This window comes from Argiope bruennichi, chromosome 11, assembly GCF_947563725.1.
Source record: "Argiope bruennichi chromosome 11, qqArgBrue1.1, whole genome shotgun sequence".
NCBI lineage: Eukaryota > Metazoa > Arthropoda > Arachnida > Araneae > Araneidae > Argiope > Argiope bruennichi.
This window is the reverse complement of record NC_079161.1, coordinates 90,506,297-90,578,385: the sequence shown is the minus strand read 5'-3', so window position 1 is coordinate 90,578,385 and position 72,089 is coordinate 90,506,297. Positions and strand designations below refer to the sequence as shown.

The following is a 72,089-nucleotide window of genomic DNA, read 5'->3' as shown; positions in this document are numbered from 1 at the left end:
GATAATCTGTCATGTGAATAATAAAAGTGGAAACCCACAAATAGAAGAGGTAGTTAAATCGAGTGAAGAAGTAGCAGTCCTTTTTTTCTTTTCGATTATAGTCCCCAGCGAATTCTTTTCTAACTCTTCGTGTTGTTGCGATTGTTTAATAGCGAGTTGCTACTTGTGTGCTGTTCACTGCAAGTGCTGTTTTTGTGCATGATTCGGCTACGTTTGCTATTGTATATTCAAGTAGATTAAAGTATCTTTATTCCTTCTTCAAATGTTGGATGTTTTCGCTTGCAAACACCGGACGGATATTTAAATCATAACATTCAAAGGATATATATTACACATCGTAATACACTGTATAATATCCACCTTTGGCGAGCATCTGGTTCACCAAAAATATTGGCTATTTTTAATTTCCATTATATCTCTTATGAATAATTTTATTCGTCATGATTACATTAAGAAAAGGATTTTTAAACAGCAAAATGTGATATTCGTTCGAATCGTGTTATTTTAATAGATTTGCACTTTCTCTGTTCATTCCATAAACGAACATTTCTATAGAAATCAAGTTTCGTGAAATCATAGTGGTATTAAAAATGTAAAAACATTGTAAATTCATATTTTGTATCTTAATTATTCAAATATTATTATTATTATTATTTTGCTTTAAACAAAAGAGAAAAATAGACTATTGAATATCTTAAGGAACAATCAAAACAGTTTGAGTTTTATTGCAAAGGAATATATTGGTGGAAGATTACACACACACAAAAAAAAGATTAACAAATTATCAAAATTCAAGAAAAAATAGTGTGCAGTTAAATTGTAATCATTAAACAGATATACTTTAAAATTTTAAAATAGTGTAAAAGTTATTTTCTGTCTGATAAAACTTTTAAAGTTATCTTTGAAAAACACCAAAATCTCGCTTACACTTTAATGAATAATAATTCTTGTTAAAATTTCAAATTAATTGCTCAGAGGTCGTCCTTCAAAATATATTTGAACCAAATTTAGTAGCTCTATGGAACGATCAACAATGTAGAACGCGATAGCACAGACAAATTTAAACATTATTCTTTCTTATTAGTTGAAATTGGACAAGTATAAATAAATAAAAATAATACAAAGAATAAAGAGAAGTTGGGGAAACAAAGCTGCTCTTTGCAAATTAAATTATTTTTTCGCCATCTGGTGGGCAGAAAGAAAAAAAATTGAAAAGAGATTCCAATCTCTGGTTCGTGACACCACTGTTAAATATCACACATCTAACAATAAACGAAGTTTATTATTGAAATACGCTTTGTTTATATCAAAACGTCCTCAGTTCTAAAGTGGTAATGGAATAAAATTAATTAATTACTTTAAAATCAATATAGAATATTTCGTTCTAGCTGTGAAAAATTTGGAAAACACTTTTTAAGACTTACATTTCTAATTAAATTCAAGACGATTCAATTAGCTTGCGAATATTTTTTTAGATTCATCTATCTTTATTTTATTTTTTAAAATTATTCTTTCTTAAAAAGCAGAGATAGCATATACACAAAAAAAATGCATTTAATATTATATTAACGCTTATGAGAGTAAAAGCAATAACTGAATCAATGAAAAGTATAATTATGGAATATTTAAAATTTATAGAATAAAAAACAATAAATTACTAATAAAAAAAATTGATGAAATCTATAAAATTGATTTAATTTATCGATTTAAAAATAAACTAAATCAATGAAAACTATAAAATTAATGTTAATTTATCGATTTAAAAATGTATGTTAAAGTTAAATAAATTTAGGAAAATAACTGCTCAAAAATAAATTTATTACAGTAAAAAATCCATTATAAAATGATCAAAAGATTTATTTGAACATAATAATGAAATCAAGATCATGATAATATAATGTTACGAAAATTAAGTTTAAAAGGTATTAATTTTTCAAGAAGGGATTGACCGTAATATCACCTGGTGAGCTACAGATGATAAAAATCGAAACAAATAATTGAAAGTCAAGACGAACTTTTAAAAAAGTGAGATAAAAAGAGACAAAGAAGCCTGAAAGATATCTGCTAACGATGTTATTAAAATTCAAATCATTTTTTCACATTTTTTGAGATAAAGCTTTCCCACGCTGATCATCAAAGAAAATCTTGATTGTTTTCATAAACTTGTCACAAAAAAAATCAATTAAAATTCAATAAAAAATTATAATTCTTTTTTAAAATAAAGAGAAATATTCGGATAATAATTTTTTAAAAAAAATTGTAAAGATGATGAAATTAGAATGTTAGATATAGGAATTCTAGATTTAATTCTTAATACCTATTTTGGGGGAAAAATGATTATTTTTTAAAAATTTCTTTAAAAAATCAATAAATTAATTACCTCTGACATACAAAACAAATTTCTTGAGAACTGAGGGGTTTTTCCTCTTCGATTGTACAAATATTTTGATCATAGATCTTTGACTTCTGCAATGATTAGAAACGATACTGTCGCAAATACGTGCGAAAAATCATCTTAATCCTTTGACCTACGAATTTACTTAACTTCTAATTAGAATATACATCCTATTTGGAACATTTATTATTATTGCAATTGTTATAATAATATAAAAACTTTTGAGGTACTGAAGTATTTTTAAATAATTTTTTTGCATTTTGCATCACTTAATATTTTTCTTATTTGCAGATATAAAATTGAAATTTCAATAATCTGATGCGCAAGTCAGTCTCTTCACTGTACGCGAAGGGGTTAAACAACAAAGCAATAATAATAATAATAATAATTTTAAAAAATTCTGTTTATGAAATCTTAAAATATGGGCTTCGAGGTGCATAGAGTCATCATTATGATTATTTGTGTACTAAATTTCATGGTTATAAGTGTAGATTTTCTTATGCACTCCAGATATACACATGCATTTGCATATCCGCAAAGACTTCCTTTTATATAGTATTAAAAACTATAAGGAAAAAAATTGTATCTTATAAAATGATTTTGTGAAAAATTTCCTGTTAATATAAAATTGCTAATGCACACCTAAGTTTAAATTATAGGTTGTATTTGGTGTCCTAATTATATGTTAGCTCTCCTTTTCGAAATATGAAATAATGAATTCTAACATTTAGCGTTGTTAAATATCATTTTGAAGTACATCGTTAAAAAAACATTTAGAAACAGGAGACTGTTATTAAATCTCCTTTAACTAGATACAGGTTGGAGAAAAGCAGGTTCTTTCATTTATTTTCTCAAGAACCATTAGCTTACAAAATGGAGAGTTTTTACGATTTTTTTTTTTTCCTCACACAATTCTGAAACTCTTCAAAGCAAGAAATACATTGTTTTAAATATTGTTGAAATGTGTAATTTTAACTATTTTTGGGAATGTAATGTGCTTAGGATAAAAAATCATACAAGAAATTTATTTTTTCCTACAAAATGATTTTTTGTTTGCATTCTTTTTCGTCATTTATTCGTAAAAATAGATTTAAAAAACATAATTTATAATATTTTAAGCAAATTTTTATCTTTTATATCATTTTTAAAATTTATTTAATATCGTTTGCTTCATGGAAATATAATTCATATCTCTTCAAACGAAAAATAATGTTATTTAACAAATAATAAATAAAATATTCTTTTTATTTTTGATATTAATTACAATTAAGGTGTAATTTTTTGCATTTTATTTATCATTGTTGTGGATACCACAAATAAAAGAATAAAACAATTGCGAACATGAGAAAATTACTATCTGTAAAACCTTAAAACATTTCTAGCAAATATTTTATTTTCCATTTTATATTTTTTATTATTGTTTGTTCAAAAGCAATAAATAATTTGCTTTCTTGTAATGGCATTAAAAGCTAATAAATAAAAGATTTCATTTTATGGTTCTTTGTGCATATTTAATTGAATCTCACTGCCACAGAACTTCTACTCAGATTCAGAGTAATAAAACCGTCAAGGACAAGAAAATTTTGTACCAGCGTTGTAACAGTGATAAAGAAAAAAAAACTTACGTAGGTAGTCGTGAAGATGGTTTAAGTAACGCCGGTAAAACAACTGAGCAAAAAAATTTTAAGTAGTTTAAGTGAAAGGCTTTATTTAGAATTAGTTTGTGGATAAAAATATTTTTAATTTCTCATATACGTATTATTTTCTCTATATAGTCATCGTCAAAAAATTCGAACTCGAGATTTTGACGAAATCTCCGCATTTCAGACTTCCTTGAGTTTGAAAAACACATTTTTAGAAAATGTCCATCTGTCTGTGACAAAGATAGCACAAAAACGCTTTGAGCAAGATGGTTGAAATTTGGTATACAGTCTTTACATCAAATTTGAAGATTTCTATCAAACTTTGAGTAAAATATATTCAGAAGAAGTCCGTCTGTACGGCTGTTCGAATAGAAGTTAACACAATAACTACTGAACTTAGACAGCTAGATGGATATTCAGAAAAATAATATCTATATTCTAGACACTTGTCAAATTTCGAGCCAAATTTAATGAGGAGCTGTCTGTCTGACAGTCTGTACTTTCAGGAACATGTGAACATGATAAATAAAAAACGCAATCACTTAAACATATTAAATTTGGCATGGGATTTTATGACTGCAAGTGTAGTTTTGTACCTAATTTTTGTTTCTATCGGATGAGAAAAACCTGTTTGAAGTATAAATATGATTTCCGAATGTTATTAACCGCATGCCAAATATTTTGCCAAGGATGAGCTGATAGATTCATTAAAAATGCTAAATTCGTGTCAACAATTAATATTTCATAACTATAGTATGCTAATACAATGTAAGACGTTCTCTGGTATGACAAGTTTATTAGAGAGTACGTGAGAACGTTTTGAGGAGACCATTCCTGCTAGTTTTGAGTTGTGAATAAATTGGATTGATCATTAATCGTAGAGATTTTATTGCTGCTTGGTCGGCAGAAAAATTTCTTGCAAAATTCTTGTGTGATGTACGATCTTCGATTTTTGATACTTTTAAAACCCCATGAAAAGCATCGTCTGTCATGAATCATCATGCATTTACGAGGATTCTGGGTAATTTGTTTTATATAATTTGGATTTGAGTTTTAGTAGCATGGCTTTAGATAATAGGTGAAAATGAGACAAAAGAACTGTGTAAAGAGAAATTTTCTTTTGTTTAGTGAAAATGCTGGATTTCATCCTATTAATGGAATTATTTATTGGTGTTGTGCATGAAGTAATTTTTGAAAATACACTTGTTACTGAGAATCAAGCCAAAATATTTAACTTCTTCATCCCAGCAAAGGTTGTCTTCAATGCAAATAAATGTTCGTAATTCTTTTCTAAAATGTCCTTTGCGAAACATAACTGCATGGATTTTGACAATACTAATGGCGAAATACCAAAGAATGCACCATTTTCCCAATTTCTGTAAATCCACGTTGGAACGTTCTTTGACGTATTTTACCGCACTACCTGGAACTAGGATGGCTTGTCATCACCAAAGAAGCAGCTGACGATATTATTTCTTTTAGATCAATTAGCAATGTACAGAATATAGAGTAATAGGCTAAGTATACTTCTTTGAGGCGATTCATGAGATCAGCTTCAGAGAGAATTTGGCACGGTAAATTATTGTAAATAAGATTGTAGATCAAACCATTATGCCACATGCGATCAAAGGCTTTGCAAACATCAAGAAAAACACCGCCTGTGTAGGACTTGTTATTAAAACTGAATAATGCAGTCAGTATCTTGGAGGAACTGATGAATGCAGTAATGACCTGATCTAACCCGTATTGTTCATCTGGCATTATTTGTTGTTTCTTGCAATGATCCTTTAATCAATTGAGGATAACTTTTTCATAAATTTTTCCAAAACTGATGGGAGTGGTAATTGCCTGGAAGTTTAGAGTTTTGTCCAGGTTCTGGAAACATGAAAACACGTGTTATTTTCCAAGAACAGTGGAAGTAATACTGAATATTTTGAATATTCGTTTTTGGGGTTGCAATGAAATAGGTGAGAGCATAATTTATTTTTGAAATATGATTGATATCGTAAAGTTGGTCTGGATATAATTATTTGGTCCGGAGATTAGGTTGAAAATACTTGTGAAGAGAAAATTTGAAAGCGTTAACTTTGCTTGGAGGAATATATTTTAAAGTGCCTTTTTCCCTGAAAGGATTAGATTAAACTTTTTCGGAAATTTACTAGTAGCATCATAAATGGATATTTTCTTGGTTTGGAGAACTGAAGAGCCCATTTTTTCACGAATTTTTATCGAATTACATGACTTTTCTTTTGATTTCATTTGGATCTCTTTTCTTTCACAAGTAATTTGTAAGAGATTTTTTTTTTTTTTTGTAAAGAATTTGAAAGAGTTAGCTTTGCCTAGAACTTTATATTTGAAGTCATCCGTATCAAGAAATCGAGGGATTAGATGAAATTTCTTCAAATATTTTCTGGTTGAATCATAGATAGATAAGTCTTCTTGATTGTGACTGCCACGCCAATCTTTTCGAATAACATGTTAAACTAAGTGCATTCATGATTTTTTTATATTTAAATAATCAGTTCATATGTAGATAAGATTGAAAAATATTCATATACAAACATCATGTGATTCGTATCTAAATATTTTCTCCGCAAAAAAAATAAGATTTTAAAAGAAAAAAAAAACTGCCTAGCGAAGCGTGGTCAGGTCTTCCGGATATTTTGATATTATGAGTGACACAGAAAGTTTCCTATACGGAACGTTGGCAAGTTGAAATTTTGACAATGAATTTGTTGCCAAGAGAAAGGCACTAGTAATCATTTTATAAGTGGCATTAATTTCAAAATGAGTGGCATTTTCAGTCTAACAGAAAAAAAAGCTATTACGTAGATTACTTTTTTCTGATATTATTATTTTTATCTGCTTGAATAGTATCAATAAAATAAGAGATCATACCGAATGCTCAACAGGACAGACTAACGGATCTAGATTTGCCAAATGTAGTTTTTTTTAAATAATAGGTACGTGCTAAGAAATAAATTTATAAATTTTTATTTAATTTTTTAATAAAAATTTAGCGAAATGTTAACGTTTTTCTTCAACAACTTTGTAACTTATTATTTAAAAAAAAAGTGAATAAAACATTTTTTCGCTACATTGAAATTCAGAAAATCAACTTTCTGGGATGTTAATTTAATCAAAATTATATTTTCCACATTCAATTTATTTAAATATAAGTTTTACTTACTTTAATACTTTTTGTTTTTCATATAGAAAATATAGAAAAGTATTGTAATCTTTAAAAAAAAATTTGAATTCGGTATTCCATTGAATCTCCACATTTTAGACCTCACAGAGTTCGGAAAACACATTTTTGGGTATTATGTCTGTTTGTAACAAAGATGACTCAAAAATACACTCAGCTACCTAGATGAAATTTGGCATATGGTTTTAACATCAAGTTTGAAGATTTTTATCAACTTCCTGGCAAATTATCTAGCAACTTATCAAAACTGGCAACTTATCGAAATCCATTCAAAGGAAGTCTATCTATATTGCTATTCGAATATTAGATCTCACGATAATTGTAATATGAATAAAGCTAGATGGATAAAATTTGATACACAGAATTTACATCTAAAATGTGGTTACTTATCAAATTTGGAAACGAAGCCATCAAAGGGTTGATTTTCTGTCGGTCTATTCTTTCAAATTCGTGTAGACACATAAGTCAAAAATGCAATGACTTACATGAAACTTGGTATGTGATTTAGTGACTACAATTGTAATTCTGTATGGAATGTTGGTTTCAGTCGGTTGCAAAAAAAAAACGTTTCTAAAACATAAATTCGGTTTTCGGGTACTATTTACCGCATGTCAGCGATTAATCGCCAAGATTCAAACTATACATTTAGTAAAAATGCAAAAATCACCTCACATATCAATATTTCATAACCCAATGCTATGCAAGGTATTCGTGGCTTTATGGAAGGTCAATAAATTTACGGGGTAGGAGAGGGCTAGCAATTTTATCAGAGGGTATGCAATACAATTCTGAGTGGACCGTTCCTTCTAGCCTCAAAATGTTTTACTGTCATTTTACAACAGCATTTCTTATTGTTCGCACACTCGCGTAGTAACTATATCATATAGAATATTTCATAAATAAGAGTTAATTAAGAATAATATAAATAGTACTAATCACGCTTTAAATAATATCATACCATGATGTTTCTGATTAAAGATTCGAATATTTTTTAAGTTTTTTTCATCTCATAAATAAAAATTATATATTATTTATTAAAATTATTCGATTATCTGAACAGTATATAAATTTTTAAGTAATAGTGTTTATAGGCAGGCATGGTATTCGTAAATTGCACGATGCAATATGTAATGCAAAATATCGTACAAAGGGCTTTACAAGGTGGAGCTTATTGAGAAAAAATTACCAAATTTGGCTTTCAGTTTCTTCTAGTGTATTAAGTACTCATAAATAAAAGAGTTTCAAAATTTTAAACAGATTTTTAACTGAAAAATAATTAAAAATTTTAGCTTTTTTTTCTAGTTAATTTTGAAGTGTATGATAACCCCCCCCCCCTCAAAAAAAAACATTTTTACATTACTTTAAGATTTAAATATAATCTTTTAAGTGCTACAACTAAGAATTGCGAAATTTGGCTTGCAGCTACTTCTAGAGGATTAAGTACTCACAAAGAAAAGAGTTTCAAAATTCTAAGCAGATTTTAATGAAATAATGTCAAAATTTAGGCTTCTTTTCGATAACTCTAAAGTACATAATAGCAAAAAAAAAAAAAAAAAATACACCACTTTAAAATTTAATCATCACCTTTTAAGTGCTACTAATCAGAATTATCAAATTTGGTTGCAGCGACTTCTAGAGTATTAAGAAAGGCGTTTCAATATTATAAATAGATTTTTAATTAGAAAATAATCAAAATCTTAGTTTTTTTCATTAACTTTGAAGCACAATAGCCCTCCCCCCCCTTAAAAAAAAGAAACATTTTTAAGTTATTTTAAAATACAATCATAAGCTTTCAAGTGCTACAAGCCAGAATGGCGAAGTGCAATTCATTGCAAGAGATGACCATCCTTTAAATGTCTATTTTGTCAATCTCAGAAACAATCAGAAAAACTATCCATTACTCAAAAGGCATGTAATAAAATTTATGACAGACGCAATTAATTCTTGAATTGTATTCGAATGGATTCAGTTTCTAGAAATGAACCAGAAATTATCGACAGTAAATTTTGTTGACAATACTATTTTTCTCTTAGGATGCAAATTGATTCAGAACTTTTCTGTATGAATGAAACCATATTATCTAATTCACACTGTTTTTTCCCGTTCAATCTATAAAGAGTGTACTTGTCATTACATTTTTTACAGCTAAATAGTAAAGTTCTTTTTAATTAACTAGGGGCATTTTCCCCCTGCTCGCTTTCCCTGGCCAACCCCGATGTTGTCCGATATGTTCACGAGTTCCTTTTATCAAGCTTTTATACTCCACTGGCCATTCATCCAATGCCAGAAGCTTATTCTTTCCATGATAACATGCATTTTCCGATCGGTCTACTTCCGATTCAAAACTCAAGGCCCCATAATGAGAACAATCTATGCTTTTATCTCCAAAATCTAAATATTGAATCAATTTTTCACATTTTGCCGTCAACTTGGCAGCTTCACGATCAGCTTTTCTTTCCAAATTGCCAGATCCCCGCCAAATCTCTCTTCGCACATTTCTTTACCTGATATCGCTGGGTCTGGACGCGCATTACTATTTTAAAAAAGCAATGCAGGGTTCAGACGATTGCAAGCAGAGGAGAAGAAAAATTTCCGTTATTGGGAAAATGTAAGCAAACCGGAAAGTTATTCATCAGCGTTATCACAAACGGTGGGCCTAAAAGTAGAATTAGCAAATAAAGTTGTTTTAAACTTATTTGAGATTAATTAGTTTTCCTTTTTTTACTTTACCTTTTTCCCCCCATTTCTCTGTCAAGTGTAATATAAATACTTGCTATGACATAATAATAATTCTCATTAAATATTTCAAACAATACTGGTAAATTATTCCACAAATGTCGCGGGTCAGGTGACTCGGCATCTACCAATCACAAAGCGAATGAAACGCCATGTTTACATAAAATTTATATTATATATACAGATATTTAATGGTATATCTTTATCTAGTTTAAATCGTTATTAATTTCCAAATTTTTATCTTAATTTAGCCTGCATTAACTACATTCTAAAGTGTTCTAATCCAATTCCCACTTTTTTAAATTAATTAATTCTACACGCGCTCTATAAAACGACCGATCTCATCATTTTCTCACGCTCCGAGTGAAGGGATAAAAATTCTTTATACTTAACACATTCTTTCAAAGATATTTCAAATTGATATATATATATATATATATATATATATATATATATATATATATATATATATATATATATATATATATATATATATATATATATATATATATATATATATATCAATTTGAAACACCAACTTTGCCATGCTTTTTGCTAATACGGTTTTGGAAAAAAAAAACTATTTAAATTCCACTTTTCTTTGTGAGATTCGAAATAATACATATTTTTCAGTTACTTGTTATAGCAATTTCATGATAACGGTTTTCTGTACATAGATTTTCAAAATTTTTACACCTTCTTATAATTGGTTCAGTTGCAATAAAAATTAGAATACTCAGTTTTGAAATCCTTTTATAAATCGAGAATGAATATATATATATATATATATATATATATATATATATATATATATATATATATATATGTAAAATGAGTTTTTTGAGAAAAGGTGCGAGATGAAATACAAAAATGAGGACACATTTACTAAATATGATTTAATATTTTTCATTTCAATTACTTTGATACACTTTCATCTAATTTGACTTATTTCATATTTGTAAAATATGGGATTTTATGATGCATTTTTTTCTTTCATCGCCGGATCTGCTAAAATTATTAAGAATTTTTTTCCTTCTGATCTCTTAAATATTATATATGATTTTAACATCAATTTATCGATTACCCGGCTAATTCAATTAATATTCATATGTGTGACGCCATTTGATAATGAAGTTGGAAAATAAAAAGAATTTGTTATATGGTACCATAATATGGATAATAATATTCAATCATGAAGCTAAAGATGGGGGAAAAATTCAAATGAAAAATAGAATCTGAGTTATTGCTATTGTTTTCTATAAAAGCATCATTTAAAAAAAATTGTATTATATTAATTATCCAAAATTCGATTATTAAAATAAGCTATCATTTATTGTTTCTTTAAAAATTGGGCAATAAATTGAGAAAAATTGATAAGAAATGAATTAAATGAATATCGTCTGAAATATTTATTAATTAATGGCAAGCATAAAACATTGAACCAAACGATTTTAAAACCTAATGCATTCTTTCAATAAAAGTTTAAAATAAAATTATTTAAATATAATAGATTTTTTTTTTATTCAGCTACAGAGAGCAAATAAATTGATCTAAATGTTTTTCCTTATTACAGCAAACTATAAATTAAATTCCAAATTTTCTGAATTTTTATTTGTAGACTGAACTTTATTTCTGAAGAGGCTTCTTTTTAATTCAAATCTCACTGTTGTACATTTCAATGACTAATAATCCTTGAAAAGCGAGAAGTGAATTAAAAAAAGTTGGTCTAAAATATAATTTAAATGAAACACAAGCGAAATATTATGTAATCGCTATAATCGTTCTTTTTTTTTTATTTTTTCCTATCATGCTTCTGTTAAAAACCATTTGTAAATAGCATGAGAAAATAAAAAATAAATAGAAAAAAACATCCCCATTTGAAGAAAAAAAAATTCCCTTTTTTTTCTCCCCCCCCCCTTTTTTTTTATTTTGGCTTTCGAAGAAACTCCACCACAATGCGCGATAACGTGCCAAATATGGCTCAGCTGGGGGCAACGGTCGGTCGCCAAGATCTTGAGTTGAGGATGCTGTAATGATCGATGTCGAAATGCCAGTGCCTTCCGTTTGTTTTTAGCAACCGATTCGGACGATCGGTGTTCTATTAACTGCGGACTCTTCCTTCTCTTCTCCCCCCCCCTCCTGCATGTGAAGAGAGAGGGTTAAAAATAAATGTTTGGATTATCGGAGATGAATTAACTGTAACTGTGTCGTTGTGGAAGAAAGAGGAAGAGAAAATTTCAGCTGCGGGTATATTAGGAATTGAAGAAGGCATAAGAAATAGAAGAGAAAAAATTTAACAGTACTAAGAATAAACAGGTTTGCGATTTAAAATTTATAGAAAGATTTTTTTTTTCTTCTTCTTTTTCACTTTTTGCTTCAGTAAAAAAGGAGAGAAAATATACGCCGATATTCTTATTATTCGCTATGTGATTATGGTTACCAAGCAATTTAAGTCACATATAACAGATCTTAATATAGGAATATTATAGCTATCAAAAAATGTTTTTGTGATCATAAAGTATCCAACATTTGTATTGTATTTTATTTGAATTCAGTTAAAAATCTTTGCATCTAAAAAAAATCTTTCCTTCTATTTATTAAAAAAAAGTGCTTCGCTTTTGAGATTTTTTTATCTTTTATTTTTTTTTTTATTTCATTGAAAATTATTGGTTTTACTTGATAATATAATTTAATATATTTTGAAAAAAAGTTTAAAATATTATGAGAAATTATTAAATTTATTTAATAATATCTTACTACTCGTTTCACAAAAGTAACAAAATTTCTCTTATGCCAAACATTTTTAGTGTAAAAATTTCTTTTATAAAAGTATATTAATACACAAAATTGTTTTATCGTCTGAAATATTTATTAATTGATGGAAATCGTAAAACATTGAACCAAACGATTTTTTAAAAAAATATTTAAAGCTAATGTCTTCTTGTGTCCTTAAAAGTTAATAAAACGTGAAGGCATTAAAAGAATTTATAAAAGTTAATGTAAAAATTTAAAGAATAATATGAAGAACATAAGAAGGCACATTTAAAAAATAACAAAAGTTAATGTAAAACTTTGTTTTATAAAAGCATATTAATACATAAAATTCTTTTATCGTCTGAAATGTTTGTTAATTAAATGCAAAGCGTGAAAGTATTGAACCAAACGATTTTTTAAAGAAATCATTTAAACCTATGCTTGTATGTGTTATTAAAAGTTTTTAAAGGATAATATAAAAGTTAGGTTTAAGCGTTTCAAGTTTCAATTTAAAAATAAATCGATAAAATGGATTAATTTAAGCATAGTTGGAACAACGATAGCATTTCCAATCAGTAGGAAAGGTAACTTTAATGAAAAATTTTCCATTTAACAGAGACATATTTTTGATTAATAAAAAATTAACTAATGTCATGATACCCTCACTAATACTTCTTTGATCAAAATTTGAAGAATGCCTATTCAGTAATTTGGATTTAATGCATCATCTTCGCGGATAACTGGAGCTTTTCTCATTCAGATAAAAGAAAGAAATCTTTTGGCGAAACGAAACAATAGACTTGCTGATTAAAATCGTATTGATCTAGCCAAAAAGAATAAACAACCCATGCGTCACTTTTCTTCTGTTTTAACAATCAGATTTCGATCTATATAGTTTATAAATTGTTATTATGTTTCGCTATTAATTATAAAAATGCTTCATATTTTTTTCACTAAAATTTAATGAAAAATTTTTAAGTTATTTGAATTTCTAGAGCATGCAAATTATTTATGCGTTTACTTTTTGTCATATTACTGAGCAAGGCAGTAATGACATCAGTTTTAGCGTAATCTGATAAATAACTGGGAGATCAAAACTCCAAAAACATAAAATAAAATTTTCATGACGAAATAAAAAAAAAAGTGACATTTATTTTGCTTGTGTATTTTTCTTTGTGGCAATGACAATTTGTTTCTGGTGAACTATGAACAGTAGAGATTGAAGCAAATAATTGAAAATGAAGATAAGCTAAAAGAAGAAAAAGAGAAACATTGAAATTCGAGCGATTCTTGCAAGTGATACAAATAGAATTTAAGTCATATACTATCGTAAGTAATTATAATACCGATTGCAAGAATTTTAGGTTTAATTTTCTTTAAAAAAATATTTTAAGTCAGTAAATTTTAAAAATTGCTCAAAATTTAATAAATTGTAGTGCAAAAAAAAAAAAAAAAAATCTAGAATAAAAATTATTTGTTATATTCAATGGTGCACCGACATTTTTTTTTCTATAATAATTAGAAACGACTCTACGGGGAAGTATGAAGGAAAAATCATTCAAAATAACACAAAATATCAAATAAAATTTTCTATTTTGTATGATGTGGGTGTGTGATGGCACCCAAGAACCAAAACCGTTTAATCTACAGAATGAAAAATTTGGCACATATATACTTTGGAAGAGCACCTGGGATCAATTCTTACCTTTGAAATTTTATTCAAAATTCTAATTAATTATTAAGTAAACTTTCAACGTTTTCCGCGATAACTTCGAAAAAAATTATTGCATGAAAATAAAATTTAACATCGTTTCAGATTTTTTTAAATGTCTTATTTATGATATAAATTTAATAGTAGAGCAAATTTTTGTCGAATTTTAACAATTTATTAAAATTAATTTTGCCTAATTTTCAATAAAAGATTAAGTTGTTGTCCTAAGATTCAAACCGTTTACATTGTTTCATCAAATATTTTATTGCGCGACTTTCTTCAATTATTGAAAGCTAAAGAAAAAGGATTTTGTTTAAATATGCATAATTTACCAAATGAATGAAAAAGGCGAATTACAATACTGCAAAATTTACAAAAAATGCCCCGCACATTTAAGTTTTCAATAGTGCTATGATGTCATTAATTTGGATGTACAGAATAAATAGTGTATAAGAAAAACCATTAAAATAACATCTCTTTAATACAAGAAAATTTGAAGAAATCAAGAACATGAAATTATATCTAAACAATTAAACTGAAATTATGATAACCAATATCCATGGCGAACCAGGTCCTCGTCAAAGGGTAACTAGTACACAAAATTTTAAAATATTAGTTACTCTTTTTCCAGTTAAATGGTTTTGCAATATAATTGTTTGCAGTTTATTATTCCCTTATAATAAATCATAATTATGTATTGCTTTTATTTGTAGGTAAGCAAGCAAGTTGTTAAACGATGACCAAATATAAAAGACGATTAGTGTAAAGAAAAAGTTGACGATCGCAGCGCCGCCAGCGTGCAATCTCACATTTCCATTTCAGCAGAAAGAGATTCAGTATACATTATCATCACCATTGAGCAATCACTCATTCCCTTTAGCGGCGAAATAAAAAATAAAGATTTAATTTGTTTTTTCAATAAATCTATCTTTATTTATTCCTCTCCAATAGTTGAAAATAAATTATGACAACTAACCAAAACATGAAATGCATGTCTATATAGAAAACATCAAATGCGCTAAATGAATTTAATATTGCAACCCATTCTTCATTTTGTAGGAGAAAAAATAAAACATTGAATCCATTCAGTGTCAATTACTAGATTACTTTAAAATAAAATCTTGGTTCCCAGGATTTAAGAATATATATATATAAAGCGAAAAAGATCTCATTTCTAATGCTTCATCATAAAATCAAAGTGCGTGTGTGGTTTATCTCGAGTGTTAAATTATGCATGATAGAAACTCAAAAATGAAAACGTGCACATACATGTGATTCACCCAAAATTTTAGGTGTTATGTTTAATGGAAATTCAAAAAAAAAAAAAAAAAAAAACTTTTCAGAACCCATTTAGGTTTGTAACACTATTACAATCAATGTAAAGCTTTGCATGGTAAAGAAAGTGGAGTGTTCCAGTATTCTGTTTATAAAGAATGTTTCCTTAGTTAAATTTTTATCTACATACAAATAATCAAAGCCAATATGAGTCTGTCAGCATTCTACATGTCAGATGTCTGTATCCAGATTTATTAAATATGACACAAACATATCCTGAAGAATGAATACTATTTCAATTGGTTAAAAATGAAGCAAATTCTTATATATCTGCGATAAATTTCGAGAATATTTATGAACAAAAATTAGTTTAACACTATCTTAAAAATCAAAGCATTAACAATTCAATAGCACCAATTGTAAAAGCTATACAATTTTTATCTAATTTAAATATAACCTAAATAATACTTTTCGATGTTGAAAATTCATATAGTTTTCATTGTTGTTTCAAACATTTATAATAAATTTTTTCCATTGTTAATAACCCAAGTGTGAAGTTCTTTTCTTCTTATTATTATTTTGCTTACTGAGTATATTTCTTTTTAAACATGCTTTAATAAAAAACTGTAACTGTTTCTCAGCAGCCTCAACTGTCACATTTAAGCTAAAACCAATTATGAAAATAAGTAGGTGAACTGGTGGGAAAATGCTATGATCCAATTAGCTGTTATTCTCCAGTGCTATCCTCTACCAAATACTACATTCAACAATAATTGCAACAATAGCTCCTTATTAGAAGGTAGAATCTTAGAAGAATCAAAGGCAAACTATGTCAATTTAAATACTTCATTGAAGATTTTAAACTAGACATTCCAGAAATTTAACGCGCTTACGTCAGACGAACCGACGAATTAAAACTTCTGAATTATATTACTTACAGGAATTGCACATTCGCCTATCAGAACAATTAGCCTATATAGAGAAGAGCCAGAATATTTCACACAGCATTTTAGATTTTAGAATTTTTAAGTACAACTACTCTGAAGATGTCATCTCTTAAAAAGAATTTTCCAGAGATACGACTGCGTTTTATTTGAAATAAACATCCACCACACTCTCTTTTCTTAAATCAAAACTTTTAAACCTCCAAACGGTCAAGGTTTCTCCAAATTCATCAGAAACAATTCATGAAAGTACATCTATCCATGCTCTTTAAGACATTCATAAAGTCATTTATAAACTCACTTGCTCAATAGTTGCAGCAATCAGTTAAATTTCCGTAAGGAGACTCATTCTAAAATGCCCTGGAAATTACCTCCAAGGATTCACAAATAAAATAAAATTTAAGAAAATAGGCGAAACACTTTCTATTCTCCATATAAGAAAATCTTTAACTGTCTTCCGAAGATATACAGAACTTCAATCAAACTTTCTGCAGAGATCTTCTAATTGGGCTTATATTCCCAAAATAAAAGTATTTAGGAAACGCACAGAAAAACTTACAAACAAAACTTATACCCATTATAACTGGTATGGATGAATTAGAATATTCACCACCTGGGAAAGCTAATGTATCCAAATAAACTTTGGGAAACCCCTTTTAATGAATCCTATAACAAGAGTGATAGCATAGAAGTCGATGGAAAAATTAATAAATTCGCTCCAATCATTCGCTTCATTCATTCCAGTAATGCTCAAAGTCCAGGGCATTATACGACGCCAGGTTTGTACTTAGCCAGGACCATGGAGATAGCCTTACTGCGCAAGGCGGGTGCTCCGTGAATTCCACCATCACAGTTTCTGCGAAGATGATCACGGCAAATATTGAAAGCAAGGTTCTCAAAAAGTTTTTCATTTACCGGAGATTAAGCCCCAACCCTAGGGGCTAGACGCTCCGTTAAACATATCATTAAAATGATTTTATCCAGTGGTTCGTTATTCCCACAGCGATGTTGAATATAAGATTTATGCCAATTAACATTTATATATCCTACAATTACGATTCGCCTAGCGATCCTAAATCTTTCATTGGCAAACGGCTCCAGAAATCATGATTTCTAGCTTAAGCAAGAGAACTGGTTTGATGTCGAAATTATATGCAAAATTGTTTTGAATTTTATATATTAAAAGTTATTTCTCTAATAAAGTGGTAATGTTTTTTTGAGGTTTTCGAGGAGAGGGAAAAAAATTGAATGGGGTAAATACGTTTTCATATCAATCACCTAAAGTTATTTCGTACATTTATCAATCACCAGTTTTAATTGACGCTGCTTTGTAAAAACATTATTCCGAAAGTTTTTGAATTCTTTAAAGAACAGATCATTCTCTAATCTCCCATTGCTATATAAACTAGTAAACATCTTATGTTGTCTAGTTTTTGACAACAACTTTTTTTTAAAAAAAATTAATATTTTTGAAGTCAGAAATGGCCAGAAAAAAAGAGAGGGAGAAACTCATGGGAAATGATTCCTTGCATTGTCATCCATGAATTAAATCAGAAAATAACAGTTGATAAGCAAGGAATAAAACGATCCCCTCGAATAAATAATTCAATTCATATGAACTATATTTATTAGCAAGGTCCTGATAAAAGCTGAAAAACAGATTCATTATGTAAACAAAAATAAATGGAATAAAAAGTAGACATGCAATAAAAAATAATATAAGGGGAGCCCAAATGAAAAGTAGACACTTGCGATTACGTCAAAATAATTGCAGCTATAACAGCATCACCGAACAAGGATATAAAGGGCGGTAGGAGGTATGCACTGCATACGGCGTTCAGTAGTGAAAGCTGTTCGTGGTAGAGGAAACTGGAAGGAAGTAAAATCGGGGTACACGCGGATGCGTCCAGACCAGAACAGTGAGAGATAATACAGTTTCTAATTCGACTGCCATGAACCGCTAACACAATACTGCAGTACTCTGATGAAACTACGGAATGCAATTAAAAGCAAATGGCCACTTCTCTCACAAGAAGTGATCCTTCTCCATAACAATGCCCACCCACACATCTCCCGTGAAACTCAGAAGACCTTAAAAAAATTCCATTGGGAAGTGTTGCCCTACAGCCTGGATTTGTCACCCTGTGATTTCCACATCTGTGGGCCACTTAAGAGAGTATTGCAGGGGTCAATCTTTATTCGGACGACGAAGTGAAGGAAGCTGCGCAGAACTTCCACAAAAATCAACCATCATCTTTCTACAACAAAGGCATAGACTTGCTACTTAAGCAATGCGACCTGTGTTACAATGCCCATGGCAATTTCTTTTGATTTTTAATAAAGACATTTTTTTTTCTGCTTTTCAGGTGGTCAACATTTATACATATGTAAAGCGGGATATCATTATTAAGAAATATTGTCATTATTAAAAAATTAAATCATTTATAGTTCATTTGAACAACCTAAATAGCAATGAAATTTGGTAAAATAATTGATGATAATAGAAAATAAAAAATAAGTAATAATAACGAAAACAGTAGTAGCTACAAATTTTACAGTCAGAGAAAAACAAAACATGGTCTAATGAAAAGAACGAACAAGTCAGATAATGATATCCCAAGAATCTTCAAGAATGATGACGCTTTAGTTTATGTTGATTGCTTTCTTAAATTATTTACCGTTAGCATCTCAGAGTACCATCTCTCTGTTTCTCCTTATCTGAGCCTGTTTTGACAGTATAAATAACAGACGTGTTCTTTTTTTTAAATTTAATAGAGTTACTCAAAGATGTTAAAATGTAGATTTTATTCTTACACACACACATGTAGATCCACTTGTGGTGAATAGCATATAAGAAAGTTAACAACTCTTCTACCCGAACGATCGTTTTGGTATAATGGTTTAGTCACTGGAATGCTAACCGCAAGGTCCCAGGCTCTATCCTCACGCATTCACTTATCGCTAAATTGGTGACCTCGGACGTTGCACCTTTAACCTTCATACAGCTGTTGTGGCGCCATCTACCAGCAACCCAAAGTGGACAGACACACTTGGCGCATCAGCACCCACACACGCTCGCCATAACGCTTGGCGCTAATCAACTGGGTACAGGCCCATTTAGACAACAGCTACTCAATACATCACCACTCAACAGCCATTTCGTTCGTCTCACCTCCGACTCACTGGAGGGAGAGTACTGTGGTGAATAGCATATAAGCCAGTTAACAACTCTTCTACCCGAACTGGAATGCTAACCACAAGGTCCCAGGTTCTATCCTCTCACACTTACCAAATTGTACTACACAAACTAGAATATAGTGGCAATCCTTAAACACTTCTTGAAATTTGGAATACAATTCTTCAATTTTTATAACAGTGATTATACAATTTGATTGCTGCTCTCATAAACAAACCTGGATGTAAAATAATAATGGGTTTTTATCAAGCACTACAGAATATTTCATGAGAGTGGTTAAACTATTACAAAATTGCAACCCATTGCCAAAGAAGGATTGGAAATACAAGGTATTCTAAAACTAACGATACAACAAACACCCTTACGATTTAGTATATATTCATCAGAGAAAAAAACATTAAGTAAAATTAGTTTTTATAATTAAATAAACTTAAAGTGAAAATTTAATTTAAAAGCTGGTATTGATATTGCAAGACATTTTGAACACTGTTTCTAATTGATAAGATTCAAACTTTTAAATCAGGGAAGAAAGTGAGGAAAAAAGATAGGAGAAAAAAGTAAAACCGGGTTATTATTTATTCATCAGCAATTTTTCTAAAATTTTTATCGAATAATTTTAAAATTATTTCATTTTTAATACCTGTTTTTAACTAGTATATAAAAAATATTACAAAAAACGAAATAAATGTTTAAAATAATCTTATCTAAAGTTATTAAATACAATTATTTGTTTACACAATTATAGAAAATGCTAAAATAGATACATCATATATTTTTAACAGAAATAAAACTTTTTAAATGCTTATATGGGACAGATTATTTAATTGAAATTAGTTTAATTACGTATTTCATACTAAGCTGTGTGCATTATTATTTTCATTTAGCTTCCCGGCAAGTTTTCTAGCATATTTTGTTTAATGTTATTTAAGTTTTATTATTATTTATCAAATTTTTTTTTAAAAAAATTTGTTATAGAATAAATCTTTTGATAAATGTATCTTTAATTAGAGAAAAAGATATCAGAATACATGACATATAAGCACTTTCAATCTATCAATTTTGAATCAATTTATGGATGTGTCAATCCATAGCTATAGAAATGTATTGAATCCAATGTAACAACGCGATTATCAAGTGGAATGTGGCTCCAGGAATTTAAAAATCTGAAATAGCTAATTAGTACTTAACTGAAACAAGGTTGTTCTATTAAATTGATTGCCAAGAGTATTAACATGGCACAAATTAATGCAAGATTTTATAGTACCAACTTGAATGAACTGTACTTCTCTAACAATGAGTGTAATGATTCTACAAATTATCTATAACTCTCTGCTAATTACATTTACCAAAGCAAATTTGTTGTTTATATAGTATAACTCATACGGGGGGGGGGGGGTTCTATGCGTTCTGATCATGCGCATACCATTCGATATCTCGTTTATGTTCAAAAGGCTTCGACATCTGAAGGAAATCAATAAATTTTAATCTTAATGTTCATCAAGTTAGCATTGGTCAGTTAGTTATCAAGACATATTAAGCCCATAAACAGATTTCATCAACTGTCATTAATAGAAATTATGGGGAACAATTTATAATCGCAGAAAAATGCGCCACTATAGAAATTTAGCAGCGGATTCACTATAAATTTCGAAAAGCGATTGCCAAGTTGTTAAAACGCTTGTAACGTGTCAGTCAATACCAGAAGCTTTTCCTCTTCTCCCAGCATTTAATAATTAGAATATTCTATATTTAGTGAATTAATATTTCTTTACTGCGTGAAGCTGCATGAAGAATTTCTATGAAAATCACATTTCAAGTTAATTTTAAGTTATAGTATGGTGTGGTAGGCTGATGGTAATAATATTGAATTATGTGGAAAAAAATTACTATTGTTTCAAGCTAACATTTGATTTTAATGTCAACATAGAATGTGCGCACAACAAATGAAATAACTGCGACTTAGTATATTTCATTGGCAATCTAATGATGCAGATAAACAGATTTGCCGATTGACAATTAAAAAATTTCAACTAAAGCAACAAGCAAGAAAAGAAATTTTACCAATAAGTATTAATTTTTTGAAAATTTAAGGAAAAAAATCATTAGGAATTTTACATATTTACTCGAATCAGTGGAGAATTTATAAGAATGCATTAGGTTTTCGACAGCATTAAGTAACTAGCCACTACGTGGCATTGATTTCAGGCCAGAGGGCGCTAGAAGACGTTCCATTCATTTTAGAATATTTCGTGCCGACTAGCATGCGTATCATGTATAGAGACAAGTTTTTTAGATCCCTGAATTAATAGAAATAACGAACGTGAAAGTAGAGAGATTCTTTCTTTCTCTTTTAAAAGAATGTCCAATAATACACATTGATATATTCGAGACGCAGATTCTAAATATAGAAATTGTGAACTGTAACAGTATAGTAGATAATTTCCTTAACTATTTTATACTTTTATCCATAAACATGTTCATTTTCAAAAATAAAATTGAATTGTGAATGAGCAAAGAAAGGCATAATAGCCAAGTATGGCTACGGCTTATAGGTTTCACTGATAAATGAATATGCAAATATTTGAAACGCAGTACATCATACAGTTAGAAGAGACAATCGGTGAAGCAGGGCATTGTGATAAAAGTGATTGTGTAGGCGTTAAGCACAAGATTTATGGGTTTTCTTTCTCTTGGTATATATTTATGCCTCAAATTATATGAATCAAAGAATACATGTAGACGTTTTTATCCGTGAGCATACTCTAAAATCAAAGGACTCTTCAGTTCGAGATATTATTTATGAACTTGGAATCACTGAAAAGTGGGACACTAAGGTTGTGGAACAGATTTTATGACATTGAAACGGTTTAAGATGTTACAGTTCTGGTCCACCAAGAAAAATTTCAGCGGTTGAGAATCGTTATATGGAAATTACGTCTATGAGAAACAATCAGATTAGGCAAACAAATACGGGCACCTGAATATCACATCAGACGTTGGCCAAAGGATTAAACCATGTTGATATACATGCTCGTAAATCATGTAGATATTTTCCATTGAATATTTTTTATAAAAAAAGAAGGTTTATGAATTGAGCGGTGAACAAGTCAACTGAACTAATCAGCTATTGGGAATGTACTATGGCACATGAATGCAGTTTTTGCTAATCGTTGGTTTAGATCTATACAGACATTAAATTGAATGGGTATGTGTATACACCCTTCTTAGAAATGTATCGTTGTGTATGCGCATACTTATTGTTAGGATTTTACAGAGTTTGTACACAAATTTTGCAGTGCTTAGGAAAATTATTATCTTTTAAAGAACAATAAGTCTCGCTGCCATCTTGTGCGTTGTGCTGAGATCTTATTAAAAATAGGAGATTATATTCAATGGAGTGTCTGTATCTCAATTTAATTTTAATCTTATGGAATATCTATGCAAGTATGCTTGGAAGAAGCATAACAGAGCGCAATTTTGTATCGCGCAACAAAAAGAGCTTTCTATTGCACTTAAACAAGATGCAAGGAATTTACTTTAAATTTGGAAAGATTGTCAGGTAAAGAGTATGCGCAACTTGTATTATGTATGCATTATAATGAGAGAGACGAAAAGGGGAAAAAATGAATGAAAGAGAATGAAAGGTAAAAGAAAATATCGAATTTTTACAATATTTTTTCATATTCCTTGAATTGCCAAAAGAATATTTAGGTTTTTTTATTTTGTACTCTGTAGCTTTTACTTAATTCTGCAAATCTATTATTTTTCGCCTTTTATTTTTGCTCTAAAGTTGTTCATATTTCACAATTATGATTTTTACGTTATTTTAAAATCTTTTTAGAACATTTTTCTTCTCTGTTGAAATTTAAGAGATACAAATGGCCCATGATTTATGGATGCCAATGTATTTTCTGTTACATCTAGTCTGATGATAGTTCTGTTTAGAAACTATATAATCCTACTGATGGTTCTAAATTTTTTTCTAATGGAAAATATATGAAATATTTGAATTTTTTGTAATTATTACATGAAATAATAAGACCCATGAATGATTTAATTGTATCTTATATGCATAATAATATGATCACTTGTTGTTTGAATATGATGACTCAGGTATCCATAAATTTTAATTAAAGAATATAAAGTGAAAATGCGTGAACAACAACATAAACTTGACTATTGAACAAAACTTGATCTTGACTATTGAACAAAAAATTACGCTAACTGAATTAAACTTTTATGGTTAAATGAACGGACGATATGTGAAATAAAATAAATCAGATCAAATTTAGATTGTTCATCAAAATCTCCATTATATATATTGCTGTTATTTTTGGTGAAATAAATAAATTTTTGTTTGAAATAAAATTACTGTTTCTCAATAAAAATAAAAGTATTAGAACCAATTTTTTAATTAAATTATTTTTAATAGAATGCCGATAAAATTCTAAATGCAGATCTTAAACTAAAAATTTGCATTTTACAATTCCTCAAATTAAATGCACTAGAGGTTCTTTAAAAAGTAATAATCATATGGAACAACACTTATAAGTATTCATATAATTTAAAATTGATGCAAAACTTTTAAACATTCCAATTTTTTAAGAATAGTTTTTTCTTAATTTTGGCTTGAGTTAAAAAGGAATAATTTAAAAAAAATGTTCAGTTTGAAACAATGGATTACAGTTTTAAAATTAACATTCAAAATGCAAGAAGAGTTTCAAATAGAATTTCAAAACTTCGAAATTGAACTTTTTAATTATACTACCTTATTTATATTATTATTTTTTGACTATAAAGATTTATATTATTATATTCTCCCGTCTTTTTTATAATACTTTTATTATAATCTCCCCGTCTTCCAATTAATATTTAATTATTCTGCCAAGTTATGATGGTGGAGCAAGCTTTCGTTATTCAAATATTTCATACCACATGAACAAAAAGAGCACGTTCGGATTTAAATTATAAGAATAATTTGAAATTCTTGAAGGTTGAACACATTCTTTTTTTATACATTTAATAACAAGAAACTGCATACAGTACAAATTTTAAAAAAAGAAAGACAATAATTTATTACAATCTGGTTTAAAACTACTCGCAATCTACTGCTAGTTTCGGTTTGAAAGAATTAAATCAAATCATTCTTAAAATGCTTCAAATATTTTATAATTCATTCCACTAATGTAATACATAATTTCCAGAAAATTAACAAAATCTCTTTAAGTAAGTAATATTTATATTAAACAACGCACAGTGTGAAAGAAAATAGAAAGCAAAAATTCTCGTTTTTTTTTTTTTTTTTTTTAAATCTGAAAATATACAATAATTACAAATAGCAAAAATGTTTCACTATGAAAAAAGAGAAAACTACATCGTATCTCATGTCCTTTTTTCTAAATGGTTACCTTTTATAATATTTGAAACACCGTTTTTGTAAATATCAGTGGAAAGGTTATTTACTGAAAAAAGATAAATAGAAAGAGGCAACAAAAATCGTATTTGAAATTGTTTTGAAACAACAAAGGCAGAGTACTTTGACATGTGGGTTGGGTTGAAGAGGCGCCTAGCCCCGACAGGGGCTTATCTCCGGTAGTGACAGACTTTAAAGGACATGTCTTCCAATCTGTTGCCGTGATCGTCGTCGATGGGTTCTGAAGATGGAATGAAGGCCTGCTGCATATGTTCATATAGTATTGGCCATGATGAAGGCAGAATACTTTGTTTTGTCCAATATTCCGAATATGATAAAACTTTTCGACTGGTAAGTAAGCTTCTGGGAAGACTTCCTTATTATGTTGCACACTTCGAAATCTGCTATAATGTTATTGATAAAACATTGAGGGGCAGATGTAATATGAACTTGCATGGAATTTGTGGATGCTGGGTAAAGCCCCAATTCACTTAATGAGAAAAGCGAGGATATCCCATCATTCCTGAAAATGTCTGCATTTCTAGTCATATTTCCATTGAAATGACAGATTGCCAGAATTGCTTTTCTTTTTACCATCAATTTTCAACACTTCATTTTTTCGAACATATCAAATATCGACAAAGGTTAACTTATTAAAACTTTGATCGTGTACAAGAAGATATAGATAGAATGATTATGAAAATAGTGAATGGCCACCCCCCCCCCCCTCCAAGAAAACAGTCGAAGAAATAAGGAATACTTTGAGTATTATGAACTGCAATTTATTTTCAAATAGTGAGTAACCATTCAATACCCTCCCTCCCTTTGGACCGAAAAAGAATGATTATATGCGTCTGTGAAACTCGGAACCTGCTTTAAACACTGTGCCAAATTAACTTCTTTTTACCATTTGCTGAAGCGGAAAGTTAGAACTCTCTGAGCAGCAATGGGAATTATTGCCTTCTTGTCTACTTAGCACACTAGTTCCTTTACTAAACGCATCTTTGTTGAAAACTTTAAAAGTCAGAAGAATCCATGTATTTCTTTTTAGAAAAATATTTAGCGTTTTATGTTATGGTCTTTGTATTTTACATAAAAGTCGTATTATTATAATACTCCAAATTTTTCACTGGGAAATGTGAATCTAAGAAATTATCATTCTGGAATGAATTTATGCAGAAACAATAAAACTGTTCTTGAGTTCGAATGCACGCACCTTTCCTCATTTTTTTTAAACCGGGGGGGGGGGGTATTTTTAGGAAACTTTTAAAGCTTTTTCGGCCATAAGAGTTCTTAAACATAATTATATTTTCTTTTGTTTCAAAAGTTCTGCGGCTGATAAGAGTATTCTTTCAATATCTTATTTAATTAATTATAATTGTAAGTATTTGGAAGAATAATATATTGTTGTGAAGTAATTGGTAGAAGGGAAAAAATCACATTCTTATTTCATATTTATGGTAATGAATACAATATCTGAATATTTTTTTATGAATTCATACATTAAGTTTAAAACCTTCTTGAAAAAAATTCTTGAACTATGAGATGTAACCTATTATATTATTATTATATATTCCCTTTTTGTCGTCAAACTGCAAATGGTAATATTTTATTAGTGTAATAATTGTAACTTAATGGCTTAAATTAAAGGACAGATATTTTACATTTAAGTAAATCTGGTTTCTAATTGGTTATTTTATGTGCACAATAAGTTCAGGGTGGATTAATAACATTTGAAAACAATAAAACTTTTTTTCCAAGCCTGCATTGCTAAAGATTCTCGACAGCAGCTGTCTATGTTATTTTTTTTAACCAGAAGAGAAACTATCACAAAGAAGTAAAATGTAATCAATCAATAAATCTTTTTTTGTAATAATAAATCTTGCAAATTTAGTATTATAAAAAATAAAAGATTGAATTTGAAAAATGCTACTTATTTTCTAAGTGTTCAGAAAAACTTGAATCAGAAGAAACAAGTGGAAAGTTGCCTATACATTCGCTGTATTATTCTATCATCCCAGTTTTGCATAACACTGTTACTCCTTTTACCTAGCAGTTCCGTGGACAAACGATCAAAACAATCGATAAAAGCAACAACTCGTTCAAATTTTCATCCATCATGTTAATTTCTTAGCTTATCGATGAAAAACAATTGGCAAAATATGACTCCTGATTCACTTCTTGCCATGTCGGCTATGCTGTGAAACAAGAAATAAATTGCAGGTTCGAAAAAGGAGAAACGAATCAGATGTCCGACAATCTATCGATTTAACCGTTGGTAACTGGTACTTGAAATTTGGAAATATTCGTTTATTTCTTTACTATGCACTTTAAAGAAAGGGTTAAAATTATTTGATTCTTTGAAATGAATTCTTTACTTGATGAAAATGTTTGACGACGGAATTCTTAATTTCTCGTCGACTGCAAAAGATGGATAAAGAATCACTGTGCACGGACAAATGCTAGTGCCATTGCCTCAGGTGAGGAAATAAAATAAATTAAGGTTGGAATTTACTTAGTCCTGTTTGGCCACGTACAGTAATAGAAGATTGTTTGAATGTGACTTTGAAATATTAGTACTGTTGGTAAAAGCAGAAAGTTTTCTTTCAAGGTATCTTTGCTTTGGAATAATCCAAATACTATTCTTTGCTGTCAAAATTTTCCTAGTTTCAGATAGAGAAACATTTATTTTTGTATTTCACTCGATTTAACGAGAAACATTTCGGTTGTTGCAAGAAGAATATCATTTATCTCCTTTAATTACATTGAGTCCTGTATGACGTGAGAGACGATGAGCTTGGCCTTGCACATATCCTGATATTTGTGCCATTTATCGGTTACTCTGGAACAGAATCAGTTTTATGCGGATTACAAAATGTATTTCATAACTTACGAATTATATCAAAATATTGTTCAATAAAACTTTCTCTGATTCAATAAAGAATTTCAGCAAACTATAATAAAAGAAATAACATTAGTAGACAACATATTTTTTTGCATCCAATTATTCTATAAGAAAAACCAAAAATGTTTGCTAAATAAACATTTACAATCTTTCATGATTGCTTGGTTTTGAAATTAAACGTCTCTGCAACTGCCTCATAATTAAAAAAAAAAATTTCTTTAAAATATGCTTTACGTCGAGACCTATTCAATATGATAACATTGTCAAATATTTATGCGTTCATTATCAACAGACTCTGGAAATCAAAGATGAAATATCGTAACAAAAATGAAAACGATCTGATTTTCATTGCGGAAATAAAATATTGTTGCAAAAAACATTAAAAACAACTTTAAAAGTATTTAAAAATAGTTAAAAATTTCATTACAAATGCATTAGTATGATTGAAAATATAACTTTTGAAATTTTAAATGTGAGTGTGAAAAAAAAAAAATCCTGCTAAAATATTACCAGTTGTTATGGCGGGAAATGTCAAAATTTTGATATATTTTTTTAATGATTTAAAATTAAAAATATTTCCACATTTCTACTTAGTAAAACATATTTATATCAAATGTTGGATATTCGGCTATAATCGCCTGTCTTATAAACATTGTAAAAACATGCATGCACATTCACATGTTATTCTTTATTGTTAGCAGGGCTATATTTTTAATTTTGACCTTCGAACAGTTTTCTTCACTAATAAAGCAAGCAGAGCTTATAACTAATATAGGTATAATGTGAAATCTAGTTCAACGATATGTTACTTGAAAAAAAGATAGCCCATAAATCTACAACCTCTTGAAGAAATGTTTTCATTAAATATAAAAAAATAAATGAAAGAGAACGATAAGATACGAAAATATCTTTCTACCAAATATTATATAAAGAGAAATTTAATAAAAATAAGGAATAAAAGGCACAAAATTATATTAATATGTAATTTACTCAAAAACAGCGTTGTTATAATTTTTTTTTTTTTTTTTTTTTTTGGTTTCAACACATGACAGGACATCATCGACTTGCATTTTAAAATTCGATTAATGCGGTTATCATAAGTATTCTAAAATTTAAGATAACTTTTGTACATACATGATGATCTAACTATGTTAGATCATCATGGATCTATAGGATTGTTGAGAATTATTGCATCACATGTCAGTAAGATGAAGAAAATAGTTCAGTATGAATTATTAGACGTTTTTTTTAAAGATAATTTAAATACTGAAATAAAGTATTTTAATATGATTCAACATTAACTATAAATATTTGTCCCTTAAAAAAATAACAGTAACGATACATCATCACCCTCAACTAAACATTCAGATCTTGAATGACCGAATGCAACAATAATTAAGAGGAATATTTTGGCTGGCTATAAAAAGCTATCACCAGCCCATGAAACAACTCCTACCAAAAGACGTATGTTGTCGTCAATAGCATGGCCAACAAATTTATACGAAAAACTTTATCTAGAAATCTGAAAATCAGTGGGTCCAAAGTAATGGGTGTAAAGTTTAACAGTCCAAAAGCCTCAATTACAGATATGACGCTTTATTCTACAAAAAGATACGAGCACACAGACAGCAAATCACAGTCGAAGCGTATAAAAGAATAGCAAATGAAGTAGCAAATCATTTGTGTACAACCACAATAGCACAAATTGCTGAAAGGGAACTCAACAATTCTCTCTTGATTCAGTTACTAAGCGTCAATTCAGCACACGACTCATCGACTCTGCCTGGCTGCTCAAAAAACGACTGACTTCAGTTTTTTCTCCCGGCTTTTTATAGTTTTCGAGACAGGGCAAAAAAGATTCTAGAAAGATAACCATAATTCGCATTCTAATGGACCTATTGCAAAAATTCCTGCTGTTTCCAGAATATTCGATTTTGTTGTCAAATTCGTCTCCAAATTTGTCACAAAAGTCGGATTCTCATTGATCCTGTATCCGTTCAGCATCCATAAGAAATATCTGTAAAACTGTCCTTCCTTAAATTACAAATTCAAAAAAGTATTCACACTGTGATTATTGTGCCCTTCAAAGCAGCAAAAAAAAAAAAAAAAAAAAATCACATTTTTGGCAGGTTATTATTCCCACATTTAAGGAGATTCGTGTAGAGAATGCATTAAGTATATATTTCCATTTACAAAATCCCGTTAACACTGATTGCGAATCTCTTTGAATGATTCGAAATTATTTTAGATATGTTTGTTCATAATCGCGATGAGAAAAATTAGTACATTCAAGTAATGTATATACTCAGACAAAAGTAACAGCTTTGCAGTTCATGAGATTAAAGCTCAAATCTTATTTCTGGTAGACATTCTTCGGAAAACACAGATAAATATTCTTATTTATTTCTTTTTTGATCTTACGAAATACTCAAACGATTTGATAGGAATCGTAATCGTCACTTGACATTTCCAGGGTTCTAGCCGGATTTCAAAACAAAACAAGAATGTCAGTATACTAGTGTTGTAGTTTCGGTCTTAAATGTTGATTTTTAAAAGTTTATGATATTTCGTTTCAAAGAAATATATTTCGAAACGAAACTTTTTTTAATGTACTTTTTTTATTGAAACTGGATTGGATAGACATATTTTATGTTTTAATCATTAATATTCTTAACTGAAATGGCTTCCTGTACCGAAACTGAGATAAACTTAAAAACACTGCAAAGGGTCGATTCTGATATTATTGAAATTATAGATAACGCTAGTCAAGTCGCACTATATAAATATGAAAGTAAATTAGAGAAATGGGTAAGTTTCGATTTTGATAATTATTAGTGTACTTTTTTAAGCACGTAATTATGACGATCAGATTGATAATGATTCAATTTTATTACTATATGGTCATTAATTTGTTTTCATATATTTTTCTTTAATTTTAACTTTTGGCATCATAAATGTAAAAGTGAGAATGAGATTCAAAGTAAAATTTTTATACATGCATATTCCTAAAACAGAATTTGCAGGAATTTATATGTTCTGTTATTTTTAAACTAGTGAATTTTTCATTCCGCGATTTATTTTACCGTTTTTGACATCTGAATTAAGTATGTTTGAAATAAACCAAATATACAATTGCAAAAAAGGAAGCTTGAAAATTTAATATCTTGCAATCAATGAACATTATAATAAACTATTTAATTATTAGTTATTTACCTTTCTGTTATTTATATTTTATCTTTTTATTGTTTATTTGAAAATAAGAAGTTTTTGAAACATTTCAAAAAATATTCTGTTTGTTAGTGATTTCATTTTCTGCTATGATATTGTCTCTCGTATATTCAAATGACTTTTTTCTGTATATAAAGTGAGTTTTAATACTCTGGCATTAAATAACTTATCAGAATCTCACTAAATTTTGCTTCAGATGACTTTGAATAGTAAGTCCATCAAGAAATTTTTTAATGCCAGTCCCTTTATTTTTCAGTATGTTTCACATTTATGACAGACATATTCACATTTATGGTTTAAAAAATTAAAATTACATATTTGAGATCTGCAGTTAATATTTATGCAGTGAAAATGCAATCTTTTATACATTGGAAACGTTTCCAACATTAAAAATTTGATGTACGTCTTCAAAAAAAAAAAAAAAAAAAAAAAAAGAACAGATATGAAATTTTTAAAGTTTTTGAATTTTTTTTCAGATTTTTTTTTTTTTTTTCCCTTGAAGAGGAGAATTTTATTTTGGCAAGAAATAAAAGAAGTTCATATTTCGAGTTTTGCTATAGTGTTACTTCCGAAAGATCACACTATAAACAATACATATTAAATTCTTTTTTCAAGCTCTCTCAAGAGCAACCCTCTCACATACATTCACTCGCAGCATGAATATTTGTTATACTAGCTGCATTGACTTAAAGTTCTAGGTAAATTAAAACTAGCAATGATGTATGTGTTTATATATGCAAGGTAAAGTATTCACATACAAAGAGTTAAACATTTTAAATTATTTTTATGTATTTCCTATTAAATTCTATATTATTTCTATCTTCTAGATATCTTAACAAAGTAATTCTTTTTATATTTTATTTTTTTTATTGAATTTCCTTACATGTTCCTTGTCTGGTTTAAGAGAAAGAGTAAAATTATGCACTTGTAAAGTAGTAGAGGCAGAATGAAAAGGACACATTAATGTTAACAGTTTCTTAAACCTGCTTGTATTTTATAATTTGAGAATGCTAAATACAGCATACATATGAAAAAGAATTATACAGCTTTCATTCATAGGTTAAAAAGTGAAATACAATTCAGTGTAATGAAATAATAATAATAATAATATGAATCCTTGAGTCTTAAATCATATTATCAAAGAGGCAATATGTTTTTTTTAATTATTGAAAGAAAATATAATTAAATTATCAAAGTAATTTAGTGCCTTTAAACCAAGATAGGAGGAAAAGCAGCATTGTTATGAAGGGATAAATTTTTTAAATTTAAATAAGATAAACAATAAACAGAACATAATTCTTGATTTTTAAACAGAAAGTTGAGTTAATTTGAGTGTATTGGAGTAATCGGTATATTATTTATTTCAATATATTTTATTCTAATTTAAATATCAATTCAAATTTCAGAGTATTATGTATGATGATATTTGACTAAGTAAAATTTTGAATTAGTTGATTTACCATTTTTAACAATTTGCAGTTTGTAAAAGAAACAATCAAATATTTCCCAAATGGAGGTATATATACATTACACAATTTTAGAAAAAGATATTAATATATTGATATCTCATAATATCTTAAATAAATTACAGTTAAATGATGTGGCATAATTTAAATGCAAAACTTGACTATTTCCTAAATAAATATTCGGAACATTAAGGAAAGGGATATCAGAAATAGAAAAAACATTGTAGAAAAATAAAAAATAAGTTAGTGTTACAAATGAGGTTAACAAAAGGAAGATATAACTAAGCGATAAAAGTGTCTTGAAAGAGATTAGCTTTCTATGTGACAATCTAAAGGTGTCAAAATTGCTTTTTAGAATGTAATATCAGAACTGAGTCATGAATGGCTATGAAGGTGAAAAGATATAAAATGTAAAATTACATCTTTGGATAATAAAATAAGCATTATTTAAAACTATTATAGAAATAAGATCTATGTAGCTATATATATATATACAGAAACATCAGTTATACTTTGAGCTTATTAAAAACTTAACTGCAACTGCAACTTATTCTGTGGAAGAGAGAACTAAATACTAGCAAATGAAATGATTGTGCCATCCAGCAATCTGCATAAACTTTTATCAGGCGTCAACATTTTTATTTTAAGAGATAAGTTAGAATCTAACAGATAAAATGCTAAAACGTATGGAATAGTGATCAATATGCTATCGTGTTTCTTACAAAATTTATATATATATATATATATATATATATATATATATATATAATTCCCATAGAAAAGTGATATTTAGTAAGTGAATGAAGAATGAATCTACTTAAAGTTTTTGTTCCTGAGTTCATTGGGAAGTATTTTAAATTTGATAAATAATTTTATTTTAATTTAGGCTGCATGTTTTATCCATTTTGTATCTTATCATTTATGTGTTTGCTATCCAGTTTAATAAATAATGTTTTTGCACATTAGTATGTGTAGTTTACTTGTTTTTGTTTATGGATCATATGGAATTAGATAATATAAGGATTTCAAAGTAAGTTTAGATTGAATGCTTCTTTTAGACTTGCTTTACTCCTTCAATGGGTGTATTTAAGCAAATTATTACTATAATTATAATAAAAAGTTAATTTTTGTAAAAGTGGCATTAAATTAAGTCAGGATTATTCAAAATTTTATTGCAAGTACGAGCTAGAAGACATTAATGTAGAAAATTATATATCCTTGTTATCTTGGTATTCCTTGTTAATTTTTATAAAGATGGTTAATGTTTTTATAATGATGGTTAATGGCTCTGGTTAATGTCTCATTACTAACTAATTAAATGATAAGACTGTAGCTATTTCATGTGAAATTATAATCTGTGAATTAAAAATTGCAAAATAAAAAAGAAAATCAGGGAAAATAAAAGAATTGTTTCTGATTTTATTAAAATGATAAAAAAATTTAAGAAAAAACAGGATTTTAAAAAAATGATTGTTTATCATCATCTATGAGGCAGAATACACACAAATTAATAATTAGTTTCATCTAAGCATTATCAGAACACTCAGTTTTTAAAAGCTTTAGACTAGCATTAGAATTTTTGTAACCATTCTTGAGTTTTATTGAAATTTCCTGATTATATGTATGTGCATATCAATAGTACATATCAATATTTTATATAAGAAATGTACATATTATATACTATTTTCTGTACTTATTTCAGTATACTCAACTTTTCATGTTTTATATCTGAGCTAAAAATCTATCAATATTGTGTATACAAATATGTACTATTTTTTGTATTTATTTCAGTATATTTTTATTTTTTGTATTTATTTCATGTACACATCTTTTGATCTTTCATGCCCATTTCCCAGATTAATATAAAAAAATGAAAGAATTTCTGTTTGTACAGGATTTTTAGTTTAGCATGATTAAATGCAAACATGAAATTGTGTGAAAATTCAAAATTTTACAGAATTAGAAATTTACCTTTATTCTTATCAAATTTATTCTTATTACCTTTATTCTTATTTAAAAGTCCTTTTATGTAGCAGCAATTTTTTAAAATAAAGTTGCCTGTATAAAACTGATGTTAAAGAAATCTATAAATAGAATAAAATATCTGGTACATTAATATATTTGTATCAGTATCTGGTATTAATATCTTTTAGCCTATCAATCATTAAAATATGTGCAAATTTGCTAAATATTGAAAATGTATGCTCTGGTTGTAGATTTTATGATGGAGAGCAATTGCAAGGTAATTACTAAGTTTTAAAATAATCTGTAAACACATTAATTCATTCTTCAATATTGTATGAGGAAGTAAATGTTATTACTTTATTATTTATACTTTCATTTTTAAAAATGAAGCACAAAATGCTGTCTGAATTTGTTTTTAAAGTAAACAATAACAGATGGAAGAAGCTTGTTTTATCAAAAGACACCATCGAATGTCAAAGTTATCGTGAGTTCTAAATATGTGGACTGTGGAATCTTCAGTTCTTCTAATTTCAATTCCTTATTTGGAGTTGCGTAAACCATTGTGTATATGACATTACTGTTAGCTATGCTGAATGAACTAAAGATCCTTATTACCAACGCTTTTGCGAGTTTAGACAATGACATACTCTAATGTTTCTGGAAAGAATTTGGCTACCATATAGTCTGGGCTTCCAAACTGTGAATCACGAACCACTGATGTATCAATTTTTGCATGAATGCACCAAGACTTTGAAAGTATGCCGTTTTTTTCCCAATTTGCAAAAATGTGATTCGAGTTTAAAATCTTCACCACATCGAATTGTGGTTACACAACAACAAAAAAGCAGTTTTTGTCAGTTCAATTCCTGCACACCTTATCAGAATCTCATTTATTATATAAATACCATATCATTCATATAAATATTTATTATATTGAATAATATTTTTTTTACTATAACAAAACTGCTCCCAAAAAGCTTTTTTCAGAACAAATGTGTGTTGTTCTTCTATAAAAAAATAATAATACGCATAAAAATAATAATACACATGCAAGCAAGTTTGTCAGCCCAGACCTTGCACAGCTGATCAGAATCTCCTTTTTGTTATGAACGTTTAACTCAGTTTGGGTAGCATTCATTTTGAAGCGGTTCGTTATCGTTTATTTAAACATTTATTTTATTTGATAATATTTGTTTTACAAAAACAAAATTTCGTTTTGGTCCATAAAGTTTTTTTCAGAGCAAATGTGTGATGTTCTCCTGAAAAAAATAATAATACACATGCAAGCAATTTTGTCAGCCCAGACCTTGCTCAGACCTTAATCAGAATCTCCTTTTTGTTGTGAACGTTTAAATCAGTTTGGGTAGCATTCATTTTGAAGCGATTCGTTATCATTTATTTAAACATTTATTTTATTTAATAATATTTTTACAAAAACAAAATTTCTTTTTTGACCCATAAAGCCTTTTTCAGAGCAAATGTGTGATGTTCTACTGAAATAATAATAATAATAATACACATGCAAGCAATTTTGTTAGCCCAGATCTTGCTCAGCTGATCAGAATCTCCTTTTTGTTTTGAGCTTTTAAATCATTTTTCAGTAGCATTCATTTTGAATCGGTTCGTTATCATTTATATAAACATTTATTAGTAATATTTTTTATCATAAAAAATTTTTTTGTCCCATAAAACTACTTTTAGTGTGATATTCTCCTAAAGATATAATAATCACGCACATGCAAGAAATTTTGTCAGCTTTTTTACTATGAACGTTTAATTTATTTTGGATAGCTTTAGTTTCGAAGCGGTTCGTTATTATTTATTAAGTATTCGTTAAAATAAAAAAAAAAAATTATAGCATTTTTTTGTTTTGTTTCATAAAGTTTTATTCAGAAAGAATGTGTAATGTTCGGCTCGGGAGGCACAATGCACAAACAAGCTATTCTTTTACAGCTGAAACCCTCCACATCTAATTAGAATCTCTATTTTGTTATGAACCTTCGATTCAGTTTGAGTAGTAATAATTTCGAAACGGAACATTATCATTTGCGATAATGATTACATTTAACAATAATTTTTTTTCATAACAAAATTTCCTTTTGGGGCCATAAAGCTTCTTTTAGAACAAATGTGTGATGTTGGGCTTCAATAATAATATAAAAAGCAATTTTATTAGCTCAGACATTGTGCACCAAATCATAGTGCCCTTTTTCTTTCTTTATATAAACGTTTTATTCAGTGTTAAATAGCGTTAATTTTAACGAAGCGGTTTATTATCGTTTATGTAATCATTATATTTAATGATTAAAAAAAATTGTAGCAAAAAAAATTTTTTCGCTTATAAAGCTTCTTTCAGAAAAAAAAAAAAGTGTAATGTTTGTTTTTAAAAAAAATTGCTGCGGCAAAGATGAAGTGAACTGCTATAGATAGTATTTTTTAAAAAATGAGTCGTGATGTTTAAAATGTTTGGAAACTCTGGTGTAACTGAGAACTTGCATAAGAAGAAAGACATATAGAATTATTGTAATTGTTAATGTCGAGATTCAGGTACTTAAGTCTTTATACAAAGAAATTTTTACACATAGCGTATTGAACACAATTTATGCTTTAAAATTATTGCACGATTATTAAGAACTTTGGCTATAAGTTATATAACTTTTTTTTTTTTTTTTTTTTTTTTAAGAAAAGTGTATAATGTGGTGAAGTAAAAGGAAGGAAAAACATCTAATAATAATTTATAAAAAATGTTTCAAAATAATATTGATGCATTGCTTTTTTTTTAGGAAGTTACCGATATTGAAGGAACTCTGTTTTTATTTCGCAGGTAAGAACTGGTGTTTCCTTTTATATTTTTTAAAATAATAAATACATTGCTGCTCTTTCATTTGTTCCATAATTGTTTCAGGAAGAAAATTATATTTTACTAACCAATATATCAGCATTGTTTGAGCATACAAAATTTACTATTTATTTCCTCTCTTACTCAGAGAGAAAATATTGTAATCGTTAAACAATTCAAATTCAAAATTTTGACGAATCTCCATATTTCGGAATTTTCTGAGTCTGAAACGCTGGAAATATACCAGTCTGTGAACACGATACTCGAAAACGCTAAACGAAACGCTTTGAGCTAAACGAATGATGTATTCTTTATATTAAATTCGTAAATTTCTATCAGATTGAGGATGGATCTGAACTAAATTGATAGCAATTGATAAATTACATTTATTAAAATAGTCAAAATCATAATTCTAATTAATTATAAACCTTAGTTAAAAAACTTTAATTTTTAAGAAGTGTGTTTCATTAAGGAAATTTATTTATTTATTATTATTATTAGCATGTGAGAACATGATGTTGTTGGTTTGTTTTGGTATTTTTTAAGCCATAAAATACACGGACAGAAATATGGCGATTTATCGCCTTTGCGGCATCAATTTTTCGTTTTTAGGATTATTAGAAAATGGTAAAGAAGATTGTCACATTTGGCTACTTATTGCCAACAGAAAGTTACAACTTGGCGCGATTGTCCGCCATGTACCCGATTCTCCTGTCTGGACAAAACGTCTAAATTGTGTCAATCTATAAAAACTCGCCTAAAACTTACCATCTTGGATGGATACCAGAAATGATAACAAAAGGTCTTTTGGAAGTTACAAAAAAAAAAGTTGTTACCATTACATTTGGTGCGAAATCGCTCCAAATATTTCAACTTTGGTGATTGTAGTACATTAATTTTATGCCTAGTTGTAATCGTTATGACTTCCCTATGGAAATTGATGTTCATGTCTTCCAACATATAGTCTTTGTATTGTCCTAAAACTAAAAAAAAAAAAAAAAAAAGAATAAAAAGAATTACCTATTTAATTATTTTTTTGATTCTATAGTGTATCAATTTCTTATCTATATAGTTTTTAATTTTAATAATATTTTTAATTCAATTTACCAAAAAATACCATCAAATAATTACCATCAAAATATACAATTGCATGTTTTTACCAATAATTAACTCAGTTGTAGGATTTTCTCATCAATTTTTATTTCATAATCTATACATTCTTTAATTGGTAGTAAACTAATTCAAGTAATTCATGTGTTTCAATCGGATTTCTGCCGGATTGATACCACGTGACTTTAAAAAAAAACAATTTCACATGATAACTTGAAGTTTGCGATAACAGATATTATTTTTTCATTACTGATACCGGAAACTCCAATTTGTGACATGCTGTCTGTTATTACTTATTTTTACAATATCAGCTATGATTTATTTTATTTAAAACTAGAGAAGTATGTGACATTCATTACCTCCCCCCCCCCTAAAAAAAGAAAGGGAAAAAATAAAGTAGAGAGAAAGCGCTATCATTCACTGGTTGGTTTCATTTGGGTGATTTTCATTTTTTTTTAAATAAATGAAAATTATCGTGGCTATGTATGCATATATAAATCGATTTTTGCACACTTATTTTAAAGACAATAAAAGAATTTTAAAAAAATTAAGTGCAAGAGTTAATTAAATATTCAATTAATTAAAGATTTACCGAATTTTTGCCACTTTTCTACCGTAACTTCAGAGCAATTTTTATCGATCGTCTTTCAAAAAATATTTTTATATCACCTTAAAATTCAAAATTATACGAGACAAATGATGCCAATTTCATTTTTGCACAATATTTCTTTCAATTGTTATTTGTTTGTATTAAACAATGAAACGCGTTAAAGTTAATATCTTTGAATGACCCAACCATCATTTTTTAAAAATTGATTTATTTTAATAATAACTATATTTTTAGAAGAATTGCATTTGTTTGAAGTAGTTAATTAACAATGTCTAGAGGCGTTTTTGAATCACTACGCCAATCGTTCAAATAGAGACAAAATAAAAGAAAACTTTTGTCAGCTAATGAAGCAAATGTGCGCCGACAATAGCAGCTTCGAGCTGTGAAAAATTAACTAATATTTTTTATAAAAAATCTGTTAATATTAATAAATATATTATATATATTTTATAACATTTGTTATAAAAAATCTGTTATATTTAATAATGTTTAATTATTAAATATAAAAAAATCTGCTATTGCAAATTTCAAGTTATCATGTGAGAACATTATTATTTTTTAAATCACGTTGTATCAATCTGACAGAAAAGCAATGTTTTTTTTACCTTTTTTTTTAAATTATGTGAGCTCCAAATTTTTTTTCCAGATAGAAAAATTGAAAATGAAAATTAAAAAAAATTATATTATCATTATAATATATATATATATATGTATATATAATTCGATACTTTCTCTCGCTGTTTTGTGTTGATTCCCGTTTTATTCTTTGTGTTTCTTTCGGGCGATAACTTCTTACGACCCTGTTCTTTATTGGCCAGACAGGAGAATCGGATACATGGCGGGGTTTCGCGCCAGGTTGTAATTTTTTGTTGGCTATAAGTCGCGAAGTGTAACAATTTTCTTTATCTTTTTCTAACAACCCTAAAAGCGAAAAAAATTGATGCCTCAAAAGCGGTAAGTCGCCCATTTGTTGCCTACGCATTTTGTGGCTTAAAAAAACCTCAAACCAAAACAACATTATGTTCTCACATGATAAAAAATTAAAATATTTTAAATGCTATTAAATATTAATAACTAGAGGGACCATTTCCTTTAGTTATTATTTTATCCCGCTATCAAAACTAGGACCCAGAATCAAATATTTTTAAAGCAGTTTTATCGAGTTTTCTTGGCCTATATGACAAATGAAACTTCAGTTCTTAAGCCTTTTTCTGTCATTTAATATGCTTTATTTTGCCTATCATATTTTTTATCGTTCTTAGTAAATGAATAAAGCAATAAGGAACTAATTAATTCACCCATTAGTTCACCACAGTTTAGAAACTTTCAAAACATTTTGTTTAGACACTCAGATTGAGTTATTTTAAAATATATACAAAAAAAACAAAAATTCTCGTCTTATGAATGGGAATCACGTATCCAACCGTCCTGGAAGGTGTTGAAACGACCCTCGTTGCCAAATCCTTATTTCTAACTCACACGGTTTATATGTCTCACCGTCAGAAAAAAGACGTCACCGGTAGTATTAATAGTTGCCGTTCCCCTATTCCTCAGTTTGTTCATATTTATTTTGGCGCTGTTGTTTGCTGCTTTCTTGTATTTCTAAATGCATCTACGTCATTAGACCCAGGAAAACGAACGATTGCCTTCGAAAATTGGGTAAAAAGGATTCGGAGACATTTGATATATTAATTGCTTAATTTAGCTCATAGTCGTTTCATTTCGAGAATTTATATTAGTGTTATACTAGCCACCGTTACTGTGACTGCATCGACATTTTTTATTGACGTAGAAAAAGAAAAAAAAATGCATATAATTATACATCTTATAACTTTTTGAGTTTTTGTATTTAACTACTAAATATGCTTTAGAAATCTCAACTTTAATTTGAATAGTCATTAAGTAATTAATATTTAAAGATTTTGTATAAACAATCTTCGTTCTGACGTTTGTCAGAGGCAAATTTTGCACCTTAAGGAATGAGTCTTATTTTCTGCTCTCTTTTCGTTTTTATTTTTTACTTTCGCGTATACATGATATAGAGAAAGTTTAGTAATCGTCGGAAAATTCGAACTCGAGATTTTGAAGGAATCTCCACGTTTTCGACCGTCTTGAGTTCGAAAAACACATTTTTGGAAAAAGTCCGTCTGTCTGTTTGTGACGAAGAGAATTCAAAAACACTCTGAGTTAGACGTATGAAATTTGGTATGCAGATTTAAAACCAAATTAGTAGATTTCAATCAAATTTTGAGCAAAATCCGTTCAGAGGAAGTCTGTCTGTTCGGTTGTTCGGATATAGGTTAGCCTACAAAGTTATATTCAAGATAGCCTATAAGTTATAACTACAAAACGAAAATAGATGGAACGAAGACAGAACGAGCTAGATAGATAAAGCTCAGTATACAGATTTAATATCTTTAGCATAAACGCCTACCAAATTTTGAGCCAATTCCGACAAGGAGTGACCGTCTGTCAATCTGTATTTTCAGAAACATGTAAATGCGATAACTCAATGACTTAAATATATCAAATTTAATATGGGATTTTGTGACAACAAGGACAATTTTGTGTCTAATTTTTGTTTCAATCTATTGAGAAAGGCGCGTCTGAAACCAAAAATCGATTTTTGGATATTTTTAATTCTCTGTCGGGGATTAATCGCCAAAACACTCGCCAAGGATGACGCGATAGATCCAGCGAAAAAGCTAAATTCACGCCAAGGGTTAATATTTCATAACTATTGTACACCTATGCCATGTAAGGCATTCACTGAGGTAATATCTTTATTCGAGAGTATGCGAGAAAGTTTTGTGGAGACCACCCCAGCTGGTTTGTGATAGATATATAGCTCATACTATTTTAGAAGTTTTAAAGTACACTGACCTTCGCATTTGCACAATTTTTTTGCCTATATGTATTAAACATCCAATTGTATCACAGGAAAGGGTAGCAGTGCGCTTTTGACAAAATGTACGTTCTTTAAAAAAACTTCAGTCTTGCTTCTTTCTGAAACGTTTATTTATAAATTTAAAAAGATTTCAAAAGTTTTATTGAAAGCATGCCTCATATTGAAACATATAAATTGCTGAAAAACAAATTGAATCTTCGTATCATAAGCATAATGGAGGAAAAAAAAAAAAAAAAAAAAGCTTTGATGGAACATTAGCACCAACAATGAAAACGATATGAATCAAGTAGGTTGGTCTGTAGAGCGCCAACATAAGCAGAAACACAAACACAACATATTCATCTTTACCTCTACTAATTTTAAAGAAGAATGTATGTGTTTGACCTACATCTAGTAAACTTGGCACTTAAGTGGCTGAAATTTGCACCTCAGAGTGATATCTTTTTGAAATTTTAATTAAATAAAAATCAAGCGAAAATGTTGCATTTACCCCTCGATGATTTCTGGAAATATTGCAGCCCAAGAATAATTTTCAAATCGTCTTAAAATTCAAAAATGTATCTTTTTAATGATATCTATATAAATGAGATACAGTCATTTGTCTATTTTTATTGAATTTTAAAAAATATTTTAATGTATTTTTTTTTTGTTTAAGTGAAATTCAAATTGTTTTCATTATTGCTATTAATATTTCATCATGTAATTTCACTGTTGTTGAAGCTCACGACACTAAGTTTCTGCTTATTTTTCTGTGTTGAATAGGTTCCAATATTAGGCATCTTTTTAATATAATTTTTGAAATTTTGTTGCATTTAAAATTAAATTTCAGAATTGTACGGTGGTTGAAAATAGTTTTAAAATTCCCCCATTTTTAAATAATCCATCTCTTTCTTGTGATATATAATAGGATGCATGAAGATATAAAAAGAAAAATAAAGAAATACATAGTAAAATTAACGTAGCTGCATTTCTATCAAAATTTTATCATTAAAAATACTTTGAAGAAATCATTAAAAGTAAGCGACATAAAATATTTAATTGTAATCCCCCCCCATCAAAACGCTAGATTGTGGTGCTTCCCCGCTATAACTCAAAAATTATATTGCATTTTAACTTTTTTTTACGATATTTTAAAATAAAAAAAATTATTTTCAATTATTTATATTTAGTTGTTGTGCAGACTTTTATTGAATTTTGGCAAATTTTTAAATACATATGTATTGCTCAGTTTATAATTACGTAATCCGGCGAAATCTGTAACGCTGGGCGGAGCTAAAATTCTTTGATCTGCATCGTAATACAATATATCGACGTTTAGTAAAATTATTCTTTAATCTGTGTCATTATCGCATGCGCAAATTCCATTTCCTGTCTTGACATCAAACAGTTTCGACAAAATTTTTTTAATTGATTGATTTATTGGGATGCGAAAAAATCTAGCTATGAATAAAAATTAATTTTGGGATCATAAATGCTGGATTGTTGCAAAGGTCAATGATCTGTGATTTGCAGCTTTTTTAATTTTATATTTATTCTGATTCATTGGAGGTTATTGCCAATATTTACTTTCGCCATTATTTTTATTTTGTATTTGGCATCACATTTTTTTGTCAGTGAATCACTAATTATTTCCATCCAATTTTAGTAATTAGCTCAGATTTGAGTGAATATTATGAGTAGAAGTAAAAAAAAGAAAATCTTTAATTGTAGCTTTGTATTTGCATCTATTATATAATTTTATACTATCTTTTATTTTATAATATTATTTAATTTATTATGCTATTATATACTATACTACTTCTATTTAAATTACACCACAAATGGTTTTACTTTCTCGTATATGTAGTACAGTAATCTTCAAAAAATTCGAACTTAAACTTTTGATGAATCTCCACGTTTTAGCCCTCTCTTGAGTTCATAAAACACATTTTTAACAAATGCCCGTCTATCTATCTGACAAAGATAACTCAAAAACGCTTTGAGCTAGACGGTTGAAATTTGGTACACAGTCTTTACATCGAATGTGCAGACTTCTCTCAAATTTTGAGTAAAATCTGTTCAGAGGAAGTGTGTTTGTTCGGCTAATCGAATATAAGTTAACACGATAGTTATAAAACGGAGAGAGCTAGATAGATAAGATTCAATGCGCAGATTTAACATCTAAAGTATAGACACCTGTCTACACTTGTTTACAGGTGTCTACACTTGTTTACAGGTGTCTACGCTTGTTTACAGGTGTCTACACTTGTAGACACCTGTACACTTGTAGACACCTGTAAATGTAGACAGGTGTCTACACTTGTAGACACCTGTCTACATTTGGGTTTACAGGTGTCTACCTGCAAACCCAAATCCAAGTACGGAATGATTGTCTGTCGATCTTTTCTTTCAGAAACATGTATATGCAATGATTCAAAAATGCAGTGTCTTAAATATATCAAATTTGGTATCGGACTTTGTGACTACAAATGCAGTTTCGTGTCAAATTTTTGTTTCAATCGATTGAGAAAAATGTATTTAAAACACAAATGCGATTTTTGGATATTATTAACGCTTGCCAAGGGTAATCGCCAAAGATGACACTTAGATTCAGTAAAATGCTTAAATTCACACCAAAAGTTAATATTTCGTATCTATTGTGCGCCAGTGCCATGTTAAGCGTTCTCTGGTGTGACAAATTTATTAGAGAATATGCGAGAAAGTTTAGGGGTGACCACAACACCGGGTTTCTTAGGCATTTCGCCAAAGCGCGTGAAATTTTCTTCTTCAACTCTCGTTAATTAATCAGTGGCGAGCATAACTGAAGTATTGTTTAGAGGATAACTGCATGTCTTGACGTTCTCCTCTTCAACAATAGATTTTTTTTTGTTGTTGCAATGAAATTCAAGCCGTTTTCATTGCTTTGCCAAATAATTTATCAGATGATTGTCTTCCTTTGTTGAAAGCTAATTAGGAAGAATTCTGCTTATTTTCTGTATAGTTTACGATTATCTCAAAGTCGCAATGTAAAATGACAATTTTTTTAAAGTGACTTGAAAACAAGATTTGCATTGCTGACATTATAGAAGGTATTTTGAACTGTTGTCATTTTACGTAGGAAGTAATCTCTTTTGTTTATATATATATATTGAGTATTTAAAAAAGTTCCTAATAAAGTACTTTAGATATCATTAAAGAAGTTGTAATGTAAAATACTCATATACCTTTGATCCATCATTGTATCAGGATTTTTAATCAAAGAAAGACAGTCTTTATCAATCTCCATTCTTTAATTGGCGTATTTACATGTAGGTGACATTTGAAGTGGTTATAAAAGATATCTAAAATAATGACTTTCAGAAGTTCATAAGTCAGTCAATATTTGTCACCAAGATCGCAGAATTTTGATTGCGGAAACTTTTTTATCTTTAAATGAATTTAAGGCTACCAAATGGGTGACTACTTCAGTCGCTACTACTCTTCCCGTGAGCAACATAAAGAAACATATTAAACTGCTTCTTTATTCTAAATAGCAGAGGCAGTGGGACTTGGAGACAACCAGCCAACTTCATATTATCAAACCCCATTTGCAACCTTGACCCTCATTAGCGAACAGAAAAGCAGATACTATTTTAACTCGTTTACGCATTGAAGACACTAGATTCACCCATATTCACTTGTTGCTAGGCGAACAACCATCTCTGTGCTCGAGATGTCATTGTCAAAATGTCTGTCTAACATTTATTGTCAATGTCCAGCATTTACAGTTTTTTCAAAAGTCTTGCACTCCATTATCTTTCTTGCTTGATAAGATATCTCATTTCCAACTCTTTGCATTTTTAAAGTCCATAGGGTTTATCCGTTTATTTAAGTCTTGATTACATTTTAGAGTTTCTACACGTATTCCCTTTGATGACTGTTTGAAAATGGTATAATTTTACCTATTGCTTGGCGCAGTATAGTCAACATTATGGCTCTTGTGCCAAAAAATACCAAACAAATCAAAATCAAATTAATTGATTTTAGGCCTGGTTCTGCTAGGTATGGACAGTATTCCATGCACGAAGGCGGCCACATTTGTCCTCAACAAACCACAATTATCTCTAGATGGGGATTATATTTTCCTATTGAATGTCAGTGATGTATTTTTAAAAAGAAAAAAAAAGGGGGGGGATAATAACACATAAATTATGGTACTAGGTATTGATGTACCTAGTACACCAATCAAAACTTTTTGGAGTGTTCAGTGATTGTTTCTTCGTTAGAGTTAAAAGTACAAAAATTCATATTCCATGTGCTATTTTTTTTCTGTGAATTTTGCTAAAGAATGAAGTAATTTGTAGCCGATTAATTAAATACATTTGGTTAAATTTGTTTATTTCTACCTACAAAGAAATTTTCTTTCTTTTATGGTGGCATTAAGAACTACGCAAAAATTTTAAATTTAAAATGCATTGATTTAGAAAAAGAATGAAGAATTATACTGGATTTCACAATCGATATCTTAGTACCAATAATGGCACGCTACGTTATTTTTACTGATATAATTTTTGCATTAAAGATTTGGACCAATGAGAAAAGAATTTCTTTTAATATTTTGTTTCCATTTTCATTGTCTATTCATTCATATATATGTAATGATATTTTAATTCTAATTTCAATTTAATTTCCCAGATTTTATCTTAATTTAGCCCATAGTAACTTCATTCTAAAAATATTCTCTTGTTTCGTGATCCAATTCCACTTTCGGTTTAAGTAATTCCTCTGTAAAACTAATGCGCCATTAGTACTACGTATCAAATGAAAGTGATACTTTCGTTGCCCTTCTCAAGGTCAACACGTATTGAATTAGCGCGTGGCGGGAAATCCCATTTTATATAAGACTAGTGATCATAGATAGCCCTCTCTTTCTTACTTCTGCTTTTGAGCCGCACTGCGTCTTCTTGTAAATAATTATGCTTTCACGAAATGGATATTAAAATTAATTTAAAAATATAACATGTCTCTTCGACGTCTTCGAACCTGCATTCTGCTTCAACCAAAATAATGTTACACACACGCGCGCACACACACACACACACACACACACACACACACACACACACACACACACACACACATGATCACCTCTATTCCATTTTTTTAAAAAAATCAATGCTTACGGGGGCGATCACTCTGTCCTTTGATATAATTATTTTCCTGAGAATTTAGTAAATGAAAATTGTGCATAAGATGCTCATTTTCTGTTTTAGACACTCAAGATAGAAATATGCGTTTAAATATATCATGTACCAAAAATCCGCTCAGTAGGTTCAAAAAAGGTTTTCTTGTGTTTTGATTCTTAAGAAGAGACTTTTTATATCTCCGATTAAATTTTTAATTCCTGTCAACACATCAGATCTTTGCGAAAATGGAGTTTTCATCCATGCTATGAAATAATAATAATAATAAAAATATTGAACACGTTGAGACTTGAAACGTACTTACGCTTGAATTAAAGTGAGCTAAATTCCGACTTAAGTCGAGTTACAACGAAGCAAGCTCATTCGTCTTATTCCTCATCAGAATCAAATCTTAACATTTTCTACCAGATATCATTACTATCCAATATTTATTATTGTATGTAATATATTTATATTTTACTTTATTACAACGCAAAAGATACATTTGCAAATATAATTAAATAATATAAGCTAAAAATGTTTAGTTCTTTTATTATCAACGCTCAATTCAAGATATATAAATTAATAATTGAAAAATGCTTTTATGATGGTACATATATTTTTGATTCTTTCTTATCTGGTAACATATTTTAAAAATCTGTCTTATGGCATGCTGAGGTTGCTGTAATTAAATGGCACGGATATTGGCCACCCTATGGAATGGGTCTGATTAAATTATTCGAGAAAGTCAAAAGTAGAATACCTCCTGAAGAATCTGCTTTGCATTCATGGTGCTTGTTTACAAGCAAATAAGTAAGAGTTGGTACTAATTATTCATGGTACTTGTTTTACAACTTTTAAATGTGGGTTGTGAATTTTTCCTATCAGTCACTTCTCTTGTAGTAAGAATTATTTGATCAAGCCGGAGACCGAATTAAATGAGAAAATTAGAACATCTCCCGAAAGGTTGCCGTGTATTCGCACGGTTCCTGTTTACAAGCACCTTTAAATGCTGTTTGTTGGAAGTGTTTCTATCAGCTTTTCTCTTTATATTATTATTCTTTCCCCATTATAATGCACGTCCATTAGTGAACATCCCTCCAAGTACTTCACAGTCCTTGTTTACAAGCACCGTTAATCGTGGTTTATGAAATGTATCATGTGGTTAGTGAAATGTGGTTAGTAACATCTTTCCTTATTATCTTAAGCATTATTCTTTTTCCATTATAATACACGTCCATTAGTGAACAGTCTTTGGTCACGATTATTATTTAGAAGAGCTTTTAAATCAAATAAGACTTGCGAAATTATGTCTGTCATACTTTTCTCATCATAGTAAGGGTTATTCTTTTCTTTATTATAATGTACCTCCATTAGTGGGCATCCCATTCATTATTGTATTCACAATCCCTATTTATAAGTACGTTTAAATGCGGTTTGTGAACCTGTTTCTCCTATCTTTTCCCATTATATTTAGCATTGTTTTCCCCCATCAGAGTACACGTCTATTAGTGAACATTCTCTAAAAGGCTACCATGCATTTTTGATTCCTCTTTAGAAGCACCTTTAAATTATATGGGGTTATTGAAACTGCTTTTTGTTATTTATTTCTCATTGTATTAAGCATTATTCTTTTCCCATTATAATGCATCCCCAATGCACGTCACCATGCCTTGAAGGACTTCCATGTATTCATTATGTATGAGCATTTTTTAATTCTTTGAATGTGGTTTGTATTAGTATTAAGCACCTTTGAATGTGGTTTGTGAAACTGTTTCTATCATTCCTTTCCCATTATATTAAGTATTATTCTTTTGCTCCGAAATACACGCCCATTAGCAGGTAATGAATGAACCAATCTGTACGGAGATCAGTATTGTTCAAGGAGTGAGTTGGGGGGGGGGGCAAGAGGTTATCTTTGGTTGACTGTCGGGATGAGTGGCAAATACCATCTGCTTTGTTCTGTCCTACGCTGGATGACGTCCAAGGGCTATTTACAAAGCATAATTAAGGGCCACCTGGTTTCTTGTTTGATGAAACAACCTTCTAACTGTGCCGACACGATTACGGACCTCTGTCGCCTTGCCTTGGTTTTGATCCAGGCGCATATTGTTTCGAGATGACACTTAAAATCAATTATTATTTATAAAATGATTATTCAGCATTTCGGTAGAGGTTCCTTTCCTCGTCTTCGCCTCTCCTTAAATTTAAGCATGGCAGAAAGAGTATTGAAAAAAAGTATTCGTATTCTAAAATTCTGTACGTTGGAAAGTTTACTAGCTTTTGACTGTTTTGTTCATTCTTTTGACTGTTTTGTATATTCCATTGACTTTTTTGTATATTCTTTTGATACTTTAATATATTCTTTTCACTTTTTTATATATTCTTTTGACTCTGTGATATATTATTTTGACACTTTGATATATTCTTTTGACTATTTTGATATATTTTTTGAGTTTTTTTTTTGTATATTTTTTTGGCTTTTATATATATATATATATATATATATATATATATATATATATATATATATATATATATATATATATATATATATATATATATATATATATATATATATATAATTTTGACTCTTTGATATATTCTTTTGGCTTTTTTAATATATTCTTTTCACTTTTTTATACATTCTTTTCACTTTTTTATATATTCTTTTGACTGTTTGGTATATTCTTTTGTATATTTTTTGACTACTAGCAGAAACGTCATTGTTTTGTTTTTTGTGGCCTGTATTTGCAGCATTTTCTTTGTGATCTTGCTTTATTACGTTTGTAATTTATACATTATTATTACATTATCAATATTGAGAATGTTATTATTATACAATTAAAAATACATGCCATTGAAGATTGTCTAATGATTTCATCTCCACCAATTTCTACCCTCAAAAGTATGTATCTTCATTATCTCTTCTACTCCCCTGTTCGCTGGAATATTGGTTGTGTTTGTTTTTACTTAAATTTTTAATGCATAACTTAATGTTTATGTTTTCCCCATTAAAATATTTTTAAGCATCAAAGGCGTATTATTTTAATAATCTTATGACTGTTCATTTCGTTGTGTAAACAAGCAGTTTTAATAGAAACAAATTCCATATCATCATACAGTTATTAAAATTATAACTGTTCTGTTTAACTGTCTCCCACATATTGTAACTTCACTTTCTTATTTCTGACATGAACTACATAGATATTAAACATAATGTTTCTTTCTTGGGTTTCAGCGATAAAAGAAAATCCCGTGATTAAATATTTCATGAAATAATAAAAACACTTTGAATTTCAGTTAAACAATGAAATGTATTGTTAAAAATTATGCGCAAAAAATGTTCTTAAAAAATTGCCAAAATTAAGGAAAAATTGGAACAACAGCTAAAAGGGCATCGTTAAATGGTCGATTTTTTTAAAATGTATAAAAATCATTTAAAAAAATTGTGCAAAAATGATTTCGACAGTTATCGCAGAAAAATGCATTAATTTCGTTTAATTTTTAATTAAATTTCTACATAATTTTTTATTGAAATTGTTGCTAAGTGCACATTTGCACCCTCCCAATTATGTTTGTGCCAAATTTGGTAGCTCTAGATGAAAAAATTAATCAACTAGAGAGCCAACATCCACATAGACGTTTATTTTTATTAATAGTAGAGATTGTTCTTTCATATGTTGAAAACCCATTCGATAAAATTCAGTTATATATCATTCTTTTACGGTTATATATTCTCTCAGTGTAAAAGAGAATCAACACAAAAATATAAATGTATATTATTATAAGATTTCTACATGCTGAAAAATAAAAGGAATAATTATTTTCATTTAAAAGATATAATACAAGGTGAAATATTTCAGAATCCTGAAAGTATATTGTTTGATTGTTTTAGTCAAATTTATACTTCAACGTTAATTCTTGATTTTTGCTCATGTAATTATAACGTCCTATTGCGAATGATGTGCAAGAATTATTTATACTTTTCTGCAGCATTTTCTATATTCGCTCTATTTTAAATATAGGTAAGTAATTATAAATGAAATAAAAGCTAATTTGTTTGAAAATTCTGCCTCGAACTTTTCAGTATGTGAAATTCGAAAACCATTTTTTCCTTCTAAACAAGATTATGAATAATTTAGCTGACGATAAATAATATAATATATGAGAATATATTATATTAATATAACTTTGTATAAATGATACTAAGATAAGAATAAATAATATTAATTCTCCTTGGATAATTAATATTATTTGCATGAATTATATTCTATAAATAATATTAAGATGTTATATTCAGTCGATTGTTAAGTCTATAAGTATTTTTTTAATTGAAAAATAATTTCAGAAAAATGAATGAAATAAATAAACCTTCTTTTTCTTTCTAAATATGTAAAAAGGATTTATTCAAAATAATAATATTTTGAAATAGAAGTATATATATTTTCATAAATATATTTATTTTTCAATAGTTAATAAAGTACAATGCATATTTTTTTATAAATTCCATCAAAATAAATTATTGTCCGATAGGAAATAATAATCGAATTTAATATTTAAAAAAAATATTTTGTTAACGATTATTTCTTTTATTTAGTTTCAAAAACTTTTGTCATTTAAAGATTCACATACAATGGAATAAATTCTGTATATGCATCGACTAAATTTCAATATTTAAAAGCAAAACTGAATTAAAATATTTCAAAAATAGATTGACATTTAGTCCTAGATTTGTATTAGTAAACATTATATTGAGTAATTGCAAACGATATTCGTATGAGCAATTGCTAACGATATTAATGAAAATGATTATCATTTCTTGTTTATATTTACAATTGTATTTTAGTTGTATTATTATTTTAGTAGTTAGATAATGGCAATACTAAAACATATTGTTTAGTGATTAAACCTGTATTTTTGATAAACCTGTGTAAAGGATCATTACTAGCTTATTCATGCAGTATAAGCTAGTAAAGTTTTGTCTAAAATAATTATATTAAAAAATTTCGTAAACTGTTTTTGCTATGAAGGTTAATTTATGACAGCAGCGTTTCATTAAATCGTTGTAATGTATTTCTTAATGGTATTCAGCTAGCTATACATACATTTATGGTTAAAAACTATATATCATTAGATTTAAATCTTTTCATGCCAACACTTACTTATACTTAAAGATAAATACTTTTTTTCTTTGAAATTTTTCATCTGTTTCATTTAGAAATATTAAACTCTGTTTAATTAGGCCTTTATATTGTTCACAATTAATTTTCAAAAACAGATTATTTATTTATTTTTTACGAAAATTTAAAGCCCAAAGTACATTTTAATGAAAAAAGAGTTAAATCGTAAATTCCTGTCAATTGCGAATTTTTTTTAAAAGAAATCATTTTTAAATAAAAGTAGGTTTTTTTTTTCCAAAAAAAAAGCAATTACTTACCCAGGCCAAATCATTGTTACCGTTGTATATTCCAACGATTTATCCTATATCTATGCTAATTCAGCCTGTATGTTCCGATGTCGAAAACACACAAAAAGCAATAAATAAATCTGCTTTCGAATTCACACAGAATCGAATCACCACCACCGGCCCGATCCCTTAGGCAAGCTGCATCGACTGGAGGCAAAGATCGTTTGGCACCCCAAAAATACCACCCAACTCCTCTCGACACAGTCCTTCCCTTGTTTTTGTTTCTGCGTGTTATTTCGAGCGATTCTGCCTCAAAAAGCAGCAGCCTTGCGTCCTTCCTGTATCGCTACCGCCGAATGTGACGAGAAGTGACTCAAAACTTCCCAGGGAACAAAAGACTCTTAATTTCATTTGTTTCCCTGGCCCGGCTTGCTTGTTTGTTGGATGTTGGCAAGTGGACTTCCTACTGTTTTCGCCTGGCTCTCTTTTTTTTTTTTTTTTTTTTTCCGCTATTACATTCAATGTTTCGAGTTGTAAGTGTTTCTTTCACCCAGGGATTGTAGTGGATTTCTTTTGGGAGTCGTAATGACTCGTACCTAATTAGTTTGATGTTCTCATATGATCATTAAAAAATATTTTTTTTGAATTAATTTTAGTTAGTTTCTTGCTTTCAAATGAAGAGTTGCATTTTATTTTATGCGGATGTCCAATTTTTATTCTTTAATTTATTCTTAGCATCTAATATTTTTTAATATATTCTTAATTATATATTAGCAACGGTATATTTTTAATTTTTCATTACCAAGGTGTCCGTAGAACAACTATTTTAATCGTGCACAGATTCGAACTTCGAGATTTTGACGATTCGCCACATTTTAAATATTCCTAAGTCCGAAAAAAAACAACTTGTGGGAGTGGTCTCCTTAAAACTTTCTTGCATACTCTCTAATCAACTTGTTATGCCAGAAACCGCCTTGCATGGCACTGGCTTACAATAGCTACGAAATATCAACTTATTTTGTAGATTTAATATTTTTACTGAATCTATCGTGTCATCCTTGGCGTGTTATTTGGCGATTAATCTCTGGCGTGCTTTAATAGTATCCTAAAATTGAATTTGGGCTTTAGCCATGTTTTTCTCAAAAGATTGAAAAAAAGATTAGACACAAAACTGCACTTGCAACTACTTTTGTGTAAATGCACAAAATCGCAGAACAAATTTTATATATGTTTTAACCATTGCTTTTTTGAAATATAGCGTTTACATGCTTCTAAAAGTGCAGACCGATAGACAGTCAACATGTTGTTTTGTTTTTGGCTGAACATTGGACAGGTGTTTACGCTATAGATGTTAAATTTGTGTACCGAATCTCATCAATATGGCTCTTTTCGTTTTTATTTATCGTGTATACATAAATTCAGACAGACGGACTTCCACTGAACGGATTGTGCTGAAAATTTGATAGATATCAGTAAATTTTGTTTTAAATCTGTGTACTAAATTTCAACCGTCTCAGAGTTTTTTTGAGTTATCTTCGTCACAGACAGACAGACGGACATTTTCCAGAAATGTTCTTTTCGAACTTAGGGAGGTTTAAAACATGGAAATCCGTCAAAATCTCGAGTTCGAATTGTTTGATGATTACTATTTTTTCACTATATGTAAACGAGAATTTAAAAGATTGATTTTGGTATTTTGTTTGTTTGGCTACATCCACGTCTGTATAAAATAGTTCAAAACCGTAATGCGACTATTGAATGTAATTTGGAATGTTTCCCATATTTAATTAATTAGAATGTCTTCCACATTTTTGATTACTTCCGTCAAAAGAAAAACCAAATTTGTTCACAGTTTCTTTTTAATCTCTTAAGTTTAAGACAACCCCAAAAAGTTCTTGATTTTTCGCTAAATCCTCAAAAACCGAAAAATAGGCAAAATATACATAATTAATTTGTGGAAGAGAAGGGAAAACCAATTTTTGACTTGGATTTGCTCTTCAGAATGCGAATGTTTTTATGAAGTGCAAATCCTAGTCAGAAATTGGTAGTAACTATAAATTCCCAATAGTAGTTAGTGGAAAATTAGCATTTAGTCGAAATCATCCAGTGACCAACAATGAGGGTTGTTTCCATTACCATGAAGAACAGTAAGTACTGCCTTATTAATTGCAAGATGAGCATGCGAGAGTGTTTTTAGTATTCTTTACTTAAACGTCTGGATATAGCAATCAAAAAAGTAGCAATGCATTTGAAAATTAATGTGGAGATATTTAAATTAATCATTTGCATTTTTGCGTCCGAAATAAGTAATTTTATTGTTTTTGAAAAACCGTTATTCTTTATGGAGTATCGAAACACTATTATATTACATAGTTATTCAAACCATCCAGAAGTATATTACAACAACAACAAAAACATTTTTTTTTGTTTTGTTTTGTTTTAAAAGTTTTAATAATAGCTGTTTTATGTCATTTTACCCGAACCACTGTTTAGTGGTGGGAATATCCTTTTGTATATTTCTAAGTGTATTTGAATAGTTCTGTGATTTAATCTCGCATGATGTGATAAGTTTGTTCTCCCCCAGGTCTGTGCAACCTTACTATGGGTTGATCATTGTAAATCGCATGAACACCACCAACTTCATTGAATCGATCACTGGAGACATGCAGTTTGAGTTGCAGGAGCCTTATCTCCTCTACAAAAACAATTCAGGTAAGTCTGAAGAAGTTCAGCGTTGGTTTTTTCTCCTCGTATGCGTAGTTCAGAGAAAGTACAGTAATCGTCAGAAAAGTCGAACTCGATTCTGACGAATCTCCACATTTTAGATCTCCTTGAGTTCGATAAACACATTCCTAGAAAATGTCCGTCTACGACAAAGATAATTCAAACGCTTAGAGCGAAACAGATGAAATTTGATGTACGGTCTGTAGACCAAATCAATCAAATTTGAGAAAATCTGTTCAGAGAAGATCTGTCTGTCGGACTGTTTGAATATAAGTTTGAATAACATAACTACAAAACGAACAGAGCTAAATCGATAAATTCATCGTATAGATTTAAAATCTATAATGTAGACATCATATTTTGGACCAGATCTAATAAAAGGCTTACTGTCAGTTGGTTTCTACTTTCAGAAACATATAAACGCGGTAACTCAAAAACACTATGGCATAAATATATTAAACTTGGTATGGAATTTTGTGAAGCATAAATATATTAAACTTGGTATGGAATTTTATGAAGCATAAATATATTAAACTTGGTATGGAATTTTGTGAAGCATAAATATATTAAACTTGGTATGGAATTTTATGAAGCATAAATATATTAAACTTGGTATGGAATTTTGTGAGGCATTAATATATTAAACTTGGTATGGAATTTGGTGAAGCATAAATATATTAAACTTGGTATGGAATTTTATGAGGCATAAATATATTAAACTTGGTATGGAATTTTGTGAGGCATAAATATATTAAACTTGGTATATAATTTCATGAGGCATAAATATATTAAACTTGGTATGAATTTTGTGAGGCATTAATATATTAAACTTGGTATAGAATTTTATGAGGCATAAATATATTAAACTTGTTATGGAATTTTGTGAGGCATAAATATATTAAACTTGATATGGAATTTTGTGAGGCATAAATATATTAAACTTAATATGGAATTTTGTGAGGCATAAACATGTTAAACTTGGTATGGAATTTTGTGAGGTATAAATATATTACACTTGGTATGGGATTTTGTGAATACAAGTGTAGCTTTTTAACCAACTTTTGTTTCAGTCGGTTAAGAAAAACATGCCTAAAATACAGATTCGATTTTTCGGATGTTATTAAACGCATGCCAGGGATTAATCGTCAAATAGCTTGCCAAGGATAACACGATAGATTCAGTAAAAAATGTTAAATTCATGCCAAAGGTTATATTTAGTAACTAATGTACGCCAATGGCATGCAATTCGTTCTCTGGTATAACACTTTATTAGAGAGTATGCGAGAAAGATTTGGGGGGACCATCCCCACTGGCTAAGCTATAAAAATGTTTCATCCATCTCTTTTTTGTTATTAATTGTAGGAGCTTTTATTTGAGAAATATCTAAAACCGAAGGTGGTTTATGAAGACATTAGATCTTGAATTTCATTTTAAGTTTTCGAAATGGAAATCACGTGGTCAAAAGGAAGCGACAAAAACATTTTTTGTTAAAATGAAAAGATCGCTCAAATGAGGGTTTGTGGTAATAGTTTGAAAAGGTTATTATTATCTTTACAGAGCATGGTTATGTTAGAAAATGGATGGAAGAGTTGTAAATGATAAGAAAAGAATCCATAAGTCTATGGCATAAAGATTTAAAGGTTGCAGTTGAAGATGGGATGTTAGGATGCAAGTCGCTCATTATACCGCAAAAATGATTCTATCGGATAAAAAGTGGCAAGATGTTATTTTTCCACCGAAAAATTAAGAATTTTGGGACACCATTCTATCCTCCCCCCCTTTGCAAGTAAAGGATCACTCGTTTTGTTTCATTTTGAATTAACTTTTAGGATTATGTATTTTTTATTTATCTAATTTGTCTCGTACGCGATTTCATTTAAACAACTCAACGATTTGCGGAAAAAAAATGCAAACGATAATGTAAGGAAATTCTTTCAGAATTCTCTTTTGAGTAAATATTAGTTTAATTAAAATTCTTTTCTTACAACTATGAGCATTATTTTGTCACAAACGAATTTCCCTGGTTCCATATCGATTTTACGAATGAAAAGAATCTGATGTTCTAGTATTTTGGTAATTAGAGAAGTTTGTTGTATAGTATTTTGTCTACTAAATGCTGATGCAACATAATTATTTATACGTTTTAGATAAAAATCCTAAAAAATCCTGTCATTCTCTTCATGTTTTGAAATTAAATCTATGAAAAGAAGGCTGAAAATATAAAATGAAAATTATGTTGTTGAATATGAGAATTTTTGATTAAAAAATGTGTCACATTATTGGGTGTTTGTCTTGTGCATACATATAATTGAATATTGTAAAAGTTCTACTAAACATTTGACCTTCCTTGCCTTTTGAATGTTTGTTAAAAATTCATGAGATTTCCCCCCTATTTTTTAAAGAATATAAATATGTTAACTTAATTTAAAGTTTTATATGATATTTTAGTTATGTTTACACAATAACTTATTTGTGTATTATCTGTTTACAGGGGAGATTATTGGATCATGGTTTTATGAAAAAAAAGATCTAAAAAGGATCACGAAGAAGATACAAACGTAATGGTTGCATGCAACATTCATTTAGTTTATTCTGACCTCTATTAACTTTATGTTAAGCTTTTGATTAAATTTTATTTTTATAGAATCATTCTGCAGCAAAGTGGAAGACATCCTCGCATGAGATGTGCTTCGGACAGCGACACTAAAGATGTTGCCACTTCGCCAAATATCATAGCTTTGCTTTCTCATGCTCAGAATGAATATATGGTAACTTGTCTTGGTTATCTTAGGAAGGTCCATTTTATGATTGTTTTAAATCTTATGGCCTTAAGTTCTTTAGAGATTTAGATACCATTTTAGGTAGATCCCTATAGGAAAATTGCCTATTGCCTGACAAGAATTCAAGAACATTTCGGCAGTTCTTCACCTATCATGGTCTCTAGAATCCAAAACCAAGTTTCTTTCAAAAGTTTTTATATATACGTATAACACTTTGCCATGTTATCTTGTGAACCGGATTTTAACTGCCTTGGAATATGTTGTTAGAAATATAAAAAATCTCGGACGAGTTCGTAAATGGTCTAACTAGCTCAAAGGGGGTGAAAATGCTGGGGGGAGTTGCAATTCTCTTTTTGCTATAACTTTCATAATATTGAAGACTGAAAATTAAATCCAATTAGCCACATTAGCGCCTCATTAAAAGAACAACTTTTGCATTTGAAGTTTTTCGGTAACTGCAAAATCTTAGAAATTAGGGGCTGAAAAATGATTTTCACGCAATAATTTTTGATTTTTTATATCGACTATTTATGTTGTCAGATAGTAACTCAGATGTAATGAAATTCATCTTTGCCTTCCAGCTTGCCGAGAGGAATTTTTATATTCTGTTTTCTTTTGCCTTTGAAGGTGTGCTATGTTAAATTGCATTATTTTGATTGACGCAAGAATTGTAACTTATTCCATGGAATAATTAAATGATTGGCTAGCAAACATGGATTTGGTTCATTTTGCAATGGAAAATTATCCTGACATATTTGGTTAATTTTCTTTAGAAATTTTGAATAGAATTACTACTTTTTGCTCATAATTTTATGTATCAAATTCATTCAGATAGAAAGCTATAAGATATTATCATTATTTGGGATTTTCTCTTACTTTGCACTGAGCTTCAAGTAGGCGCTAATAATACGGCTAAATTCAGAATTATTGCTTTGTACTTGTTAGTGTATTAATAGGCTTTTGCCTGTGGTATTTGATTATTTTACTTGTCAGTGGTTAGGGAATTTGTACTTTGAGAACTTCCTGGATTGGACCAGAATTTTAACTGTTGATATCTAGGTAATTGTTATTGTCCACAACAATTATTAGAGAATGATTTGTTTGTTTGTTACTGAACTTCTCGAAATCAATGCTGCACTCTAATGGCAGGTCTAGAAAGTTGTAACATGCTAGAAATAACTGCTGTTAAATAGTCAACCTGTAGTTATGAACATGCAAGCTATTCATTCACTAAGTTTAGCATCATTTAAGTGCTTAATTGTTCATACCTGTGAAAGTATGTACTTTTTTGCATTGAAAACATTGCTACGTTTTCAACATACAAGCGAGAGATTCTTTTCACTTCACAATATAAAATACTCCCCCCTCTTTTTTCTTTTTTTTTTTTGAAATTATCATTTAATTTAAAAATCATATAACCATTAGCTGCTGATTTTAAAGCAATAATTTAAAATTCAATTTCTAATTTAGTAAATTGAATTATAATTAGATTCTATTAGTTTTAATTAACATTTTATGTAGTAGTAGTCATATTTATAACTTATTTTAAGGTATCCGATTAGATTGAAAACATGAATTTGGCTGAAAATTCACATTTTTATTTGTTTATTTATTAAAGTTCTAAAAAAAAGAGTATGTGCCTGTTTTCAGTGATATTTTTGTTTTGTCTGTATGTCAATTAGAAGCCGAGTTATAGCACATTATTGACTTATAAATGTTGCTTATTTGCAAGCTGTTTAAAAACTTTCAATGCGTTTTCTGAAGAATGAGCTTTTTCCTAATTCTACTGTACGAGCATCGTCATATCTCAAAAAAAAAAAAAAAATAATCAAGGTATTTAAATGAAATGTATATTTAGTGCTCATTATGTTATTCAAAATGTAATTAAATATGGATTTGATTTAGAGTGCTATAGAAGTAGATTTATGATTGTTTAATGTAAATATTGTTGAAAGAAATTCCAAAGTTTCATGTATTACACACAAAAATTTAATTTTTAATATAATGCTTAGATAATAGTTAGTTACACTCTAGGATATATTTATTACACATGTAATGCTACAAAGAAAAATGAAAAAATTTAAAAAATTTTTTCTTTTGAACAATCTTAATTTTTATTAATGAATGCAAAAATTTATATTAAAATATACTTTTTCTTCAAAATTTATATATATATTTAAATAATTTCACTTTTATTTATCATTTTATCCTTATATTAATGATAAAACGTCATATAAATATCAAAATATTTGTTTTGTTTTTTAAAAAATTCCTTTCAAATCTAACTAAAAAGAAGGCTTCTTGTACTAAGTCAATATTTTTGAAATAAAATGCATCCTATTCTAATGGTTGCATATGATTATATTAATTTATATGCTTCACTATTTTTTCCAGAAAACTCTCTCAGAAAATCAAAAGAAGGAATCAAATGAAGATGTAGATTTCAACAACCTCAATGCTCATTCCGAAAAGAAACCTCTGAAAAAGTCTGTTGAAGTATTTACTAAACGAACAAAGAGAACCACCATTCGCTCCATCTCGCAGGAAGATTACACCACATCACCTCGTAGGAGATACATGTCCACAGGATCTTTTGATGCAGACCGAATGAAAGGAATTTCTTCTGAACGCTTTCTAGATAGGCGGAGCATGGAAGATCCTGGTCGTGAAAAGAAGAACAAAAGGAAAGATTTTAGTGGTTGCCACTTCAAAAGTGGTGAGAAGGTAGCACCTACTAGACTCTCTCCTCTCTTCAGTCACGATGAGATTTCATCTCCTACATCTGATGTCATTTCAAACGACAACTCATTAAATTCACAATTTATAGATGTTAGTGTTACTTTTTTCATATGTTTTTATTTAATATTACTTATTTCATGTTTGTAAAGATGAAATTTTCGAATCAATTTCATATTCCCTATTCCATATACTAGCTTTTTTTTTTAAAAGTTTACGTGTTTTTTAATCTTGATGACTCTTTTAATATTTTTAGAGCTTTATTATCAATTAATCGCAATTATCAATTTGTTCATTTCAATTACTATGTCAGTGAATGTGAGGAAAAATTATTTCAATATTTCATAATTTATGCGAATGAATTTTGAAATAAAAAGACTGAAAAATAGAAAATAATTTTTTTTCAAAAAGAGATTTTTTTTTTACCTTTTTGTCTTGAAGGTAAATTATTATTAATTTATTAATATAAATGTGTTTTTAAAAACAATTAAATTTATAAAATTGTTTTCCATGTGTGTAATACGTCTTGTCAGCAAAGCAATGACATGTACTGTAAAAAGATTTTTAAGGAACCTTTCAGCTTCTTTTTTAGTCCAAATTTTATCATTTAAGGCCAGATTTAAATTTTTTTTTTAGATTTAAAAAAAATTTTTAATAAATTTCTAATGACTTGATTAAATATTCATTCTTGAGTTATGGAAATTAGTACAGGTATAATTATATCAAAAGCTAGAATAAAATCTATTCATTTTCTTAAAAGATGTATATTTATTTGAATTCTTGATTTACAGTCAGGAAGATAAAGATAATTTAAATAAAAAATAAGAACCTTGTTTATATTTTTGTTTGATATTTAAATAAAATGATTTAAGGATAAGACCATAGCAACAATCAGGGGGAATTACAACATTTAATAAAATGATTTAGTATAAGGCAATGGCAATAGTCAAGAGAGAATGGCGGGGGGGGGGGGGGGAATTATAGAATTTAATAAAATGAATTAAGGATAAGGCCATGATAACAGTCAGAGGGGAGGGGGAATTACAGCATTTAAAGACTACTCTATATATACTTATTAAAAATAATGGCTAGGCAATTTTTTGAATTTTCAGTAAAGAAAAATGGTTTAAAAACTTTGAATATTTGGAAATGCAGCAACAGATTCAGCTTCTTTGTGTTTTCAGTTATTTATTGAAATTTTAATAAAATTTTATGTTGAGATTCTTTAGAAAATTGTGTTTTGTACAAATTATTCTTATAATTCTTTGATTCTTCTTTCAGCCCTTTCTTCCTTATTATTGCAAAAAAGAGCTGCCACCTCGTCAGTCATCTGGTAAGATTATTTTTATCTTCTTGAATGACTAGGTTTCTTTTTAAATAGTATTTCCTTTTTTTTTAATACAAATTATTTCTTTTCCTTGTTCAGGTTAAAAGTGTATTTCCTCAAATTGTTTCATGTACTGTATTATTGATTCATTTTAAAATTTCTTTCACTTTTACCCATGTGATTTTTTTTTAAAAAAAATTATCATGATCCCATTTCTATGAGAAAAGCATTAAATTTAAAAACATTAAAAGTTAGAAAAAATAAAATATTTATCGCTGAAAGAAAAATGAAAGAAAACGCCATGAAATTATTAATCAAATTTAATGGGATATTTTAATTATTTTCTTGAAAAATTTTATGAGCAGATTTTGGAGAATCAGAAAGAAAAATACCTTTTAAGGATTATTGCAATCTCAATATTTTTGTAGTCAACTTAATTTTTGTTACAGCCCACAGTCCAAACAAGCCTTGATTCATACATTTACTGCTGAAGCTCATGATATTAGTAGTATTAATGTAGGCTTGCAATTCTAATACAGCTATATATTTTATAAGATTTTTCAAATCTCAAATATTAAAAGCTAGATCGTTTTTCTCTAGAAAATTGAAAATTGAACTATTGGTTTTTATACTTGATTATACAATATTTTAATTATTTGATTTTCATTTTTTAAAATATTATGAAAGTTTTTTTTCGCATTAAAAAAACTATCCCTTTATGAAAACAAATAAATATACCATTTGAGTTTGTTATTGTGCCATTCAATTTCCTTAGATTTATAAATTATCTGTATTTTAATGCTACTTTTATAGTATGTTTATTTAAACCATTGCTCTATGATGTATGAAAACAAATTTGCTACACTGTTTCTTTTTATTCTTTTAATTGAAAATGCAGAATGCTAATATGTGTTTTTGGAAAGCTTGCTTCCCCATGATCAATGCATGAACATTATGTATGGAAAGAAAATAAATTGAAACCAAATACATTTCAAATTTCTGGAAAATAAAGAGAAATAATTACCATGTCAAATAAACAATATATGGATTAGATGATGATTTTTGGCAGCATATATTTTTATTTTTAGTTCTAATGTTGGAATGTTTTTAAAGAATTGATAACAAACTTTGTGTGCCTCAAAAATTACGACAATTTAATGAAACTTTGTGAAATTTTCTTACTCTATAAAAATATCCTCACTTTAAAAGAAAGTTTTTAATTATTCAAATTAGAGGAAGTTATGTGTTCTATGTAACTGTACTTACTAACTGGGACTGTAACTGGGCTTTGCAAGTAATGAGAATTACAAAATTTTATTTTAAATATTCAGGAATGAAATTGATTCATTACTTTGCTTTAACCCCTCCCTATTTTACTTGTGTGAACAAGTTTTGCAGCATACATTTAATGTAATAATACCATTCTTTTTCGTATTAATATTTTTTTGGTTTTAATATTCATATTATTTTCTTTTACATTCAAATTATTTTGGTTCAAATTAATTTGAACCAAAATAATTCATTATATTCAGGTTCAAATTTGCCAATATAATAAAACTATTTAACTTATTTTAAATTTGCAATAAGTATTGTAAATTTAATTGCATGGACATATAACATGTTTGCTTATAAATCTTGGATATTTCTCTTTTATGACTGAAATATTTTCAAATATGCTACTGTCAAATTTCGCTGAAGCCTTTTTGAAAAAAAAAAAAAAATCAAGTTTGGGGATTTTTGGCTTCACATCTTAGGAGAAGCAGCATAAAAATTTACATCAATAGAAAAATAATTTATTGAAAGAGACAGTCAAATACTTAGTTTGAAGCAGAACATTGGTTATTAAAATCTCAAATGAAACAGATAGTGAAAGTGAGTTTTATCAATTTTTTTTATTATGTCAACTAATGTATAGTGGATAAAAATGAATTGCACCTAAATTTTCACTATGTCAGCTAATTTATTTAGTTATACCAAAATTTTCACTATATCAGCTAATGCAATTGGTTTTATACCAAAAGTTTCACTATGTCATGTAATGTAAAGTAGTATAAAAATGTGTTTCACCAAAATGTTCACTATGTCAATTAATATATTAGTCAGATTATTTTTAGCATTAAATATCTTCTTGAAGAGTTATTTTAATTCTCTACATTATATAACAATTTAGTTAAAATCTGATTATTTGGAGATTGAAAAAAGCAACAAGTGCCAAATTATTAAATAAAAAGAATTCTTTAGTCAAAACATAGTGATAACCATGTTTTTAATCTTGTAAAGTGATTCAAATTTCAACAGATACTAAATAGTTGAAAAAGACATTGGTATATGTTACAAATGATACTACTTGTGACTTGGTGAAATAGTAGATGCCACCAGGGCCAGCACGAGGGAATTAAATTAGTATTACTGATCATAAAAATGTAATTAGGGGCAAAATAAATCTGAAAATTGCTTCTGTTGTCCTGTAAAATGTGCAATTTGGCAATCACTTCGTTTTCAATTCTCAGTCTTCAATTCTACTGTTAATTATTCATATTTTCTTTTAGTTGACTTCATAAATTTTTGATTTGCTTATAATTTGGGCCTTTGGTTTTTTGTAAATCGAGATGTTTTGGATAATAGAAAGTGATTGTCTTGAAGACACATTTTTATTATATGCATTTTACATTTACATTATTCATGTACATATTATCATTATTCATATTTATTCATATACATACTTACTTTTACAACATAGCATGTTCCTATTCACAGATACTTTGTTATTAAGGAAAAGATTGGAAAAATTTAATTTCTTTGGAAAATTTTTTTCATTGAAGTATATTTTGTACAGATTTTGGAGCATTTGCATTCACTTTAATCATATAAATATGCTTTCAAATTTTTAACCAACTCATACAAAATAACACTCATTAGTTGTTGCATGGTGAATATAATAAAGCAAGCGTGCAATTTTTCTCTGAATCTTGCTCCCTTTTTTATGATGTAATTATGAATGAAAGAGATTTTCATCTTGTTAATATATCCTTTAATTATTTCATCTTTGTTGGAAAAGAAAGAGCCTTTTTCCATCCTAGTATCTGCATTTTGCCAGCCATTGCAGTCCAAAACTTGAAATTGTATTGTTGCATTTCATTTTTATACATCCAATTGATTTTCTTTTGTCTCCTATACCTAACCTGCTAATTCTATTTATATAGATTTTCTTTAAAATATTTTTTTGCCTTTATGTGTTTTATAATGGTTGAGTCTTCATATTCTTTCAAAAATTAGACATTATCTTCACATAAATTTCTACTCATTTTTTAAAATTTCATCATAAATGTTTATTTATTCAGTTAATAATACTATTTTCCATAGCTTTATTAGCAATTTATCCTCCATCCTATAAAATTAATATGTTTTACAATTTTTTGCAATATTTCCAAATAGAAAAGCACACACACAAAAATACTTCCAAATTTTTAAAATTTAGAAAATTGTTGTTCTGTTGATATCGATTCAACTGTTGTGCAGTTTCATTCCCTGACTTTTGATTATATATATAATTAAAAATATTTGCATTATGAAATTTCAATTAAAATTAAAATCTATTTCTGAAAACAAACTAAAACAATTAAAAATTATTTCTGAATCAGACTAAAAAAGAGAATTGCATTTAGAGAGCACGAATGCTGCTGCTACTAAAACACAGATAAACTCAACCAAATTAGTAACAATACCAAGTTAATATTAACAAAAAAGAATAAATATAGAATCAAAAAATTCTATATTTACTCTTTTTGCTAATATTAACTTGGTATTTTTACTAATTTGGTTATATATATATATATTGAAAGAGAGAATAATAATTTTCTAATTTTCCTCAATGTATTTATTATCATAAAAAAATTCAAACTATTTTTCTTCTTTCATTAAATATTTAATTGTGGGATTTTCTTCCATTTTAAATCTAAATAAGAAAGAATTTGCTAAAATGCAAAATTAAGACATTGAAATTCTAAATCATGGAAGACAACAACAATTCTAAAGCAGATTATTTTGTCAGCTATTTTTCAATAGCACTCTGGTATCATGGAACTCATTAATATTATCATTGTTCATGTATATAATAAACAGAATAGGTGTTAATCTATTGAATTATAACAGCTTTAAGGTCCACTACAATTTGGCACTTCAAAATACTTTATACAGGAAATCATGAGTATTCAATTATATATAAGACTTAATTGAAATGAAACACAATAAGTATTCTTAGCAAACTATTTGGTCGCCAAAGGCAACTAGCTATTTATAATATTAACTTCTTTTTGTCTTATATTAGCATTTCAAAAATAAGTATTGTTGTTCAAAATAATTTTTGTTCAGAAAGATTTTATAATTTTGGTCACTTCTGTTATTGAAATCACTTTTTTCTATTATTTTTCAGAAGTTAAAGATTGGAAAGATTGCTTAGGTTCAGACTGTGATACTCATTTTATAAACATGAAACAAGTTCTGAAATCTCACATTCAGGTTTGTAAAAGTTTTAATTTCACTAAACCAAATCGTTAATATTAACCTAATATTTAGTATTTTTTTTTATATTTTAATATTATGATACTGATGCACATTTTAAATCTGTTTAATCCATTTCTAAGATTTATGCAGATTGAATATTTATGCCAAGTAAACTGTCTAAAGATACATCAATGAATTTTTATCTACAAACCTGAAAGAATTTGCAAAAACAATTTAAAGAACAAATTTTAATCAAATTAATATGGTTAATGAATATTGTCTGATTTTCATAAATACTATCATTATATGAAGAATGCTCCAATTTCATTTTGTTACATTCATAGTTGAATGGCAATGACATGATCTGTCATCTTGTGCAGTGTGATCTTTGAATTCTTTTTATATTCTATTTTAGATTTGAATCGAAAATTACAAACAAATTGTTGCATTGTTACATTAAGCTCAATTTGTCTTAAGCTGTGCAAATAAAATTTGGCTTTTTGAACACTAAATAAATAATTTAAGGTCAAATAAGTATATATTCATTTTAATCCAACCAGTTATCCTTAGCTTAAATAAGAATTTTTATAAATAATTTTTTATTTTATTATATGATACAGATTCTCATTTTCTAATGACTTTTTAAAACTTTTTCAAGTACTTTTCCAATTTCATTTGATTTTCAACATTTTTATTTTCTTTTATTTAAAGTATTGTAATCAACAAAAAATTAAAATTTGAGAGTTTGGAGAAATTTCCCATTTCAAACATTCCTGAGGCTGAAAGTCACATTTTTGGGATTATATTTCTCTGTAAATCTGATAATGCCAATTGCTTTTACATGGATGAGATTCATTATGTGATGTTCACTCCAAATTTGTAGATTTTTATGCAATTTGAAAAAAATCTACAAGAAACTTCAATTTTGAACAAGAGCTATGAGCAAGAAATTTGTTTATCTGTTCTAATACAAGTAAACAACTATAAAACATAAGGAGCTAGATAGATAGATAGAATTTGGTACACAATTTTAGCACCTAATGTGTACATCCCTGCCAACTTTTGAGCCGAATGCAGCAACTGTTTTCTATATAATAAAAAATTATTTTGAAAATAGAGCAAATCAAAGTTGTTTATTTTGTTACAAGTATTATTTTCCAGATACTTTTTTTTAATTTCAAAACGAAAAATAACTTTTTTAAATTACTGTAATTTTATGTATATAAGTAGGAACAAATTTATAATATTTTAAAAATAATTATTATCAGCCCTAATATTCATTATTTGCATACTTATATTACTAAGTGGAAATGACTTTTCCAATTCTAGTAACTTAAATCAAGATAAATATGGTCCCCATTTTGAATGCAATTAAAAAATGTTAATTTATAACATAACAAAATAACAAATTTGTTCAAATAATTCAGATTGTTATTTTGAATAGTTTTCCCACTATTCATTTTTTTAAAAGGATGAATTGATTTGCATTTTTTCAAAGGTAACTGAAGCAAAGATACTGCTTTTAATACCTGGGAATCTCACTAGAATTATATTTGAATTTGAGTTTTAATTTTTAAACTATCCACAGAATTAAATGATATGCTGTAAAACAATATTTGCTTTCTGTTACATGTTGCAAAATTGCATTCGTATCATTATTGCTGTATAAAATTAATATTCATCAAAGCCTTATTTGATCTGAATATGATTTAGTATGTATAAAAACTGTTTCAATTTATTGATTTTTCAAGTAGTAATAATTTGTAGTCCAAATAGTTATGTATAAACAAAATAGTTTGCACTTTGATATTCTATTGGTGAGTAGGCACAATCCACTCGAAAAATTTTTTTTAAGTACTACTAACTTTTGTTTATAATTTTACTTATTAACCGTGAAAAACTAACATTCTGTCAACCTGTGCACTAACAAGTTCTTTTAAGGAAACAATGAAAGATATTATTTTTATTTTTTTCCTTATCGGGGCATGTTAGATAAATTTTTTTAAAAGGAATCTTTTAGTCTTTCCTCTCCCAAGTGCAAAGTCAATCATCAAAAATAATTATAATAAAAAAATAATACGTAAGGGGTTTTAGATGAAGTGGATTAAATTTGTAGAACTTCATTAATTCGTAAAGAATTAAAGCTGCCAAATAGAGAGTAACATAGATGTTCTGTTTGGCTTTAATGTGTTGAATATGTACAAAGTGACATTTGCTGTGCTTTCCTTTTATTAACCCATTGCATGTGAATATTTTCCCTCCTTTTTGTTAATAAATTTTGACAGCATGTGAAATATGGGATTATCAATATTCTTTCTCTAGAAAAACTAAACTTACTTTCACTTGCACACTTGTATTTTAACTTCATTTGTCTTGTTTTTTCGTTATTCATTAAACAAATAATTTTTCATATTTTACTATAATTAATTAAATAAAATCTGGAAATTTAGACGGAATATAGAGTTATTTAATTCTAAAATAAGGTGTGTGTTTTTTGTACCATATGTTGGATAGTTATTTTTAGAATTGAGTATGGAATTTAGATAATCATAATGCCACTGTGAAAATGAAAACAAATAACTAAATTGAATATACATATAAAACAGTTTACACTAATAGCTCTGTGAATAATGCATCTTGCATCCTCAGAAAAAAATAATAAGAATAATCTATTGATTACAAATTATTTACTCAAATCTTTATTTATTTATTTATTTTGTATTAAAAATTTAATGTGTTAAATTAATTGTTAAGTGTCTTAATACTTACAAATTGACTCAAATGCTTTAATGCCATACTTGGGATCGTTAAAATGACCATCATCTTCAAACAGAATAAAATTAAAAATCCTTGCATATATATTGTTTTTTATGACTTCAAGGAACATTCAGTTGTGATAAAATATGCTTTAATTTAGAGATAATTGAAAAATTTGGGTATAATTGTTTATAGATATCATTAGTTATTATATTTTTTTCAATTGCTAAACATTAATTTTAAGATTTGTTAAAAGTTGTCACTCTAGATCATTAAATATCTTTGTACATAGATTTATCATTTTTATTTAAAACATTTTTGTTGTTTTGCATATATATATGTTGGTAAATAAAATTGCATTGAATTCTGATTTTCTTTTAGGACAATCCTACTGTGATGCTCAAAATTCATGAGGCTTATGTTTCTAGTCTTAGATCTCTTTTTACCAAGAACTGAGTGCAAAAAATATTTTACGATGACTATAATTGTTTTACAATTGTACCAATTTTATTATATTTGGGAAAAATAAAGTTTTGTTTTTTGTTTTCACTGCCTTTTTTTAGTCCATTTATTTTTGATATTCCACACTTTATTAAATATAGTAAAAAAAAAAAAAAAATCTCAATTAGTTTATGCTAAAAGATTGCATTTTATTATATGAAGTAAAGTCTTAGTTTTCGATGTATACTATGGATTATTTATGTTTTAAAGTTTATTTATGGATATCTATTATTTTGTGATACATCTGGACTATTTTAATGATACCATGCATATTATTTTTATTATAAACTTAAATTGTTGATGATGGCTCTAATAAAAATTCATTTACATTTAAAATAATAAATTTGAATTTTCTGAAATTCAGATTTAGTCATGTTTATTAGGATTGTTTTCATTCTACTTCTTATGGCATTTTAACACCCATTCAATATCTCATTACTAATTAACTCTTTAACATCCAAGCACTTTTCAAGTGGCACTCCCTTTAACATCCAGACTTTTTCAGCGTGACTCTGAAAGACATGGACTCTTCCTAGCTGAGGGGCAGTTTAACCCTGTAATAAAACTGTCGATGCTCTACCTTGAATAATTGCCTTGCGGTTTTCGACAACGAGATTCATTTTCCATCAGCTTAAGAGTTTTATTCTAATGTATTTATATTTTTTAGTGTGAAGTGTTTCGCTCATCATTTTTGTGGGGTATTTTTTTTTTACAAAAAATTTGAAATTTATTCTATAATTTAGAAAATAGTTTTTTATGTTAGGCTTACAAACCATTTATATAAAAACTTGCTTTACTAGCAATTTCAAAAACATTTTTATGTTTCATTTGATTCTCAATAGGCTTTTACATTTTTTTGTTGCCAAAATTAAATAATATGTCATATATTACCATGTAAAATTTTTTTGCATAGTAATGTAAAACATACATTATATATATCAATGCAATTAGTTCATTTTTTAACATAGTATAGATGTGAATGCTTTTTAGTGATAAACAAGATAATGTATTAAATCTTCATTTAATACCAAAATAAAAACAATCGTTGGATAAAAAAATGTTATTGCTCTTTTTGAAAGATGTTTCGAAAATAATATGTTCTTTCAACACTAGCTAAGATTTTTTTTTTATTGTCTTTAGCATTTTTTTTTTCAATATAAACGATTATCTTTATTGAATTTTTAAATATAAAATATTATTTTGCATTTACGATAGTGATACTAAGAGAAAAGTTTTAGAAAAATTTTTAAAGAAGTTTTCACATTTTTCCCCCAAAAACCTTACGCATTCTTGCTTTTACATTAAATAATCGAAAAAGAATGTAAGGTAAATATAAATTCCAAAAATATCTTTATTTTGCCACTCATTTTTACTAATCTTTTAAAATATAACTATTAAAAATTTTTTCTAACCAAGGGAATGTATTACGTCAAATCTTATATATCTCATCTATCGAATTGTTTCGATAGATGAGTTAACATATTTTTAAAACTTCATTTAATAATGAAATACAAACATTTATGAAATAAAATTCGGGGGGAAAATTACTTAGCGAAATATATTTCGAAAATACAATCCTTCAGTTTTCAGCCTGAATATTTTACTAAAACATTACATTCTTTATAAACTAAATATGAAGATTTAACACATTTAAAATTACATTAATCATAAATATTACTTTCTTAGTATGAACTGTCATGTTGAATTTTTCAAGATGAATTTCTGATTTTAAAATGTAATGTGAAGTTTTCTATAGTATTGTTAAGACAAGATAAATTTTTGAACGAAAGCTTCATGTTAAATTTCCACAAATTTACACACGAGGGAATCATTTGCAAATTTTTGATAATATGTACATTATATAACATTTTTTGACTCCTCATCTCTCTCTCTCTCTCGTTCAT

The 72,089-nt window shown here is 28.3% G+C and overlaps 1 protein-coding gene across 1 annotated transcript; it reads left to right on the top strand.

The window, feature by feature from the left end:
• Positions 1-30,666: 30,666 nt before the first annotated feature.
• Positions 30,667-70,233, top strand: LOC129956890 (mRNA-decapping enzyme 1A-like). Its single transcript, XM_056068902.1, has 9 exons — positions 30,667-30,988; positions 37,623-37,663; positions 55,442-55,569; positions 58,073-58,139; positions 58,226-58,349; positions 60,756-61,190; positions 62,379-62,430; positions 66,857-66,942; positions 70,066-70,233. The coding sequence occupies exons 1-9, from the start codon at positions 30,860-30,862 to the stop codon at positions 70,138-70,140; spliced, it is 1,137 nt and encodes a 378-aa protein (XP_055924877.1). The 5' UTR covers positions 30,667-30,859; the 3' UTR covers positions 70,141-70,233.
• Positions 70,234-72,089: the final 1,856 nt, after the last annotated feature.

What these genes read in the sequence shown, in the direction of transcription:
- LOC129956890 (XM_056068902.1), top strand. Translation starts at nt 30,860, where the DNA reads ATGGCTTCCTGTACCGAAACTGAGATAAACTTAAAAACACTGCAAAGG. An exon ending in CCTCTACAAAAACAATTCAG is followed by an intron (nt 55,570 to 58,072) that starts GTAAGTCTGAAG and finishes ATCTGTTTACAG; the next exon opens with GGGAGATTATTGGATCATGG. An exon ending in TTCTGAAATCTCACATTCAG is followed by an intron (nt 66,943 to 70,065) that starts GTTTGTAAAAGT and finishes ATTTTCTTTTAG; the next exon opens with GACAATCCTACTGTGATGCT.